This window comes from Gadus macrocephalus, chromosome 21, assembly GCF_031168955.1.
Source record: "Gadus macrocephalus chromosome 21, ASM3116895v1".
In the NCBI taxonomy this organism is placed as follows: domain Eukaryota; kingdom Metazoa; phylum Chordata; class Actinopteri; order Gadiformes; family Gadidae; genus Gadus; species Gadus macrocephalus.
The window spans coordinates 9,702,006-9,774,094 of record NC_082402.1 but is presented as its reverse complement, the minus strand read 5'-3'; the positions used below and the strand labels follow the sequence as shown (position 1 = coordinate 9,774,094).

Here is a 72,089-nt window from a genome sequence, read left to right as displayed (position 1 = left end):
CGGCGCGCCGTCACCGTGACCTTGGCCATGTGTTTTCCCAGGAGGCGGTAAGATGCTGGGGGGCGGAGGGGACACGGGTAGAGGGAGGGTTGACTCGTCTTCCACCCTGGCTATGGGAAGACGGGGGCGGGAGGGCAGGGCGGGCGGGGGCCTGCCAGGTTTACCCCCCCCCCCACACACACACACACACACACACACACACACACACACACACACACACACACACACACACACACACACACACACACACACACACACACACACACACACACACACACACACACACACACACACACACACACACACGGCGGTGAAGGCGGACCCAGAGATCTGAGGCGTCTGCTGGGATCGCTCTCCCACTGTGTAAGCTGGGGGGCCGACTGCAGTAGCCAACTGTGCGCCTCTCAGCCCACCCACCCGCCCGCTTGGACACAGTGGATCTCAACATAGCTAGTATTTTATTGTATTTCATTTTTGATTCAGTTCAGTTCCTCCCCATCCTGGCATGTGAAGCTGTATGCAGGCACTGGGTATCCCTGGGAGCAGGGGATTGCGGTGACGCAGGCAACCGTCTTGCATTTTTAAAATAATTTTGTGTGTGTGTCCAATGGGAGAGCTCTGTCTAGACGGGAGTACTTCACCCAGACAGAACCATCCCAGCCTCCCAAGCCAGCAGTGGCATGCGTGCGCACACACGCGGCCTTGTGCACACACACGCACACGCGCCTTGTGCACCGAGGGCCCATAGGTGCAGCTGGCGTGTGTTCTGACGGTGACATGTTCTCTCCTCCTCAGCGGTCCACGAGTTTCCGGAGGACCTCTTCTCCTTTGAGGAGCTGAGGAGCGGCGCCATTGTGCTCCATATCATCGCGGTAAGCTGTGTACTCTACCCTCGTGTTTTTTTTATTTTTGGCTGAGTTTCTTGGCTGCAGCCGCAGCAACTGTCAAAACACTCCCAGAGGAGCGGTTAAACTGTAACCTAATGCTTTTTGTTCCCTTATTTTTTTTTTACAGCGATCAAAATCGTGTTTTACAACGTACCGTTTAGCGTGTTCGTAATGCCGCGGTGGCTTTTCAAAGTAATCAGTTTTTCCGACGCCGTGCATCGGGGTCTGGGGAAGGGAACACGCCGCAGGCTAGGCGTTGGGAGTGCGGAACAGGGCAGATTAAGCCCAGATTAATTTCCACCGCCGTCTACTGAGGTGTTCGCCGCCGCGGATCAATCGGCTTTGGGTCGCAGTTTCATCGAGACGTATAAACCATGTAAATATATGTACATGATGATGTGCTTTTCATTATACTGTGAACTTTCACAGAAAGGGAATGTACACGTTGAACCACAACAGAAAACGTTGCATTATCTTCTAGTTTAGGGGGGGAAACATCTAATTTGCAATGGGCCGGCTAATCAAAAATACATTGTGTAAAATGTTGTAATTCTAAAAAGACAAATCTGGTGATTTGCTCCTTGGCAACTTGGTTAGTTATTCTCTCTAACCATCCCCCCCACCACCCCCTGGGTCTGCTGATGTAACTCAAAGCCCGGAGCCACCTGCAGATTTCATCAGTGAACCACTGTGAAAGCAGAGAGATATTTCATACCTCCAATCACAACCCTTGTGTCCGTGCCCTGGCCGTTACGGCCCTGTGTGGTGAGCGGAGAGAGGCTGGGGGGCGGGGGGGCGGGGGGGAGGGAGGGAGGGAGGGAGGGAGGGAGGGAGGGAGGGAGGGAGGGAGGGAGGGAGGGAGGGAGGGAGGGAAGTAGGGAGGGAGGGAGGGAAGTAGGCAGGCAGGCGGTGTACCACTGTTTGCAGCCATCTGATTGATGGTGCGGGGCGTAGCGTCGTAAATTTCCTCCCGAGATAGGGGTCGAGAGGTAACAACCCGTCGATACTCCGAACAGCGACCGCAACAATGGGAGAACGCAGACACTCGCGCCTAGTCTTAACCAAAGGCGGCGGAATGACCTCCTCTACCCTCTGCGGGGCCCCAGTGGATAATAATTCACACGCACGCACACACATTAATGTTACATCGTTCAGGGAAAGTGGTGTAATCATAGCCCTGGCTGGCAGCGTGCAAACACAATGCGATGTCTACATGCAGCCCTGGCAGTGGCTAATGCACGAGAAGCCCTCCGCGAAAGATAAACCATGATGGAGGACATGCAGATTTGCCCTGCGAGGCGATGATCAGCGTGAACGGCTCCCATCCATCCGGGGCGGGTTCCTGTCTCTCAAACTCTGAGCTCCGTCGGCGAACGCAAGAACGAAATTCCTTTTGACTGATCCGTCAATGACACCACAAAGCAAAGTTTGTGCATTCTCGAAAATGGTGCACACACGCTCACTATGGTGCTTGCTAGGCACCCGGTGGCGATTGAGCCACGACTTTTTAATAGACTGATCTGGCTGCAATATCAGAACAGAAACGCCTGCAGGGTTCTGCTGGTGACTGCAGTCTTGCACTGCCCCCTGTGGACAGCATAGGGAACGGCAGCCATGCGCTGAGACGCTTAATGATGTCGCAACCAATCTATAATTAATATAACTCGCAAAGTGGAAGAATTTGACTTTTTGGCTGTTATGCGTTTCCCACACCCATCACCCGACTTAATTGTCGATTCGTTGTTCAGCATCTTTTTTGCACGCAGGTACATGCACCCTCCCCTCCCCCTCAAATGTTGCTCATGTGCTTGTGTCTCCCCAGGCTCTCTACATGTTCTTGGCCCTGGCTATAATATGCGACGACTACTTTGTGACGTCGCTGGAGAAGATCTGCGAGGTACCGATGCGTCTTGTTATTTATTAATTTATTGTATCCTTCACTCTTTCAGTGTTGCGTTGGTCTGCATGAGAAACTGAGAAGCCTGCCTCCCAAAAAAACACATTTTGACACATTCACACACTCCAGAAGGACTGCGCACTAGAACTGCATTTTATAGTCTGTGGGAAGAGCAACTGAATTCTACTGCATTTTTGTTTAGTGAACTGAACATGCAGGTTCCCAGAATATATATATATATATATTTTTTTTTTTCAAATATGAATTTGCCATAATCGCGCGATAAAAAAATTAACGTCGTTAAAATTGGTTTGCGTTAACGCCGTTAATAACGTGTTTAACTGACAGCCCTAATATATATATATATATATATACACACACATAATGATGTGCAAGGCTTCTTGCCGGTATACCCTCAAGTTTGCCTTTAATGTTTTATTTGCTTCGCTGGAGAAAATGCTTTGTGGTCAACAGTTTCTAAAAGAATCCCCGAACATTTTCTCCAGTGAAGCAAATAAACCATTAAAGTTTTGGGGGCTTCAACTTGAATGGCTCACAGGAGGGCATTTCCTCCTCCTTTATTTTGGTGCTTTTTGTTTCTTCCTCAAGAAACTGGACCTGAGTGAGGACGTGGCCGGAGCCACCTTCATGGCAGCTGGCAGCTCCGCACCAGAGCTGTTTGCCTCCGTCATCGGTAGGAAACACACAAACATACGCACACACGGATACACACACAGAGGGAGAGATACAGATGTTCCTGTGCAGTTCATGTTTGCTCTTTCTGATTGGCCGCCCCTCCGCCTTGCACCATTTTGTAGGTGTCTTCATCACCCACGGCGATGTGGGGGTGGGGACCATCGTGGGCTCGGCTGTCTTCAACATCCTGTGCATCATTGGCGTCTGTGGGATCTTCGCTGGACAGGTGTGTGTGTGGGGGACGGGGACGGGGACGGGGTGCGGGCAAAGTATTGTTTTGACTGCATTGCTCATTAATATACAGAATAGAGAGCTGGCTCATTTGCAGCAGGTTTTTGGGGGATATTTGTTTTGTGTAGTTTCACAGATTTTGTTTTGGCTGGAGGAGAAGCCATCTGCTCCGGTTGGTTTTACTCAGACGCTCCAACATCTTCTGCAGTTTCCTTTTGCTCCATTCGTCTGAGCGGGACGCAGTGCCTGCGTTTGAATGAGCAAATATCTCCCGAGTGTGCATTCCCGCTCTCCGCCAGAAGTTTACTTTAAATCATGACAATCTTTGCCCTCTGGATGAGGCTCTTATCTGGTCCTCAAAATGCACTTTTACAGTCCTTTATTATTTTGGTTATGCAATCAATACAATTGGTTCATGGTTCGGTTGGGAACTTAAATTAGCTGCAGGGCAAAAGCAACAGAAGTCGAGTCACAACACCTTAAAAAAGGAATAGAAATGCAAGAACCTGTAAAACAAATATAATCCCTACAATAACCCTGTCCTTTGAAAACGACATATCCCTGAAGCACACTTTTTTTTTTTTTTATAATGTTTGAAAGGGAAGTACACAAAATTCGCTTCAAAAATGTGAACCGCAATTTAAAATTTATTTTTTATTTCAACAAATAATAATCACAACGTAAATCAAATGGCAGTGGCGTAGCTGGGAAACTGATATAATAACACCCTTCATAGTAACTGACAAGATGAAAGTAAACCAACCCTACAAACAGCCATCATGCCCCCACGACCAGGAACGGAGGAACACGGGGCCGGCGGCACAGAGGGGGACGGGGTGGGCGGATGGTCACTGAGGGTTGGGGGAGCAAAGTGTCACTTGGCTCGCTTCCCCTGCTGAAATGTCGTCTCCCCCCCCCCCCCCACACACACACCCGGATAATGATTCAGGTGGTGATGCTGACCCGCTGGTCGGTCTTCAGGGACTCCTTCTACTACACCCTGTCCGTGGTGGCGCTGATCGCAGTGAGTGGGAACCGTCGATGGGGCTTTAGTATTGTCAGACGCAAACGATGCACATTTGTAATCCTGTTACTTTACTCTTCTTTTCCCCCGTGCAGTTCATCTACGATGAGAAGATTGTGTGGTGAGTGGGCCAAATGCTTTACCTTTCTCCAGGTTGTTGCTGTTTGATGTTGGAAACACAAGTGTAATGCCATTGATTTGTCGATGCATTGGATTGACTGCCAACACCTCCAGTAGAAATGTTCAAAAGCAACAGCCTTTCTTTTATTTATTTTTTTCTACCTGAAAGCATAATATTTAACAGTCCTCCCTTACAATTCATTTTTAATTATTTTGTTGTCCCTTAGGTGTCCCTTAAATGATTGAGGAGAGGCAGGGCACGGGAATAAATTCATACTTTATTTAGTTTGCAATGGAAACTAAATTAAACTGAATGTATTTTTTTTGCCAAGAAGGTTCAACCAAAGTCGCCATTAATATTGTCAAAATATACAGACTTGAACGAAGGTCATAACGACATTAGCATACATATGAAGATTGGGTGTTTATTGGAAGAAATTGCTGGAGTGCACAGTCTCTAGAGAGTAATGGAGATGCAACGTGATTTGCTCTCTCTCTCCCCGTCTCTCTCCCTCAGGTGGGAGAGTCTGGTGCTGGTGCTTATGTACGTCGGCTACATTGTCGTCATGAAGTGAGTTATTTATGTAAATGCCTTCTCCTCCATAAATGTGACCCCATTCAAAAACGCAGGCAGGCTGACTAAGAATGATGTGCTGCATGCGCCACACACACACACACACACACACACACACACACACACACACACACACACACACACACACACACACACACACACACACACACACACACACACACACACACACACACACACACACACACACACCCCCCCCTCCACAGGAACCTCCCCATGTTGCAGAATCAGTCGACTGGGGGGGGGGGCGGTGGTGGGGTCAGTTGACCCGGCCGGTAATCTGTGGTGCACACTGCGGCAGCCTGCTCTCTCCTCACGCCAAGAGTTTTAATCTCTCTCGCTCTCTTTCTCTCTGTCGCTCAGTCCGCAGTGGCAAAGAGCACACTTCCCCCTCCTAACATTTGGCGAGGAGGAAGTAATTCCAGTAAAGACAATAGGTCTACCTCCACCATTACAAAACAATACAACACTAAGACGGCTCCAGGAAGTGATATTTCAGCTGTAAATCTCCACTCCCCTACGGTGGAATCCTGTCGCGTGTTTTTCCCAGAGCCCTGTGCTGTGGGGTCTGCTGTGAGAATGTGTTAAATGTCCGTTGTTAATGTGAGCTTGCACATTATGACTATGAATATGCATGGTATGCCTGCGTTGCGTGTTCCGGCTGCACCACTGGAGCACACGACGTGTGATCGGAGGATTGCCCAAAGACGCCAACGGGAGCCGGTGTCCCCTGAGCAGCGGCGCGGCAGGGCTTTTATAGAGCGCCGCCGCAGGGTCTGCACGTGTGCAGCTCATTCAGTAGTTCGTCAAGCATTGAATTGCTTGTAGTCGTGTGGTGTTGGGTCCGTCGGTACTGGTCGGGTTGGTCCCTAAAATTTGGTCTGAATACAAATGTGTTCATGTGTCAATCGCTGATTGACAACGGTTAAACTTGGGTTTGACCGTTTGAAGACAGACTCTGATAGACCAGTGATTCTCAAAGGAGGGGTGTATTTTCGACGGGGGCTTCGCAAGCAGTCAGGTGGTGTGAGCTGGGTGGAAAGAAACCAAGCTCCTGGACCTACACTCACAGCCTCAACCAGCCCTTTGTCCCGAGATCAAAATGTCTTCTTGTCCTACCAGTTTTTTATCGGTTTAATCCCAGGTTCAACTCGAGCATGCAGAAGTTCTTCACCGGCAAGCCGGGGAAGACCGTGGCCAACGGCAACGCGGCGGCGAGCAGTGAGATGGAGGACGGTAATGCTAGTTACTATGTTTGTAGTGACGACCCGTCATGGTCCTTGCTGTCCGCAGGTAAGGTTAACCAGACAGGCGGGGAATCCCCAAGCCCCCCCCCCCCACTGCTCACCGTTCTCTCTCGCCCCTCCCACTTCCTCACCCCTGATAAACCGGTCATTCTGGGAAATGAAAATATGTCTTGAGTGGAAAACTACGCTTGGTAAGGTTTAGTCACCATGGCTCTGTTATTATCAGCTCATAATAAATATTGTTATAAGCAACATGGTTACAAAAGAAAACGACAAGAAAAGTAAACTTCAGGAAGTTCGATGACTGTTATCTTAGGCCGGCTGTCAGCCATATTTATTTTGACCTTGCAAATTTCCCTAGCTCTCTAACCTGTGGGCAAAAGGGCTTTCTGCAAAGCTTTATTAAAAATCTTCTGTGGCTATTGGTCGCTTCTAGCGTTTTCCCCTTTCTTTATACTATCGGTGCGCCTGTCTGCTTAGCCTTACTAAACCTGCATGCATGCCTTTTCCTCCATGTGTTGAAGTGTTTTAACGTGTCACTGCTACCTCCCCTCAGCTCGGACCCGCTGAGGACCTGAGCAGTGGTTTTCATTATATTCATCAGTAGAAAGTTTGCTTATGGGGGGCTATTTATGGAACATGGTTTAATTGTGTAATTTGCATGCGTAATGAGTCCAATAATCATTTTTAAGGACTTTTATTGCTGCACGTAAGCCTGTTTGGACCTTAATGGGCAGCTAATGTTTATATGGTCAACATTTGCAAATCAGCAATCATTCTAAAATTTTACTCCTCCAGAGTATTACATTTTTTTGAGACTATTGAGAAAAAATTCTCAATAGTCCTTCATTTTGCGTTATGTAATGTCTATTAAAATGTCTAAGGCTTGCCTAGACATTTTTACTGTTCAGTGCTTTTAGGTTCCAAGATACCAATTAAATACTTAAACAGGCACTATGATAATTTTCAATTGCAGCTATTTACTCAAGCATAAAATGTTGTAGTCCTTTAATTCTCCCGTGAAGCTTCCTCACTTAAGTTTCAAATTTGTGGTTAAGGCCAGCCATTGGTCCATTGAGCTGTGCGTTCCACCCTTCAACCAGTGTCAAGACCTTATCACAAGTCAAGCTCCACCCCTGACTTGTGATTGGCCTGCCTAAAATTTTGGTCATTCTCCAGGCTCCCTGGTAACGAACCTGCCACAAAAGAGACTGGAGATGGAGACCACCGTAACTGTAGCTACAACTTCAGCCACTAGAGGCTGCTCATGTGAAAATTTGCTTAGTGCAAATGAAATGGTGTATCTAGCAAAAGGGCAACTGATATGCTCTCCAAACGTATGCTGCAAGCTCATCTTGTTTGCCCTTTGCTTCTCTAGTCAAACCTAGCCAAGCCTCGCAATTCAGTCGTGGTTCAGTGGTCATGGTGGATGAGATCATCAACGCCAGCCCACCCAAGTATCGTTTCCCAGAGGCCGGCCTCCGCATCATGGTCACCAGCCATTTTGGACCCAAGACCCGGCTACGCATGGCCAGTCGCCTGATAATCACAGAGGTACAAATGGGTTTTCTTTAGTAACCGGTGAACTGTTAATATCATAATATCCCCCTTTTTGAAGTGAGTACTTGTAATGCTTCATCCCATTCATATAAAAGTTGAATCATGTTGATGTGCATTGAAATCTAGCGTGCGTATTGTTGAGTCATCCTTTCGTTACCTTATTGCGTCACGCTAAAGCTTGCTTTGCAGTTAGGCTAGCAGCTGTGATATTGGCTTGAGTTTGTTTGACTGAGTTTATGCTTTTATGCTTGTAAGCGCCAGAAGTTGGTCCAAGCTGCCAACGGCGTTGAGACGCAGGTCATTGACGGAAAGGTCAACGACATTGAGAACGGAAACGTCCCCGAGGACAAGCCCAGTGAGGAGAAGGAAAACGAGACCATCTCCCCCTTCCATATTCCAGGTATCATTTATTCATTGATCTGATCCATGCTCTTTTTGGTTACGGAAATTGTCAAAAGGTGTGGCATGAGGGAGAAATGTGAAGTTAGCATGCCAATTCACTGATTCATTAGTCTACAGAATGTGTTCTGATCAAAACGCACCATTTCATCAGCCCCAAGTGTGGACTTCAACTTCAATTCTCTGGGGGGCCTTCTGGAAATGAGTTGATGGCCTCGTATCGTGACTCTAGTGATCCTTCTCCTTGGCTGCTCGCAACATGGCCACCCTTTGTGTCTGTCAATAATTATGGATGAGGAAAATTAAATGAGTCATGTTAAACGACGTACCAGCCGATCCATTCTAATGAAGAGCTGGGCACCTCCAGTCTGAAAGGCGTGGGAAAAGTAACCTTTTAGTCAACCAGGAGCCCTGGTTGCATGTAGCCTGTTGTGTTAACGTTGTTGTCAGGTGTGCTGCATTCAATTATTTGAGTCCAATCATGTGTATGTGGGGGTGAGGGTGAAAAAAAGACTCAAACAGACCTTGAACTGTATGTCCGTTGCAGCCGGCATTGGCAGCAAGACTAAATGGCTGATTTCCTGGCCACTGCTCCTCATCCTCTTCTTCACCATCCCAAACTGCGCCAAACCTCGTTGGGAGAAGTTCTTCATGCTCTCCTTCATCCTCTCCACCGTCTGGATCGCCATCTTCTCCTACCTGATGGTCTGGATGGTGAGTGTATACGAGTAGTTGGGGAAACTGCTGAATCACTCCAATTGGCCATTTGCCTAATTGGGACGTCTAAACGCATCACTTCCTGTGTGAGTGTCACTTCCTGCCGATGGACAATCAAATTATATACAGTATATTTTTTCTTGCATCCGATTAGATTTATATTTTGATTGGTTAAAGACGAGTCTACTACAAATTTCAATTGAAAGTTACGACAAAGTCGTTCTTCTCTTGGCAGTCGGTGGAAGGTCAAGTTTATTGATAACTTAAATTGTAACTACTTTTGACAACACTGACTCCATCCCATAATGTGTAGGTCACCATCATCGGCTTCACCCTGGGCATCCCCGACGTCATCATGGGCATCACCTTCCTGGCCGCCGGCACCAGCGTTCCCGACTGCATTGCCAGTCTCATCGTGGCGCGCCAAGGTTGGTACTAGTAGTATAATAGTGGTGCATTAAAGTGTGCTGTATGGTCATCAGTGAAGCGCTCAACACATGAGGATATAGCCAGCCAACAGACAGGTGTGCAGCGTATTTTACTCTTAACTCTTTTATTAAGAAAGCTGTTGGGTTTAAATGTTTCTTTTACGTTGGAAAAGCTAGCATCTGATTGGCCGCACTTAAAGAGGTCAGCGTTAACCCGGGTCAAAGCTGAAATTGTTTGACCTTGGAGCACAGCTTCACATCGGAAATCTGAGCGTAGTGCTGCACCTAGGAGAGGCTCAGTGCTAGATTTGTCTTCAACACTTACATTGGTTACAAGCTTGGAACGGTGGTCTCATCCGTCTGTTCCAGGACTGGGTGACATGGCGGTGTCCAACACCATCGGCAGCAACGTGTTTGACATCCTGGTGGGTCTTGGAGTGCCCTGGGCCCTCCAGACCATGTGCGTGGACTATGGCTCCGAGGTAAGTGGGTGGGGGTCTGATGTCACTTGCCAAACAGTGACGCATAAACAGTGAAAAATTTGACTTCCAAGCATGCTGTTACTCTTAACATATCTATGACTGTGATCTCGGTGCTCTTTAGTTTGTTAGTTATTTCTATAAACATTTTGGAAATTGGCAAACATTGTGGGATACAACAGTAGAAACAAAGAAAACGGAGTCGTGCTGAACCAGTGGCAATACTCTTGGGGCCAGAACACTCCACTCTGAAGTGCAACCAAGCATTAGATTAACCGTAAAACATCTGTGACTGACGTTTCAATTCTTTTTTCAATTGCATATTTTTTTCCGTTCTTAAATGAGGCCAGGCTAATTGCCGATTGGTTTATGTGTGTCTTCCCCTGCTTGCTGATTGGTGTGCTGCTTCCTGTGTGCTAGGTGATGATCAACAGCCGGGGGCTGGTGTACTCTGTGGTGCTCCTGCTGGGCTCCGTCGGTCTCACAGTGAGTGGAATTGACAAAGTTGCCTAAATAAAACGTATATATTTTTAATAGCCAAAAGGTTTAAGACTGGCAACAATGAACTAAGTGCATCCCTCGTATCAAGGTGCACCACAATACATTCGGCAGGTTTGTCACCAGAGACACTGCGCAGTACTGAGCTGTCTTGGGTTGTAGCGTGACTGATGTGAGCTCCTCACCCAGGTGCTGGGCATCCACCTGAACAACTGGAGGCTGACCCCCAAGCTGGGCTGCACCGTGCTGGTGCTGTACGCCATCTTCCTCTGCTTCTCCATCATGATCGAGTACAACGTCTTCACCTTCGTCAACCTGCCCATGTGCTTGGAGTAGAAGAGCAGAGGAGGGGGGAGGGCGTGGGAAACGTCCCCCCCCCCTCAACACCAACACACACACACACACACACACATACACTCGTCCTATTACATGTTACACACACACGGCGCACTTCTGTGCCGAAACCCAAAGTGATACTGGATCTCATTCTGTCCGCAGACTTCTAGATGTGTCCCCCTCCCCTCTCTATCTCATCCTCACCCCGACCCAACCACACCACTCCTTACTCTAACCGCATAACCTTGCCTGCGAAAAAAAATAATCTAACGTTTTGTCTCTTCTATGACCTACAACTTGTTTACTCCAAGTTTGTTAGCAAAAAAAAAAAGAAACAAAAAAGAAGTGGCCCCCCCCTTCGTCTGATTGGCCGCTCCTTCGACTCAGCGCTGGCCCTTTTTACGCCCTTATTCGGGCATTCCCCCTCCCCACTCCCCAACCGCCCTCTCTGCCCTGTTAAGTCTGTGTGCTCTTGCTGCACCCCCGCCGCCCCCCCCCCCCCCCCCCCCCCCCCCCCCTGTCGTCAAGCATGGCTTTATATAGATGTCAGGGCACCTGCTGTCTCAGGGGCCCTTCTTTCTGACTTGTAGGTGTTTCACCCACTGTGTCTCCCGCTGTAGATTTACACACACACACACATATATACACACATACACACATACACACGCCACCACAAGCATCATGAGACTCTGGGGCTAGGGGCCTGAATCCCGCTTTAATACGGACCCCCCCCCCCCCCAACCTCCGGGAGAGACCCACACTCTGTCCACGTTCTGACATCTCTATAGGTTGACCCATGTCCCCCCTACCCCCCACCCCTCCAACCAACGCTATACACAGACCACACACATGAACACGCACGCACACACGCACATGTCTGTGTGGCAGCTCGCCTCTCAAGGTGTGGCTCTGGCAGACATCAAAGGACCCGGGGGGGGGGGGGAAGAGAGGTGGTGTGTGTGTGTTGTCACGCCTCAGCCCCCCCCACCACCAACCCCACGACTCAGCCCCCCCCCCCCCCCCTTCCCCCTCATCTAGATTAAATCTGCGTTTTGTGGCGTCCAATCTCTCCCTCTCTCCATGTTTCCAGAGGGCATTCCTTTGAAGTGCGCTCTGTGTCTGGTCCCCGGGGCCGCAGGAGACTGCAGGGACCGTCTGTACGAGCAGCACTCTGCACAACCATGTAACATTATTTTGTCTGTTTTTTTTTTCTTCAAAACCAAGTTTTGAAATTGGTGTGAAACACGAGATGCTGAGGCGGTCTGAAAGGACAAGTTATTTATTTTGTTTGTCACTAATTGCACATGGAGATGTTCTTTCGCCCTTGTGCGGGCAAGGATGAATTCGTTTTTTCTCCTCACCATTGAGGTGGGGATGGTCAGCTGGTGGTGCTTTACTCCATAGCTCAGATATATATATATATTTATTTTTCATTCTAAAGTGTTTGGTCCAATCCCCACTGTCCCTGCCTCATGGACACTCAACGGTTGGAGGATAGACGGTATGGGAAACGTTAAATTCCCGCTCTCGGATGGCTAAGTAGTGCGTCAGTCGTGTGTGGGTTTCTACCAGGTTGATTTAAGCCCACATTTTGAGGCAGCTCGATGACGAGTGCTGTATAAAGTATATATTAAATAACGTGACTGTCTTCTATAATACCGTCTCGCCACCAGAGGGCAGAGTACCTCAATGCTCCCTCCGACAACAACACCACCACCACAACCGTGCATGGCAGGGGTTTCAACCACACCGATGTGGGTTATCAGGGAAAACTGAGCTGGACAGCACCTGGAGGTGGCGCCGGGGATGGCGTTCTCTTGATTTATTTATTTTTCTGGACTACATGTAGATATTGCACTTTAAAAAAACATCTAACATAAACAAGTCGTCCTCTCATTCTGAATCAACTAGTGCTTCCTTCTGTGAGTGCATATTTTCGGTGTACGTTTTCAGTGTCGGTGCGCGGGACTGCATGTATGGGCCAAAATTAGCAATCTGAGTGTGTGTGAGCGAGCGTGTGTGAGTGTATGTATGTGTTGTGTAAAAGCACGCTCAAAACTGGCCCCACAGTGTTTCTTTCTCACACTGGCCCACCCTACCCCTCTCCCCGTCCCCCCCCCGTCCTACACACAGACCTTCGCCTCCCGCCTCCCCACAGATCACCGGGACGTCCTGACACACTGAGCACACCCTCCTCTGTCTGCAGTGCATGCTGGGACGCCAAACGCAGCTTATGTGCGACGTGGCCCAGGCCACGTCGCACACATGGGTGGGAGGTGGTGAAACAGACAAACGGAAAAAAACACAAAACATTGGCAGCTATGGGGCTACACTGCAATCAAGACAAAATGCAAAATTGCCTGTTGTGGAGTCCAGTCCGGTCTGGGCTGCGTGGGGGGGGGGGGGGTGTTGAGGGCAAACGATGAACATTGTCTTTTCCTCTGCCACTGCGATGGCGGGAGGTTCTTGTATATGCAAACTCAATGTAAAGATTCTCTATGATGGTGTGCACATGGTGTCCACCACCGAGAAACCCCCTCTCCTCCCCCCTCCCCCCCTCCCCTTTTGTGAGGCTGCCATATTCTGAGGGGATTCTGTGGAGGCGTGACGTCTAGTATTTATTTATTTGTGAGCTCACAGGTGCATACACAGGGGTGGGGTGGATGGCCAACAACATGCAGCGCCAGGGGAAGAGTTTATTTATTGATTTTTTTTTTTGGGGGCCGCTGAAATGTTGCTTAGGTGGGGTGAGGTCAAAACTCCCTCCCTCCCCACCAACTTTAGGCTATTGTTAGCTGGGGGGGTAGGGGAGGTGATTTGGGATCTGCTTTCATTCTGCTGCCCCCTGTGGCGGGAGGCCCGGTGCATACCGAATCACGACAATGGTGGCAGCCATTTCCTTTTCTGACAGGCTGAGGCGAGACCTTCAGCGGTGGTGTGTGTGGAGTTCTCTCCCTTGTCTGTGGCACACTGAGCTGCTACACTTTCTGGGATTTTTCAAATTGCTCAGATTTTTGCTCTTTGTAAGGATACAATCACGCGGGGTTCCTGCCGACACGCACACACACACAGACGCAGACACACAGATACACACACACACAGATGGACACACGCACACACATGCACAAAGATGGAAACACACACACACAGATGGACACACAGATGCAGACGCACAAAGACAGACTTTCATAGACAGACACACACATTGACACGCACAGACACTTGCATAGACTGACGTAGACAGACAGACAGATACACACATTCTGAGTGCCATTCTTTATCGTTTAGTAACTGTTCCAAGGGCAGTATATTCAGCACCGCGTTCTGTGTACATCCATTATATATTTGATATGCGATGGAACTTTTGTTTATTCTCTTGGCAGGGTACCCTGCCCCCAAGATGGCGACACGGTATGTTGAGTTAACTTGGGGGGGGGGGGGATCTTGGTTTATTTATTTGTCTTGGGTTTTTTAGCGAGTCAGGTGTCGATGCAGGGTTCTGAGCAGGCAATGAGGGTGGCATGGGATCTGTGTTCCCCTGTGCGGTCATGACCCCCTCCCTCTTGTGGCGTGAGACGTGTGTGGTTACATGACAACGGGTAACGTGGCTCCTCATTGGACCTCCCTACTCGTCCCGCCCCCCCCCCCTCCATCCCCCTCCCCAAATCTCCCGTGTACCATCGTGACGGCGAACTATGGGTGGGTATAGGGACCTTTTACTACTTATACTGCTACTACTAGTACTACTAAAGTCACTTTTTTTTTTGTTTTTGTTTTTCTTAAAAACAAACACGCAAAACAAGACAAAAAAATAGAACGACAACCGTAGAATTCAGATGCCATAAGTTGTAACTGTACATAAATGCGAGATTTGTACGGTGAACCGTGTGTGTACACGCACACGAAAAGAACAAAAGCGCACACGTTAAATGGCACACGCGTACACGTTATGACTACTGAACACTGAGAGGAACGGTATGTATTTTCTCGAATGAATGCGACCTGTTGCACTGTGAGCTCAATGTGACGTGAGAGTTGTTTGTCAAGATTATTAAATGATGAAAAAAGATATATATATATAATATTTAATGTAAAGTTAGTTACTATGAAACATTACTGAGAACATCTGTATAACTTATATGAATGTATTGTCTTGCTATACTGGACATATCCAAATGATGCATTTTATTGTAAAGCAATAATGTGGGGGAAAAAATAAAATGGCAAAAAATAATTCCTGTACATCCGTCTCATAAGTTCTTGGACCATCACATGTGAAACGCCTAAATTAAAGAAGCCATTTGTACATGTAACTCTTGGACTTGCAGTTCTTTATTTCATTAAATAATCCACAATGCACCCGTAGTGGCCCCAAAAAGACATTGCAACATGTGTAAAGTTTGCAAACATTGACGCTCCATTAAGCAGGACTTTCATTCTCAGAAATAGTCTGAAATGCCTCTGGGGGACAGGGTCAAGGATGTGAGAGCTGGGCGAAGATGTGTGAGCATGGCTGGTGTGATTGTGTGTGTGAATGCAGGGCTAGGGTAAGATGTGTGTGTGTGTGTGTGGGGGGGGGGGGGTTCAAGCAGGAAAGGTGTGTCTGTATAAGCAGTGCTTGGGTTAGGGGTGTGTGTGTGTGCGCGTGTATATGTGGGCAGGGCTGGGGTAAACTGTGCGTGTGTTTGATCAGAGCTAGGGAGAGGTGTGTTTGGGTGTGAGAGAGAGAGAAGGGGCTGGGGTAAGGTCTAAGCAAGGCTTGGGTAAAGTAGGTGTGTGTGTGTGTGTGTGTGTGTGTGCAGTTTTCATTGGAATCCAAAAGCACCACAGAATTCGATGGGAAATATTGATTTTACATCGTGTAAAGTTGCATTTATAATCGACTTTTGCACAATGTCTCACATATATTCAATTGTTGATCTTAATCTTCTACAGCATCCTTGGAAGTCAAATTAAATAAAATGCTTTTTTTGCATGAGTAATCTTTTGCATGAGTTTCCTTGTTACTTTAACTTATACGACGCTTGTTGCGTCGGTCTATCCATCCACAAATCCTTATTAATCAGTAGTATCTCCACACTACCACTAGGGGGCACTGTTGTAGTAGAGTTTTTACAAGCGCTTACTAGTCAACCCTTGAAGCCCAGAACCACAGAATCTAGAGTACCTACAAGGCTGGGAACGTCCGTGGTAGGTACTCCAGGATTACAAATCGTTGGTGAGCTTTTGTGCCACGCTTGCACGGTTGTACAAATTGGCATACGACTGCGCATTCCAACAATATCTAACCAGCTTGCAAAAAATGTGCATGTGCAAGTCCTAAACTGGAAGCAGGCTATAATGCACAGTAATATACGCTGTTATCAAAATGATCATGTTTAGTACACCCCCGCAACCCCGTGTTTTATTCACCGCAACTATATCTCCTAGTGATGAATGTCTCCGTTTTACCGTGACTATGCTGGCAGGCTTGGCAGCCATCTGGATTTAACCAGCATGGCCCAACAGTAGCTGATGGGTGTTTTTCCTTAACGAGCCGCCCTCGCGGCGACCCATGGCCGTTAACAAGCATTTGTGGCAGACGCGATCTCGTGCACTGATGAGTTCCCCTCCCTAGCAAGCACGACTAACACGATGTTAGCATAGCCAGGATAGCAATCCCCCCGCCAACCAGTAGCTTCTCCGAAGATAATTTAGAGGAGATTGGCCTACACTCTGTTGTTAAAAAGGTACTGCATTGTTGTTAAAGTATTGTTGAGAAGTCACTCCTCTGTTTACTAGGGGTGTAACGGTACACTGAAGTCAGGGTTCGGTTCATACCTCGGTTCAGACATCACGGCTCTGTACGAGTTCGGTACAATGAAGGGAAAAGAAAAAAATAATTCAGAAGGCAATTCTTTTTTATTGTCGCAGGTTGTACCACCTAGTATCATCGTGGGTCGCAGAATTCGGTGTAACACCGGTGTAAGTGCCATATTGGCTCGGCTACCAGATCGGCTCGGGGTCCGTCGTCTGCTGATTACGTTACACAATATCATTGGCTGTACGCTTGAATGGGCGTAGGCTACATTGTGATTGGCTGCTAAGGGACAGTTGTGATTGGCTGTTTTGTGCTGTAGCTCTGGCTGTCGTCATAGCAACCACAGCGAGCACATGTGTGAGCGTGAGTAGGTCCGTCTATTTTCTATTTTTTCAAAGTAGCCAAATCAGGCTGAAAATGTGCCCAATCTGGCAACACGGACGGCTTATCTTAACAGCCAAGATGATTCCGAGGGATGTTTTGTTTTTAGAAGAAAACTATCCATACAGATAGGTTGGGAATGGTCTGTGTTCAAAATGAAAGATCATTACAGGCTCTTTAATTTAAGCCATAAAAGACCTTATTGCTGTAGATAGCGTATTGTGTGACGTAATCAGCAGACGACGGACCCTGAGCCGATCTGGTAGCCGAGCCGATATGGTACTTACAACGGCACCCTTTCAGGCGTCTCAGTCGTCCCTGAAGATCACGCATCTAACATTAATTTGTTATTACATTAACTAATTCGCACGCCAGTTTTATTTAATTGTATACGTGTATTCTCCGTGTAAATCCATGCACCGAACCATGACGTCCGTACCGCTTCGGTTCAATACGAATACATGCATCTTTACACCCCTACTGTTTACCCTGCCACCCATGGAACGAACAGTTTGAGGACATTGTGTTCTTTGTTGCTTCCTTGTCACTGTGTTGTTTAGGACATGGTGGACCCCACTGATTTTATGTATGGTTGATGGTTGTTTTGAAGTGATGGATGCAAAAAAACCTCTGTTGCTGATCCGTGTTATTTGTTCTCCAGGGGATCCCTGTTCTGAATGTAGACTTCCTTCCAACAGATGGATTGACCCAGTGCTCATAAATATTGGTTTGACCTTGCTTGAAGACAGGATGTCGTGGAAAAAAAGCAATTTCTCTTGTGCTGTCAGTCCAATTGCTCTGTATAGGATTTACACCAAAGCACATTTTGACCCATCGGATATTTAAGCAGCGATTACCATTTGACATTTTCCATGGTATTTAAACTTTGACTATAAACTTTATAATTAAAGAGAACAAAGATATTCTAATGAATACATTTTGGGTCAGAGAGCTTTCAACAATTTCTTCGTTGGTCATTCAAACATTACCATCTCCTCTGAAAAACATTGGCACTACTATTCAGAACTTCAAATTAACTTTTTAAGAAATATATTGGGTGACCGCTTACATGTCAAAGACACGTGAAAGACGCATAGTCAGGCAAGGTTGAAAGACTGTTATGGCAATTGTGTGTGGTTAACACATTTTACCAAAGTTAAAATAACATAACTAACAATGTAGCCTACTTTGTGATACCCTATATTCCTTGGATGTATTGGATATATGTTAATAGGATGTTTCTTATGAAAATCATTGTGTGCCAATTATTAATTATTATATATAAGTGTTCTTAGTTAGTTAACGTAATGTGAGAGTTATTGTTAGTTAGTCTTTTTGACCACACACAGACAAAAGTCTATGGCTCACCAGATCCCACCGGGGGTGCAGCTGACAGCGCTGTTATGAAGTCTAGGCCTTTGCCTCACATTGTCGGAGCTATGTTGACATCAAAGAACTATGGCTGCCATCGATTTGGCTACATGTGACGCTTCGGTTACACCGTTTAGAGACGTTGGAAGTCCCTCTCAGCTTCCTTTAAAGCGGTGCAACTTCAAGTTAAAGTAGAGGGAATTAGCAGCGATCTTGTCGTACCAGGTTATAAATACTAAAGTAGTTTCTACTAAAATGGGGATGCTACATAAACAAAACAAAAACGGGGTGACTATTGAGATGCTGGTTGGTTAATGCATCCTGTAACCGGGTTCAACCTAAAGCTATTTATATGGTTAAGTGAAGCAGTAATTGTGAGTCTACCTTCCTTATGAATTATGTTAAACCATAATAGCAAATGTATTAGTGAATTAACTAATGACGGCCGTTCTTGTGCCCAACAACTTTTAAGTCAGTGATCAGCTCCTGCAATTGGCAAATTTCAAGTTGATCGGCCGTGTACCGATCACGTGCTTACGACGCACATCGGCCGATAACGATCGGTGGCCGAACAATCGGTGCATCACTACTAGAAACCAACCGCTACCACCGTTTCGAAGACTTGTCTTATTGAGTGACCAAGTCTCCTGCTGTCACTGAAGGTGTAACATTTCTATGATGGCAGCATGGAGAGCCATTTCCATATAGACCACCGGTGCACAGTGGGGTAGCGCGTCCTAGGGGAAGGGTACGCATCATGAGGGTGTGAGCGTGGACCCTTTAATAGGTCTATGTTCTGCGGCGCCACCGCTGAAACAATCAAACGGCCATATATCATAAGAGAGCGTGTCCACGCCCCCGGCAGCCTGGACTCAACATGCAAGGGACTCCTCGGCCCAGTTAGTTTCGGGATTCATTTGACTGATATTAAATGTTCCCGGAAGTTATGGCTGTCAAATAAATCACAAGCACTGTGGACGAGATCAGCACTTTCGTGGCCTTATTACATATGGAGAGGAGCGCAATTAAATCCAAGACGCAGACGACGGCTGATTTATGAACACGTCTCTCGCTGAGAGGGTCTTAGAAAGGTGATCGGTTGAAGGCGTGCCCTCAGGTAATTTATTAGATTCCCAAGTTGGCCATTTTCCTTTGTCCCCCTTAGAACCACTTGTGCTGACAAGATTTATTCAAATAATCCCGACATTATGCTGTGGGCCTAGCAATGAGGCTCAAACCACACTGAGCCAATGCACGACCCATCTCAGTGGTGCACTGTGAGTCAAAGGAAAGCATTCTTATTGGTACTAATCTGTAATACTGTGTACCTCCTTTTACGTTTATGTATTTTTTATGTTCTATCTAGTCAACTTTGAAACTTTCTGTATCTAAAATACTACAACTTAACAAAGTGAGATACATCCTCACTTGAGCGAGCAATCTACACAGAACGCTCTATAATTCAACTGAAAGTGCGAGCACATGGTCGATACTTTGTGTCCAGATTTCACAAGCATATGGTACGGCGGCATCTCTAAAGCTGCACAATTTCAAACTAACTTGAATAGCTAGAAGGCTGCTGTGCCTGCCAGTGAAGTAGGTCTCCAGCCGACACAGGGGCATCACAAGCGGATGGCTTAATGGCTGCGCTTTAGCCACGCTTGGGTGGAGAATCGGGGCGTTCTTATGCACCATATCACTAGGGTACACATCATCTGAGTGCCACTTGAAGGTTGTGCATGACAACCTGGCAACTCTTATTTATTCCTGAAGCCATTATAGCCTGTTATGTATAATAACCATGACGGGGTGTTCCTTTAATGGAAAATATGCTCACCACCACGGTACAAAGTTCTGTTTAATAACAGGACGCCCCAGAGTGGTTTATTTTGCTTATACCACAGTTACCAACAATGATTGCATTTTAGTTACTTTCATAGATAATATTCTTAGGTTCCATCGACTTAATCCGCTGAAAGAAAGGTATCCTTCTGCTGCACTTTAACCGTGTTGTTGGTGCGCTGTCAAGGAAACACACGGTCTGTGTTCTATTTTATAGTCATGGATAAGTTAATGTTGTTAATGTTGGATGGATTTGCAATTGTTAAAAGGCAGAGGTGATTGAAAGATAATGCACACCCCTGAAAAATCATTGACCAACCAGATGCAGGTATTCAACACTTCTGTGGTATAATGCATAACAACATAACATAATATTGAAGATATAGGAAAATAATTGTATTTTTCTTTTTAGATTTTTCTTTTACCATTATTTTTTATTTTTCTGTTGTATTTAGCTGCCTCTTATTATTAATATTTTATTTTCTAATGTGTAATGTTTCGAATTTTCCTTCTGGGGTTAATTAAAAACCCCTCACCACTATCAAAAGAGGAATAACATTTTATTTTTGTGGAGGAGGTGGGGTAAGGTCCCTTGTGAACAAATATCAGATGGATACTGTTCTCCAACAAACTAAGGGGGGTCTCATAAATTAATCTCTTAATTCAACAGATGTTTCTTCTACCACTTTTGGAAAACATTGCACACAGTGCTGTAATTGGACTGTCTGGAACATGATGACAAATATATGTAATATTATTGTGTGGAGTGAAGAAAGGAAATTGCCATTTTTATTATTTTCATTTGATTCCAATACATTGCTTTCTTTGAACGATGTATATTAAGGTATATATAATATTTTCAGGGTAATTTTCCCCCAAATAGTTCAAAGCAAGCAATGTATATTGGAATCAAATTTATAAAAATGCTAATTATTTTTCATAATATATTCTAATAGCAATGCTAATTCTGTTGAATATATATATATATATATATATATATATATATATATATATATATATATATATATACATGTGTGTGAGTCTGTGTGTGCTTGTTGTATTCTATATTACATGACAGTGCTGCAATCCGCCAAATTTCTGTGACCACATTTCTGTGAATTAAATGCTATAATTTGTTCCATCCCTCTTCCAGCCTCTTGTAACAAGCAGTATTTTACATTCATGCCTTTTTAAATATTCTGAAGATCTAATGAAATGGCAGCCATTTGAAGAAATCCTTAAATGAGCGTACTTCCTCCAAAAGTCCTGCATTTGCCCATTCTCTTTGAAGGGAACTCCTTGGTGAGCATCCCTTAATGCTCTGTCACTTCTCCCTTTTAGAGTTGCAGTTAAGAAAATGCCACTTACTGCCACCTGTATTAAGGCCAGCGGTTAGCCTTTAATGTTTTAGATCAAAAAGGAAAAGTGACTTCCATCTTGAGGCTGACCTTTCTTGCTCAACATAAAAATGGGGTTAGACGTCTCCATGGAAACGCGAGACATGGCTTCGGCTTTCAGACGTTAAACGTGTGATAGACGAAGCAAGGTCGGGGTCGTTCTCAACTTCTGTTAATAGTACAAAAAGGACAGCAGCAGCGATTATGAGTACCTGCGAAAATGGGAGGACAATTTGCAGGAGCTTTATATATTTTATCTCATTGCAGAGATAAAGACGTTGCCAGCGATCATAAAAGCGCTCGCCTGCGGCTAGGATGGGAACTAAAGTCTTTGGCAGAAGCACATCCGCAGGTCCAAGCTGTCGCACACACACTAAATATTAATGCACTCTCACGCTCCTTCTCCTTTCATCTGAACGCAGAAGGGCAATGAAGTTGATTTGTATTATTATTTAGAAGAGCTGTATTGGACTGACACTCCAAAATCAGGGACCCCATTCTGCTTGGGGGAGGGGGTGGGGGGACTCCTCAGATCTCTACTCTGGCTTTCTTTCTGATAGCAAGATGGAACAAAAAACGTTTGATCTTTTCACTTTTTATTTTCTTGATGCTTTTAATTCACATCACGGTCCTCAAACAAGTAAATAACGACATAATAGTAATAATAATAATAACAACAATCATAATAATATTCAACAGAATCACACCCGACCAAAAAACTATTCCCCGTCCATAGGTTATTGTGTTTATTTAGTTTAGTTTTTTTGTCATAATTTTTAGCAATCTCTACTTTTGAACTCACGCATTCTTCAAACGTCAAGGTTCATGATACAGAGGTACAGTAAATGGTGAACAGAAAATAATACCACAGTAGTACCCTTTTCTGAATACGTTGTCCTTCCTCACTTCAGTTTCATGTTTTGTTTCATTTGCAATTTTACCACATACATCTGTCATACATCTTGTCAAAAAAATATCTTGACATGACCACTTTTTTTTAATGTATTTTTTGACACAGAGACACACGCAAGGTCCACACTCAAGGTCACAAAGAGCAGAAAGGGGAGATGTTATAGTGCTGACCTACCCTGCTTTTAGGAGACATTTGGTCGTAAAGTGCCACACTGACACAGGCAGCCTGCTCCAGATATTTCCCATCCGAGCAGCACTAAATTCAGGATGAACTGCATTCTTCTGCTCCCCAGTTTCAACTTACTGATAACCAGTCAGCATCCAACCACACACACACACACACACAAACACACACACACACACACACACACACATACACACACACAGGCTCACACGTACACACCCACGCATACAGAGACACATGCACACACACAAGCACACCCACGCACACAGACACAAACACACCCATGCAAACACTCACACACCCAGACACAGAGACACAAACACAGCCACCCACACACACACTTTTCAGACCCCTCTTATCGCTCCTTGTACATCCTCCTCCCGCTTCCTCTCCACCTTTAGTGCTACATGCCAAGTGGGATGTCCGTACAGGAGGGACTTCAGAGAAAATGCCACAGCCACACATCCAATGTCAAAAAGGTGACCTTTTAAAAAATACATCATATTCTACAGGGGCAATTGAATGTCCGGTTCACACAACAAAAATGTCACCCAGCTGCACTATATCGAGATTGTCTCTTAATATATATATCGTTTTTTTTTGTATAATATTTAAAACAGTTGAAACATTTAAAAACACAGTACCACAATAAAAAAAAAAGTTTTTGTTTTATTTTTTCGCTTTTTCTTTTCTCAAATGTCCCATCCTCTGTGTCAGATTGAAGGTTAGGCTCGCGGTCGAACAGGCAGGGGCTGAAAATCTCCCGGACACTTTAACAACATCAGTTCACGTGGCTCTGGCAAGAGTCGACTATCATCCTGTCACGCGGCTGATTTCTTTGTTTGCCCTCCGGTGGCCTTCCCTCACCTGCTCCAAACACAAGCCGTCCGCCCCCTGTGAAACCTCATGAACCGCATGTCTTTTGGAGCCGCCTCCAAAGGGCCAATTGGGTGGCGGTGCCCGGTCATGTGTCGATGACCTCCTGTGCCGGCGGCGAGGGCTCGTGCGGCAGGCTGGTGGCGTTGGGCAGTGGCTGCGGGTGGCCCACCGAGTTCTGCTGCAGCTCCAGCGCCATGGCGTTCTGCGGGTGCGGGAACTCCTTCACCTGCTTGCGGTACTCCAGGAAGGTGGAGGCCTTGGTGGCGATGGCCACCACGTTCTTGCCCACGAAGATGGTGGACACGCGGCTGTCCTGGAAGAGCACCATGTTGACGCCGCGGATGAGGATGGTCACCACGTTGATGGTGACCAGGCTGAGCACCGGGTACAGCATCATCTTCTGGGGCGACACGTGCTCCCCCTGCATGCTGATCTCGCTGAGCGACACGCACGGCAGGATGAGCAGCAGGATGTAGCAGTAGAAGAACATCAGGCCCTCGGCCCAGATGGGCAGGCCCGTCCGCTGGGGCTCCCACAGGTTGGCCTGGATGTCCAGCAGGTCCAGCAGGTCCAGCGCCACCCAGAACAGGCGGCCGCGCATGTCCTCCTTCTTGCGGAAAGTCCTGACGTACTCCATGCTGTCCAGGGCCACCAGCACCAGGTAGAGCCCCGGCACGCACACCGACAGCAGCAACGTCAGAGCCTTGCGGGCCACCGTCTCCAGACTTTTGCGGTCGGCCTTGCAATTCTGGAAGACAAAGTAGAGCTTGATCTCCAGCACGAAGATGTAGAGGAACCAGAGGATCATGGCGTAGCCGCGGCGGGCCGTGCGCACCTCGGCACCCACCCACACGGCCACGTAGCGCAGCACGATGAGGAAGCACACGTCCCCCACCAGCACGATGATGCACACGCCGATCTTGCGCGGGCCCTGGTTCTGCTCCACCAGGTAGGCGTCCATGAAGGCCATGCTGGTCATGATGACGATGGTGGTCAGGCACACGTGGCGTTTGTCCGGGGGCGGCAACACCATGGCGCCCGCTTGCCTCCTGCTCTCAGTTTGCGGCTTTTCTGAATAAAAAAAACCCAAAGAAACCGAGGAAAAGACAGTTGATCCGGAATAGAGCCCGGACCTGGGGGGGGGGGGGGGGGGGGGAGCAGACGTCTCTCCTAGCGACGCCCCGTTGTTAGCACTACTGCACTAATAGAACCATACCCTTTCGTTTTTTGTACAAAGCAGCTTTGCACCGTGGCAGACAAGTCTGCAGAGCAGGGTATTTAAAGCCCAGAAGAAGGCCAGAACTGGGGTGTGTTTGCGTCTGTGTGTGTGTGTGTGTGTGTGTGTGTCTGTGTGTGTGTGTGTGTGTGTGTCTGTGTGTGTGTGTGTGTGTGTGTGTGTGTGTGTGTGTGTGTGTGTGTGTGTGTGTGTGTGTGTGTGGATCTGGAAAGGAGGAGATCGCTGCTGGCTGCCGATGCTTCTCTGGGCGAGAGGAAAGCGGGAACGTCACCTCGTTACTCGGCGCACTTCCATCGATCCAAGCGGATCCCTGAGCAGCAGCAGCTCGCGGCTGACATGGCTACAGCAGACGCCTCATGGCTCGCGCTCGGCCGCCGTCCACACGCTCCAGGAGAGACGGGGCAGGTAGCGGTGCGCTGGGCCGTCGAAGGTGCGATGCATTGGCGTTTGGTTGACGGCGTCTCGTGTAGTGTCGAGCAGTGTGTGTCCCGAGTGCACAGGAATCAATCCGTGCTGGATACAGTGACGCAGTGTGTGTGGATGCAGTGGATGTGAACGGGGGGTTGAGAGAGGAGGTGGAGGAGTCTGCGCAGGCCGGTTGCCCCAGCGCCCCATAAATCACTGAGACAGCGGGGTCAACGGCCCATGAGGCCTTGCGTCCGGCGTCGGCTTCCCCGGGGAGAGGCTCTCACTCTGGGCTGAAGATCCATCCTCTCCCCCCTCCTCCTCTTCCTGGTCCTTGCCACGTGCCAGCCACTCAGCGGCCTGGGAGGGGAGAAATTATGAAGAGAGGGACGGAGGAGTGGGGGAGGGGGTAATGGGGGGGGGGGGGAAAGAGAAACGGAACTGTCAGCACTACTGAGCTATATAACACAGGTTTCATGACCAGTAGACCTCAGGGGAACACAGCCCCTTGTGTTAGTGTGTGTGTGTGTGTGTGTGTGTGTGTGTGTGTGTGTGTGTGTGTGTGTGTGTGTGTGTGTGTGTGTGTGTGTGTGTGTGTGTGGTGAGTGCCTTGTTTCGTTGCCAATAAAATAGGAAATGTTGCTGTCATACACAATGGTTTCAGTTTTGCATGCTTAATTGATCGAGCACTTCCTTGAGGTTTAAGATAAATAGACTGAATTATCATCCTGAATGTGCTTAATTATCTGTTTTATAAGTATTTAAAGCTACAGTAGGCAATTCTAAGAAAGGGTTTGATATTGATTTTCGAAGGTGTCAAACTGAAAGAAATCTGCACTTCAGGCCTTCCTCCGAAGTCTAAAAACAATATAATAATAATCACAATACAATAATAATAATAAAAAAAAAACAATTATAACAAAACACATGACTAGCTCGCTGGCTTTACCAACAGCTCTGAGTCCTAGCCTTGTGGTACACTCCGCTCATGTGCAACGAGCGCATGAGCGAACTGTGTGCAGGTGGCCGGGCAGGTAGGCTGACAGACAGGCCATCCAATCATTTCATTCAGGCCAAATGAAATGATTGGACAGGCTTAGTAAAGGCCTGCAAAGGCTGCAGAGTGTTTTCTTCTTTTGTCTGAGCATTTGATTTACTGATTGCTTCTTTTTAGACGCTTTCGTTCAGTGTTTTCCCCTAGGAGCGTCTTAAGCGAAGAAATATTCGAAGATACACCAAACATAGTTGAAGCAATTTTGGTAAAATGTTGCACTTTAGTTTCAAACGCCATGTCATTTGTTCAGGTCAAAACAGATGGCTGAATTCATAGCGCCATTTAAACGTGTGCACCAAGATATTTAACCTTCCATTAAATAAACTGTCTGTTTAAGGAGTGCCTAATTACAAACAAATTAACCTGAAGAAGCGGCACCGTCTCAAACTTTGCACATTGCAATCGCCCGTTCTGATTGGCTTCCTGGAACCGTGGCAGGTGATGTCACTTGCCAGATAATTACATGGCGGGAGACCCCGGTGGGGTGCTGGTGTTTTTCTGCACTTCAAGAGTTGAGCGATGCTTCAAGGAGTTTTGACCTAGTTAGTATTCCTGGAGGCGGCCGCCTGTGAGCCTCCGGTGCCGGTGTAGAGGGAGGTACGTGCATGTGTGTACACCGTAATGCGCTGGGGTTCATCCCCAGTCAGCTCCCCGCATTTAGAGCACTCGGTATCGCCAGCAGGGGGCCCACCATTGTACAGTACAGTCTCATCAATAAGTAACACTCATCGTCCAAATGTTAGCATCTGGCGGCGGCGGCGGCGGGATCCGCTAATGGAGCAGAAAACGCTTCCTTTAACCGTAGCCCGGTTAAAGGAAGCGTCTCTCTCTCTCTCTCTCTCTCTCTGTCTCTGTCTCTGTCTCTGTGTGTGTGTGTGTGTGTGTGTGTGTGTGTGTGTGTGTGTGTGTGTGTGTGTGTGTGTGTGTGTGTGTGTGTGTGTGTGTGTGTGTGTGTGTGTGTGTGTGTGTCCCTTGACAGCCCCTGCCACTTTCGCCGGCGTGTCCCCCATATTGTTTCGTCTTGTATAATGCACCGTTGCTTTACACTGTTTGCCCCTGTCATGTCCTGGGCTGCTGTTTTGGTCCGCTTCACCGGGCTCGTTCGTGCGGCGCTGAGATAGTGACAGTTGCGCGGCAGATCAGTAAAACCAATTGCACATCGAGAGCACGGCAGAGCTTCGCCAGCTGAACACGGCTTTTCTCTTAATTGAGATAGGAACGTTGACCGGCCGATAGAGCGACATCGGTCACATGGAGGCACATAGGCTACTGCAGGACATTGCTATTCCTGCCGAGATGGCGTGCGTGTATTCAATTAACAAAAAGGCACATTCCATCAAGATTTTTTAACGACCCTGTTCGCAATTATGTAGCGCTGGAAGGCAGAGGGGGAGTTCAGATATGCTGGAATGTACCCAGAACCTGTGCCACACACACACACACACACACACACACACACACACACACACACACACACACACACACACACACACACACACACACACACACACACACACACACACCATTACATTGCTGCCAGAGCATCTCAACATTGCTTCTTAGAATTCATGTGGGTAATATTGGTTTTTGGCGTATTATTTACTCAAAGGCGCGAGCAGATGACAACAAAAGCCTTTCTCTGAGCACGCCGTGGGAAGGCTGAGCCCACCCATGCACAGCAGCTCTCCGTGGGCTTGGGCTTTGTAAATACTCTGCCCTCTTCTTCATCTTCATCATTCCTGCTCCCCTAACAAAATGTTTTTCAAAGTAAAGCCCTGTGAGTGGTGGCAAAATGTGATCCATTTCCTTTCAAAAAAACATTTCATGCTATTTAATGGCAAGAGGACAGAGTTATGTAAACGGTTATGTAATGTAGCCAACCAGATGTTAAAGCGACCGTTTCACACTCCCGGATGACCGCCTTGATGAAGCATGCTCTGATTGATTATAATATGTGGACTCGGAAGATATGAGACATTTCTAAATAAATACACGCAGTGTAGTTCACACGCTGTTCCTAGGATCGGTAATCCTATTTATTTGACACAAAACAGAGCCCACGTTGTGATTTCGGTCCCCGAAGATGTGACTTGAATGCATGATAGGTTGCATATTATGTCATACGCACATCAGTCAGTACAATAACAATAATTTAATTAATTTAAATGCAAAGTAAAATGTATAAATGAATGTCTAGCAAGCATATAAAGGGCACGTTGAATCCCCTGTTGCCAGGAGGGACTGTGAGTGTGTGGTTCTATTGAATGCGTCCAATCTTATACAACACATGAAGAACTTGGAAGATAGGACCAAAATGGCACTCCCCACTCAATGGCTGCCTGTCACACCCGAATCCTCTTTTTCTCTCTCTTTTGTGAAAAACGAACTATTGGCGCGGGGCTCGTTTGTAATCCCATGGCGAGGATTTGAATGTTTAAAAGCTATTATGCAGAACAGGGCCTAAGTAAGAGATTAAATTCATAAGATGGTGATTAATTGACTGATTAACAGGAATGACGTGGATCATTAACGAGCGGAAAGCAAGAGCAGGCCCATGTCTACATCACATTGTCGTTAAAGCGCCAGGCATTAGCAGAGAAAGAATATCATGTCCCCCCCTCTCCAGTCCATATGATGGCTGTCTTTCATTTGGCTCACCTGTTACCTCATTCCTTATTCCCTACATAGTGGACACTATGTATAACACTATTTAGTTAGGGAATAAGAACATTGGGAATTGGGACACTAATTAAGTGCTGGAAAATCGATCGGCGTGACAACCTCTTTTGGTGGCGTAAACAAGTCCAAACTTGTTACATGTCACCCTGTGACAGCTCATTTTCTTAATGCACCTGAACCTGCGGGTACGGACCATCTCTTTTGGATGAAAAATATTAATAAAACAAGCTAGGAGATTTAATGAGGAGATAAGTGTGAATCAGTCGTACACTTCTTTTATTGTGCATTATGGGTATGGCCGCAGACAAAAAAGCGAGGCAAATTGGTTTACTCACATTTCTGACAGCATTGGAAAATGGCAACACCCCAATTAGTGCACTATATGGGACCATAAGTGGGCCGATTTCAAGCCTGACAATGTCCTCCACTGCACAGCGTAAGTTCCCACAATGCCTTGGCGAACCTGACTCAAACAATGTGAAACCGGATCTGCTGAACTGGTGAACTTTGGCGCATGAAATGAGATATCATTCCTCACCCTAATCAGCTCTGTCACGTTCTTTGTTTGAAAATTGTTCTTGTCTGCATAATCAAGCCCAGACCAACGCACAAAAGTCTATTTTCCATATCACTAGTATTTAGCATTTTTAATGTATGACCCCAGGCTGTATAGATTAGCTCTGGGTCACGCCATTGAATCACGATGAAGCTGGGAAGATATGTGGGCCGGAATGCTCTTTTATGTCGGAAAGACACAGTCAATGGATTCTGTCCTCCCTCTGCGTCTGTGTTCTCTGTGTTCGGCACTCTTTGTAATATCCTTTTTTAATTGCACGACACCAATCCATGGGGGAGCAACCGGTTCTGGGGTAAACACTTTCAAACAAAGTCAGGGAACCTTCCAGAAAATTAGACCCGAATGGACAGAAATCCGTCTCTTTCTGCAATCTCTAAACACATATGTTTCGGGGGGGAAAATACGATGTTTAAATTGATCTTTTTGATCGCTTTTATGTTCAGAGCAACAAGATGGCTTGGCGCTTTGGCTAATATCTTTTTAAACAACAATTGCTAGTTTATGTGGCAGCTGCCAGATACTTCTGAGAAGAAATCTCTGCCGACTTATGGCTTCATGAGGATGTTGGAGGTAAGAACATCAAAAACCTGTATTTTATGCTTGCTTTATTCTTAAGGTCGTTACTTGGCAGCAGTATCCATGGTGTGTCACTAGCCCTAAGCCCTTTTCTTTATTTAGGAGGCAGAAAGTGTCAGTGATTTAGTGACATGTTCTTTTGTCATCTTCCATTACACATCAAATAAAGGTGAGATGATATTGAAGAGGGAGGATGCTTGAATAATGAAATCTTCTCACACTTCCTCCCTTTCTCTAATGTCTTCACATCATGACCTGTTTAGTTACGTGTACATTTCATTCTTAACTTATTTAATGGTTACTGCCGGTCTAGAATGGACTGTGGAACAACCCTCACGCATCGATTAAGTCAGGCAGTAAAGACAAACATGTGTCCTAGGGGCTGACGTGTGGTTACTGCTGGCGTGGCTGTTCTGCGTCTCTCTCTAGTGATCTCATCACTGTGTGGAGAATAGGATTTGGAAAGGCATCAGTGGTGGTTGAAACACATCTTTTTTGGTTATGCCAACTGCAGGGAGTTTAGATGTTTATCGAAAAACATTCTTTTAGACCAGCGTGCTCTTTACATCACTATTTTCCTCCAAATGCAAAAAAACAAAAACAGAGAAATAAAATAGCGACTCCTGTGACAATCTTATGTCGGCTACAGTTACAGGCAAAGGACTGAAGCTGACAAACCCACCAAAGTGCTACTGGTTTAAGGCCGAAGGTCATTATCGAGCACATTAACCATTTAATAAATGTGTATGATTAACAAAGGAGACCCACATGATAAATTGTGTATGGTTGTTTTATATTTCAGTCTTTTTTATTCAAGATCTAAAAGATATAGATAAATAGGCTGTGCATTTCACCCTCTATCCAATACGAAGGCAAGTGTGAGCAGGTAAACAAGCAAGGCGATAGCTCATAAAACTGAAAGAACTGAAAGAATGGTGCTGCCTGAAACAATATACTGAAGAAGAAAAGGGGTTATAGACGGAATAACATGCTTATGCATGGGTCACTGAAACATTGCCCTCTGCCAGGGACTCCCTTCAAAGAAATTAATAAAATGGGGTACGTTTCTCTGAATGATTCTCCTCCCGTTATCACCCTTGTAGTAGCCAGCTGGATGTTTTGAAGGAACTCAGACAACCCCACTTTGAGGTCGAGGGCAAAATGCGAGGCGGCTTTTGAGCCGAATTCTTTTCATTTTCATTTGATTTTTGAAGTTCAACCGCAGCGTGTTTCAAAGCGATGTGTTCCGTCACAGAGCTGCCAGACAGACCATGTTTACTGTGGCGGCATCCGGAAGAAACTCATCACAGCTATGCTGTGTTATCCACTGAGATTTCACACAGTCGGCCCAAGAAGTTCAGCTTATGGGGGGAGGGGGATGTGAGGGAGGCTACAGAGGGGAGATGACAGTGGTTAAAAATAGTGCTTAGCATTGTATAGCGCCTTATCCTAGCTATCTTTTTCGTATACGGGGAATGGGTTAACCTAGCTATTGTAATTTCTTGGCAAATGTTAGTGCTTGGCACTTGTTTCTATGAACATCCTTACTGTACCGACAATAATTCATTGTTTCTCTTTCTTCTGACAAAGGTACTTATTGTAAGTCGCTTTGGATAAAAGCCTCTGCTCAATCACATACATTTAAATGTAATGGTGGCTCAAAGTGTGTGTGTGTGTGTGTGTGTGTGTGTGTGGGGGGGTAATAGTATGATAGTGGAGGAGGGTAAGGGAAGAGGGGTGTTATGGGGGTAAGGCCGGCAGTGGATACAGGAGGGGTTTGGATTAGAGTCGTGGTTACGGTAGTGGTGGTGGTGGTGGTGGGCGTCTGGTCTGAGACGGCGGAGTGAAGTGGTCCGGGGGTGATTGAGATGATAGCGGTAACGAGGTGCGGTGGGAGATTGGGGTGACGGTGGGGGAGGCTACGGGGTCTTATCTCGCGTCGGACAGAGACATTCTTCCGCTCCATTGTAGCAGCGGCCTGGCCCAGGCCACAGAGCGGGCAGCTGCGCTTTACGATTGTTATTTTTCATTATATTAGTGGATGATTTCCGTCCGTGTTCTCGCGGACGGCCCGCGGGGGTCCGGCTGGGCCGTGGCCTCCTCTCCGTCAGAGCGCTGCACGCCAGGTGGTCTCGATTAGAGGCAGAATGGAGAGCTTATGGTGAGTTGGCGGCCGGCCATCACCATCATCCCAGCAGGTGGTCCCCCTGACCATAATGTCCTTTGTGTCGTTGTGTTGTTGTTGTAGTACATTCCAGGCTGTTTTTTTTTTTCATCAGGGCAAGTGCATCCAATCCAGTCCATCCTACATGAAGGTCCAGATAGGGACCTTCATGTAGAAGACCTATGATCTCTCTCTCTCTCTCTCTCTCTCTCCCTCTCGCTCTCTCACTCTCTCGCTCTCTCGCTCTCTCGCTCTCTCGCTCTCTCTCGCTCTCTCTCGCTCTCTCTCTCACTGGCATGTGATTCCCAACCCCTCTTATAAGCCAGCCAACGGTGGGGTCGTGGTGACAAGGATTGGCAATACTCGCTGCTGTTGTCTCCATCGCCGTCATCCATCACAGACTGTTTAGTTGACAAGTCACCAACAACCTCCCACTGCACGTTATTCTCCTGGGGGGGGGGAACCCTGGGTTTATGAGCTGTGGGCGGACAGGTTGTATTCTCTAGACACACTTAGAATGAAATAAAATTTAAACGGAGAGGTGAAGGCTGCTTTGAACAAGCAGGCCGACATTTGTAAAGATGTACATCAATGTGATGTCTGCCAATGTTCTTTTTACCTCCATTGATTATGTAGGGGTGTGTGTGTGTGTGTGTGTGTGTGTGTGTGTGTGTGTGTGTGTGTGTGTGTGTGTGTGTGTGTGTGTGTGTGTGTGTGTGTGTGTGTGTGTGTGTGTGTGTGTGTGTGTGTGGGCCTGCCACCTGTGGGGTTCGGAGGGGGGGGAGGTTCCGGTTAACCGATTCCCATGCTATTCCAAGCCACTTCAAACGCACACAAAAAAGCTCAAATGCACAGAGAGCTAAGTGTTCGCTGTTCCTGCAGGTCCCGTTCTCCTCCTCCGCTCTTAAATCATTGCAGGCGTTATCTCTGCATAATTTGCTCGTAATTGCTCATGAAGCCGCGGCAGGTTCGGAATACTGAACAGGGGGTTTGAAGACTAAAGAAGGGAGAAACCAACGGTGTGGAGGAGGGGTTCTTTGCAGGGAGTGTGGCAGTGCTCATTTTATCCTTCATTATGGTTGATTAAGGCTCATCCATTTCAAGTCGACTCCATCCCCGTCGACACCTCAGCCTCCCGTGTGATTAGCAAGCGGAGCTATCTCTCCGCGCCGCCTGACCTGCATGACCCTGATCCGCCCCCCCCCCCCCCCCCCCCCCCCCACAGCTTCCCCTGCGGCTGAGGGTAGGCGTTGATCAAACGGTTGCTCTGAAACAATCACATGCACAGGAGGGTAAGGGGTTGAAGAACGTGCAGCCACGCGCTTCCAGAGAGGTGAAGGGTGGGGGGGGGGGGGGGGGGGGGGGGGGGGGGGCTTATGCTGTGAGTTCTGCCCTCAGGGGCCACACTGGCAGCTTCAGCCCCCGAGGCTGACGGAGGAGGGAGCGCTTCCCCATGATTGACAGATATCTATCTTATCCCCCACCACCACCCCCCCTCCCTCCGTCCCCTTTCCCTCTCTCTGGTGCCGACTGTCAGACCAGGCTGTAGCAGCGGCACGTCAATCACAGAGGATCTGTAGCTAACGCACGCGCCGCCGGGGATGGGATGAGAGAGGTGCCGCGCTACACTGAGTCTTCATCAGGTGGACGACGAAGAGCAGCAGCTCCATTCACCAACACCCCCCCCCCCCCCCCTCTGAGATCACCTGCACCCAGCAGCACCCACTTACCATCCTGGGGTGGTGGAGGGGTGGTGTGTGTGTCTGTGTCAAGGGGGCGATCGGGGGGGATAAATATAGACGCAGTTGTTTTGTACTCCCTGCTGCATTAGATTGTGCAGTGTTTGTTTTCCACTAGATATCTCGGAAGAGGCTCCGCCACCTCGCGATAAGCAGACTGAATAAAGTGTGATGAATGGTGGAGTTTAGGTTGGCCATGATTTAGTGTTTTTGCTTTATTTTTCCGAAGCAAATAAACTCCACAAGCTATTATTACATCTGACATTTTAATGCTCCCTAATGTCAAATTGTTCAATATCAAGCGTTTCGGTAGAGCCTTTTAGTCTCTGAGTCTCTCTGCAAGAAGCGCTTTGTTTCCGAGCAGGGGCCCCCCCAGCAGTGAAAGGGCCCCTTCACACCTGTTGGGGCCGTTGCCTTGGCTTCATCCAGGAGGTGGAACATGACCTCTGTGTGTGGAACATGACCTCTGTGTGTGGAACATGACCTCTGTGTGTGGAACATGACCTCTGTGTGTGGAACATGGCCGCTGTGTGTGGAACATGGCCGCTGTGTGTGGAACATGGCCGCTGTGTGTGGAACATGGCCGCTGTGTGTGGAACATGGCCGCTGTGTGTGGAACATGGCCGCTGTGTGTGGAACATGGCCGCTGTGTGTGGAACATGGCCGCTGTGTGTGGAACATGGCCGCTGTGTGTGGAACATGACCTCTGTGTGTGGAACATGGCCGCTGTGTGTGGAACATGGCCGCTGTGTGCCGTTTCTCTCTGTTCCAGTGGCAACAGTTTCACTCCGAGAAAGTTCTTACGTTTTAAGCCGTGTGCAAGGATAAACAGGCTCTAACACTGTCTGTGAGCAGAAACAAAGGACATATGCCGAGCGCCGGAAAACATAAACCGGCATAAAACAACATTTGTTAAGATTTAAGAGAGGGGGGAATTGGGAACGCCAGCGCTAGTATATGCTTAAGTACAGACGGTGGTTACGCAGCCACTTTACACCAGCCCTCGCTCCTACACGGTGTCCTATAGCCCTTGGCGTCCCCCAAAAGAAAAAAAAAAAGGGAGAGGGAACAACTTGTGCGTGCAGTGTTTAACCTTGTATTACCCCGGTTTGCGCAGGGGTAATCCAATGAATGAACCGGAAAAAATATTTTGCAGCATTTTTTTTTATTTCTGAACCTGGAGAGAGAGCCCGGGCCTCCAGAGGGCTGGCCTGTGCGCGTTGTCCACTAAACTTCCCCATCTTCTCCAATTTGCTGCCAGCAGAGTAGTCCCACATTGAATCCCCAAAGCCATCCTTTTTAATCTGGTTCACAGCTTTACAGGGGGATTGGTAGAGGTTTTTTAACCCATTTCCCAGGGACTGTCCAGCAACGACGCAACACTACCGCAACTCCTGCAGGAGCGCAGAACGTGAAACACCTTTTCAAGCACTGGTGCCTTGCATAATTAATTTGGCCCCGGGACTCTCTTGGCCCTTATGTCGAATCATTATGAGAAATCCCTTTAATTCTTCAATTGGAAGGCCATTAAATCCCACACACACACACACACACACACACACGCGCACGCACGCACGCACGCACGCACGCACGCACGCACGCGCACGCGCCACGCATACACATAGAAACACACACATACAGTCTCACACACACCCACATATACAGTCTCACATCCACACACACCCACCAATGCCCGCACACACTCCTCTACACTAACACATCTGTAGGTCGGTATTGTAATCCATAGTATCGATTTGCCCTTGGTCAGGATGGCATACTTATGGTACAGTTTAACGTCGTCTGTGAGTCGATACACCCCCTCTGCCCCACCTCGGCTCACCCTACTACCCGCCCTTCCTCAGGCACGTTTGTCTCTGGAGGCGTACAAAGCCAGCCACATGCCCCTCGGAGGAACCCAACCCCTACCCCCCTGTTGTTACTCCACCCCCTCTCTCCGGCCCGCATCCCCTTCTCTTTCATTTCTTCTTCTTCTTTGAGGGATTAGACGACTCGGCAGACTTCAAACCCCCTTAGATGTCTGCAGAGGCATCTCAGTTCGGTTCTTCTCCACTTTTTTTTCAGGTTGATGTTACTGCTGATGCTAAAGGTAAGAAGTTTAGCAACAGAAAAAGCCCTCTGTCTAGTGTTAGTGCGGAGATCTGGGAACGAGGTCTGTTCAACCCGACGGGCGCAATTATTCGTTTTTTACTCTTTTGGTTTAATTTCTTTACTTTCTGCTTATCCACACACACACACACACACACACACACACACACACACACACACACACACACCATTTTTTTTATCGCTTAGCAGCGGTGTGTGCATGACAGATGTGCTCACAGGACAGATGTGTGCACCGGCTGCTGGACAGGGAAAGGGGGGGCTGGAGGGGGGATGTAAAGGGGGAGACTAGAGAACAAACCATCTTCATTCATTTGTCCACAGGGAGCGAGGGGAGGAGTCTGAGGGTGAAGGTTGAGCTGTGATTAGACCAAAGGCAAAGCGTAGTCGATTGAGAGAGGGTTCCCCAAGCGCCGCTAATGAGCTGTGTGCTAAAGTGCAACTGCTTCAATGCAGAGTGCGTAAGGCAGGCATAAAACAGCGGCATGAGTGTGTGGGACTGCTGACAGGTCCGAAAGGGCTTCTTTCAAACGCACCATGAAATATTTTAAAAGAATAAAAGGGTGCTATCAACAGGGGGTTGACCTATGTTAACGAATATACCAGGATTTAATTCAAGATGTTTGGAGGTGACTTTCACCAGATTTCACATTTCAAGGAGGGGGGGGGGGATTTGTGACAACTCACACCCTATCCTTTGAGTGTGAATCATATCACAATTTAACACCGCAATACTGCCCAAATCCTCCTTCCCTCCCTTCCACAAAAACACCTGTCAACACAGGCATTCAACTAATTGTGTCTCAATTCATTGTCATAATTCTTTCAATCCAATTTGTCGCTGAAATGGAAACAGACTTTATGAGTGCAAAGAGCTTCACAGTTACAGTTGTGAAATGTATGATCATACCAGCAGGGAGGAGGGATGCAAACTATTTGGGTTATGAGTTTTAACCAAGTTCATGTCTGGAGTCTCGTTGCACAGTTATTTGTCAAAGACGCTAATCCAGGAAAGATGAAAAGGTCATGCTTGTCACGAAAGTTGACGTTATATACTTCCACAGCAGCCCTGACCTTTGTGCTGTTTGTATAATGGGCATATTCCAGAATAGTCTTAAGATTCATGACATTTCTGTAATTGGGCCGTTCACTGGATGGTTGTAACTTAATCAGATTATCTTTTTTTTAACTGCTGTGTTTTCACTGACACTTAATGAAAAAATGTTAGCAAGAGAAGAGGTCTAGGGTAACATTTACTTTAAAATAGGAACTGTAAATCTTTAGCATCCTGCCTTCGGTTAATTTCCTGTGAATCAGTTTATGCAACAGACTAGGAAATGCAAGGAGATTCTGTCCTGATTAACAACCTACCAAACACTGTTCCACTTGGCACAGCTGCAACAAACCATAATGAACAAAATAGTCAATAAGACCATCAAAGTCTGGCTGATATTTTCCACAATCTTTGATTTCGCGGTTGATAATTCTGCAACAGTGTATGTTTGGAGACATCGCTTGCATAGTTGATGAGTCATCATGAGCACATCGCTCCAGTCCTTGCACCACTACATCGGCAGCCTGCCTACTTTAGAATCAAATGTTTAAATCCTGCTCTTTTATAGCCCTGCATGGTACTGCTCCAGCCTTTAGCTGGGACCTCCTCTCCCTTTACCTCCCCCGCAGCCCCCTTAGGTCCTCCTCAGGCCTACCAGACATCTAAAGCTCCTGCCTTAACACCACAGCGGGCAGGGGTTGCATCCACACTCTGGAACCATCTGCTAGCTGATATCCAACCCTGTTTCTGTTCCTGTTTTTATTGTGTCCCTTATTTTGACTGCATGTGAATTGCCTCTCTGTGCAGTTGTACTGCAACAAATCTGTACACCACTTTGGTACCAACTTTTTTTTAAGGCGCTTTAGAAATAAAGTCAACTAACCCATCAATTATGTGCGTGGCCTTTCGCAAAAAAAACACGATGTGGCCATCTTGTTCATATCCTCAATCTAGTAGGTTGGAGAAGTGTCATTGTTGATTTCAAGCTGATTGGTCGGTGAAATGCTTTAGCAGGGGCTTGATTTTAAAAAGATCATCTGCCATAGAAATTCCAGTTTTTGCACCCCTATCTATGCCTCTTCAACCAATCTTCTCCACCTTTGGTACACATCTTGTACACGGGAGCATGTATTGATACCTTTGAGTAACACAGCGGCCCTATTTGGGTAAAATCATATATATTTTGTACCTACACTTCATGGTACTTGCATCTAGCTCACCAAACACCAGCCAATAATAAAGCATTTTAGTTGTAGCCCCGCCCTCCAAGTCATTATAGCTGATCACACGCACCTGCACGGTTTCTCAACACAAACTCTCAATCACAACAAGCACATCCTGCAAGAACTACTCAGAGCTGTTGAAGAGTAAGGTAGGTCTAAATCACAAATTCATAAAATACTATAATGTTTTTTTGGACCAAGAATTATTATATTATAGGAAATGATAATATTCAACCAGTATAAACAGTCCTTTATTTTGTTCAGCTTTTTAGATTTTGTTTTTTTTAGTTATGCTGTACTACCAAACTTAGGTTCTGCTTCAGTTTTATAGGTCTTTTTTTTAGCTGCCTTGATGTCAACCTCATTTTTGGAAACTCAAGAAATGCTCTCCTTGATGTGTGGTTCTGTTTGTGATGGTTTTTATCCAGTCAAGGTAATGGAAGTTTAAAAACGTTTATTTTTCATTACGTTCTCTCTTCCTGGCTCAGTGGTATATGAGTTTTGCTGATTCTTTGTTAAATATAGTGTGGAATAGGCGCCTACTTTTGCATTGAGCTGTGCATTGCTCAAAAGACAACAAAAATTACGATTCTTTTTTTCCTATTGGAGTCATTGAATGTTGGTCTGTTGTGCAAATTTAGAAAGAAATAAGGGGCCGCAAAAATGAATCACACGGGGGAAAAACGCCTTGTTAAAAATATGATTATTTTCTACCCTTGTATTGAAGCTAGTTAGCTCGATCATTGTATATTTATTCAAATGTTAATCGCAGTTAAGTATGCTTCACTGTTTTCTGTTCACATTCGTTTGTACCAACATTACCAGTGCAACATTGTGTGCTTTGCAAATGCGAGATGCAAGATGTGATTTGGTGCTTACTTCCACGTTCTGACTTATGAAGACGTTTGTGTGTAATGCTTTGTATCATTGAACTCATTATTTAATATGAAATCTCCCTCGCAAGTTTTTTTTCCTGTAAAGGCAGTCAGAGTAGTGTGATGTGTTGCTACTGGGAATAGAGCAGATCATCTTCAAGGCCAGCTCCCCGAACCTTGGCCACGAACGGCAAAGACCAGCAAAACAACTTGTTCTGAATGTTCTAAAATAAGTTTGAAGTTTGTGCTCTATTTAATTGTAGCCTATTCGGACGGTTATTCAGGCTTAGGTCTATCTAGCATAATCCTATCGGCTTGATGCTCAACCTGCACGCTCTTAAGCACAGACCACAGCTATATTATGTCCTGATCGCTTCCACCCTGCCATGACACTCAAGATTCAAGATTCAACATGGTTTATTGTCAAATGCACAACAATTACAGCAGCAGTCGCTAGCAATGAAGTTCGTGATTCTCAGACTCCTTCAACAATGCAATATGAAAAGAAAGTGTAAGAGCAACATAACCTGGACATGAAATTATTTTGATTAAAAAACTATATAATAATAGCTGTAAACGAAATAGAATACTGTGCATGAAATAATTAGAATAAAATACAAATATAACTATAAATAATAATAATATCTACAATTGGTGCACAGCATCAACAGGTGTGAAATGTAAACAGACATTTTTAAACAGATGTTGACTGTTATAAAGTGGCATCGTGGTGAGCTAAGTAGCTCACGATTTCAACAGTCCTATGGCATCTGGGATGAAACTGTCCCCGAGTCTGGTGGTGCAGGACACTCGACTGTAATATCAGTTTCTTGTCTGTTAACGTCACGGTTTGATCCAGACCTTTGAGCTTGTTGCTGCAGCAATTCTGCCCCCTTTCAGCACAACCATGGCGGAAACCAGCGACGTCAACGCCAACCAATGGTGTCTCTAGCCGGCCAAACCCGACACGGCAGCTAGCAACCGTCGACCTATCCATCATCAAGATCCAATGCCTAACCGGCCTCGTAAACACGCTCATATACAGAAGATGCTTGGGATCTAGACGACAAGTGGAAGGAAAGCGTGCATATTCACATCGTCATTCAAGATGGGGGTGAGGGAGAGCTGAGTGCTGGCTTTACATCTGAACAGACGAGGCGGCACGATGAAGGTAATTAAAACGCAGCATGTGAACTTGGCACCCTAATTGCGCTAATTTCATAACAAAATTCATGAAACCGGGGAGACAATAAAAGATGAAGAAGATTGGCACAGACTATTGTGCTTTGCCAAAAGAAACCCAACGCAGCATTAGCGTAATTAAGCAAATCTTTCAAACCCTTGCGGGAACTTCCAGACTACCTGTCTCGCTCCCTTGCATCATTGGCAAACAAACCGATTCAACACACGCACACAAAAAAAAAAAAGTTTTCAAATTAATTTCTATACCTTTTCAAAGCGGAACCAACTGAATTACTTGGTCTTTAGTCTAGACTCGGGGAAATGCCCAGGAGGGGCCCCTGTTTGAAGAAGCGTGTGCATCATCCACTGCAGTTAAAAGAGGCCTGGGTGGGAATGGAGTGTGGGCGCGGTGGGAGAGTGGGTTGGCGCACGACGGGGGAGGGGGGGGGGGGGGGGTGGTGGAGGCTGCTGCTGCTGCTACGGGAGCTAAAAGCCAAAATAATCAATCGTCGTCCTGCCAGATGCGAATGGTATCAGCCCCTTGGGGAGCAAAAACAATGCATGAAGATCTATACGCCAAACGCTCTATGATACACACGACACGCGTACACAAATTCTGTCTCTCGCGGACAAACACACACACACTTGCAGACACACAAGGTTAAGCAAAAACGGTAGTCTTTGACTGTAGTCAGCGTGTTAATAGTTACAGTTCGCCCCGAGACCATGCATTTTTTATCCTCCCTCAACCTTACCACCCTCTCAGTATTTGCAAATGAGACTCCAGCCCGTGGCCATGTCTCCTCCTCCGTTACTATAGTTAAAGGCTGAAATGTAATTTTAGAAATTAGGCATTCATCATCTGTGTCATTGGTGGTTAGGTCTTGCCAAAATGGCCCTCGAATCATTTAGACCTCAGGGTCCGGATTGAGCTAATGCTATTACAGAAGCTTAGCGGGGACATCAGTGAGGAGCCGCTGTCTCAATCTTCCGGAATAATTTTTTTTGTGGCTTCTAATGTCTTCTGGCAAGAAGCGGGGCTCCATTTTAACACCCTCTGACGTTGACCTGCACTTCTTCCTTCTGTGTGCTAATTATAGCGCACAGTGGTCATACATTATTTGCCTATGTACGCATTCTTCTCTCTCGCTCTCTCTCTCTCACATGGACCCCCGACGGCTGTGTACATGCCCCCCATGCTAACCGAATCCCACGGCTGTCTGTTTTAGCTGTGAGTGAATGCCCTGTTCTGCATGCCATGGCATGCACACTGTACAGGAGGGAGAGGGGTGGGGGGGTAGAAGATGGAGGAGCCAGACGTTCATCTCTCCCCTCCTGTGAAAGGCCATTCATAAGACGAACACACACGCAAGTAGGCACGCACAGACACACACGCGCACGCACGCACGCAAACAGACGCTCATTCTTTCCCACAAACACACGGCTATTTTATTGGACTCGGCCGGTTCTGAATTTCATCCATCCAGATATTTAGACGGACATCAGTAATAAATAGAGGGGAAGATGAAAGGAAGGCGCTAGCTAGCCAACAATTGAACACGAAAGCCTTTTTTTGAGAGTTGCCCCGCCAAAGAACTGCAAGGCTCTGCAGTGACTCGTTCCGCAAGGCCAGCGGTTGTATCTCTGCAAAGCATAGTGGGGGATAAGGTGCAATGCCATATCACAGTCCACCCTTGATAGCTAACCATGGCGGGTTTTCAACAGCGCTGCTACAGAATTGTGTGTGTCTCATTGAAAAGAAACCTCAGCCGCCACAGCAAGAAAAACGGGGGCATCAAATATTTCATAAAAATGGAGAACCAAACCCTGAAGCAAATTTATCATAGATTTAATGGGATTTAGTGGGTTACATAGTTGTACTGACATTTTGAAAATTGTAAAACTTACGATGAGATAATTGTTTCTGGCATTTTTGGGCTACCAGGAAGTGTCAATCAAACGTTCTGGCAAGAGCCCCCAAATCAGATTATAGCGAGCAGAGATGGTGAAAGCCTCAACAGAAATACAGCCCCGTTCCTAAGTGAACAAAAGTGTCTGCTAAAAGTGCGACAGAAGGAGTCTCTTAAATTGTGATAATACCAATGATGATATAAGTAACAATACAAGCTTGACATTGTTCCAATGTTCCCATTGATGGTGAAGTATAACGCACCCTATGTCTGTAGTGTCTAGGATTGTACTGTGAACTTTGCTTTTTCAACTTGCCTTTGAAAAACTCCATTTCAGTCTGTTTTGATTACTCTCACAAAAGAACTGCAAGTGCGGAGAGTTCTTCATTCTCTTTAACGTAGGAACGGAATACATAACGTAGGAACCCACCATCACCTGGAACATAGCGAACTGCAATATCCAAAGTTTAATAACACCAAAGTGTTCCGGTCGGTATTCATTCCATGCATTCACACGGCATTCAGGTATTCAGACGGCAAATCAACAAGTGCTTCAACTAGCACACCGACCAGCAAGGCCAGTATTCGGGTATTTAGTTGTATATATCGACAAGGGTGTGTCGGAGGACCCTTTCTATTTCTCTCACTCTCACCCTCGACTTTTGCCTTAGAGTGCCGGACGCACACAAGTGCAACTAATAACATGAATTATGGGTCAATGTCAAAGTACGGTCTGTCAGCGAGGCTATTGTGTTAGCCGCGGGTATAGATAGCCCTCCAGAGTGGGAGCTGTCTCTGCAGCGCTGGACGGCCTGCAAAGGGCTGTAATTAATGTAATGAGCTGCACCTGTGATTAGCCCCGCTATGACAGCCTCCTCGCTCCAGTGTTGACACAAAGTGCCCGGGAAGACGGAAGCGTAAAATATCCACCCTTCACCGAAAATAAACGTCTATATTTCTCTCTCTGTCCGTCGGTATTTAATTGCTAGAGTGAGATACTGCATGGAGGGGGGGGAGGAAATTGCCGGGGAGATGGCTGTGCATTACACCTAGCCAGCCCTGGCGTTGCCCTAATTGGAGGGAATGTTAGTTTCCCTGCATCCTCCTGGGCTTATTGTGTCCTTTTTGTGCAAGGGGTTCTTTCTGTAGTCCTAACCTGTTCTCTAGAGGAGGGAGTCAAAGCAGGGCGATATCTCGTGGCGGCCGGGGGAAGCGAACTAGCTGAATGGAGCTCGACGTCAGCCAATGCTAATTAGCGTACCCCAGTGCCGTTACGGAGACCTACATAAAACGAGCGTTGGGTGGAGGGCGATTTCCATCAGGGTGGTTGGGTTTCTTTGTATCCAGTGTTGTACATAATTGAGTGAGCGGCCATTTAAAGGGTAGCCTTGCACACTTGCTTCTGGGTTACGGCTCTGCAGACACGTAAAGGTTTTCAGGTTAATGGAATACAATTAACGTGGAGAAAAGCCACCGTGGCCATAAAAGACATTTAAATATCCAAGGATTTCCGTCGCTGTGGGCTGTGTTAGTATTTCCACGACACTCGAGTGAGAACGCAAAACATCAGGTTTAAATGCTCACAGGAGAGAACCCGTTATAAAGATAGATAGTTGATGAGCTCCTCTAAGTGTGCCATGATTCTACCTTTTAATGATTGTCCTTGTTTGTGTGGTTTGTGAGTTCCTCCTTTGATTGGCCCTGTATTTGAATGGTTAGTAAACTTGCCTTCCCTTGCACCTGTTGTTTTTATGGTTCTGGTGCTGTAATTCTGAGTACAGACTGCCAAATCCCTCTGTCACACTCCTCTGGCCATCACTGTTCAGTATCAACTGTTCAGCAGCGGGGGGGGGGGGGCTCAAGTTGCCTCATTGCTATCCTAGAGTTCACTCTTCTTTCCTCTCTCCTTGGCCCCATCTGTTTCTCTCCGTCTCTCTCTCTCCATCCCTCCATATGTGTGGCCGGCTCACTTTCTCCTCTACCTCTCTTTTCACACTCTCTTCTACCCCATCATGTGTCTGTCGCTCTCCGTCTCTTACATCTCTCCCATCAGTGTGTGTGTGTCTCACTCTCTTCCCTCTCTTCAACAACGGCCTGGCTCCTTTAACATTTTAACCTTAGATTGAGCTGGAAGATGGACTTTTTTACGTCCTCAACCACAACACAGCATGGCTGCTCACACGCACGCACAGGAAGAGATGCACACACACACACACACACACACACACACACACACACACACACACACACACACACACACACACACACACACACACACACACACACACACACAATAAGGGATGCACACACTCGTTATTTCACGTTGGCAGCGCACACATTTCAAGGGTGTACCGTTGCATCTCCCTCCCCTGCCGTCTGAGTGTTTATACGGCACATGGGATGCAAAGGAAACGGTATCGCCGCTTTGCGCGGCGCCCACGCTATATACGTCTGTCTTTCAAGCGACACGGGGGAATGGCGACGATCGTAACTGACCGGGAACAAACCCAGCAACGCGGCACGTTAAGCATCTCAAAACGAGCCGCGTACCTTTTTCCGTTGCTGCGGCAACGGATCCCCCGGCGTGCAAAGAAAAGGCTTGGTGTGATATTGCTCTGGGTGCAATGAAGACCCATGCGCTCCCGAAGCGGAGGCACTCGTGGTCATCCTCATCGCCCCGGATTACACCCGCGCCCCACTAATTTGCCCTATTTTCCATGCATGCCTCCGAGGAGGAAACCCTTTAAGTCTCAGAGGGCACCAGCCCCCCCCCCCCCCCCCCCCCCCCCCGGACCCAAGTGACATCTCTCTTCAACTCATCTTCACACCCCTCCAGACCCCCTGCCTCTCTCTCTCGCCCTCTCAAGATTCAAAGGGCTTTGTTTGCACTGAGAACGTCTCTCTCTCTCTCTCTCTCTCTCTCTCTCTCTCTCATCTCCCTGCTCTCTTCTCCTTCTCTCTCTCTGAGAGAAGGCCTGAGGATGAGTGTGCCAGCTTAATAATTTATGACTCGCGTGGCCTCTGACCCTTACTCCCTACCCCACCATCCCTACTTTGCAGACAAAGATGTTTAAGATTGAATCCTTCACCGGAAGACACACGTTTTATGACTGCCATGTTCACAATTTATTTTAATATCCACAGAGTGTCACACTGACCCCCCCCCCCCACCCCACACACACACACACACACACACACACACACACACACACACACACACACACACACACACACACTCCATGCCCTTCTCGATCTCGACATTTCCATCTTCATCTTTCTCAGTGAAGGCTATTCAAATACCAGGCTGCTGCAGAAGAGTTGCCCCCCCCCGCCACGATGTATGCTGGCGGGGGCCGGCGGCTGTAATGCGCCATTACATACTCCGAGAACATCATGGTGGCCCTCGCGCTCCCGCCACGACCCGCCAGGACGCATGTCGTAAAACTCGACCGGGGATGACGTGACATTTTGCAACGGCCGTAAAAAAAATTAAAAAATAAAAAGGGTTTCGCCAGCGGTCCTCCTAGCGTAAATCCTCCCTCCCTGCCCACGTCTGAAAGCTCCCACACATACGAATACACACAAACCTCACAGGGTTGGTTAGTTGCGTGCCCTGCGGGCCTGTATGCTTTGCGCAGTGTATGAAGCGCTGTACACAATCTTTGCATGTTCCATTTACTCTCTCCGTCGTACGCTGGGCCCACAAGGTTGTTCATGGATGATTAGCAATATAAATGGGCCTTTGTTTGTGTGTGTTTCAATGAGGTCCATATGGATTTTGATGTGTTTGTGTGTCTGTGTGTACTGTATATTCATTTGATTGCATTCGACTGGGTCCCATTAACCTTGCATAGGGTGTTGTGTTGGTGTGTGTTACTGTGTGTATGTGTGTGTATTCTGTCCCTACACATCACATCAATGGATTATTAGCTGTAATTGTAGTACTGAACTGTATACATTCTTCATGAGGATGTGAATCCATTGTTTTGAGTGTGTGTGTGTCTGTGTGCGTACGTGCATACATGATTATGCATAATTCTCATATGACGCAGTACATATTGAATATATTGAAGTGTGTTTCTGGTTTGTTGACGCATTCAGTGTGGTTGTAATTGAATCAGTTTGTTTAGTGTACCATCAGTGTGTGTTTGTGCACGTAACTTGCTTCTGCCTCTCCCGTCGTGCGCGCGCTTTCTCCCAGAAATACTGTATAGTCACAAACACACGCGCGCACACGTGGCTTGGCTACAGAAGCACATGAATAATAATGAGCCAGCGTGGCATCGTTATATGTGTACCAGCGCGGTTGGTGCCTGACTGTATCTCTGCCGTCCAACTGGTTGGTGGGTTGATGGGGGTGGTGGGGGGGGGGGGGAAGTGTAGGGACAATGGATGACATTGACGGGCAGCACGCCGCCAGAACATCGCTCCACCGCCGGCGCCACGGAGTGGATGGGCTGATAGCAGCAGATGTGACTCTAATTGCGGCGGTGGTGTTTGCGCTGGTGGTGGCGCTGTGTGGGGATGGTGGTGGGGATGGTAGGTGGGGGGAGGTGTGATTGAAGCCCCCCCCCACCCCCCAGTCTCCCTCCCCCCGCCGTCACCTACTTTTGAAAGCCCCCCCCCCCCCCCCCTCCCGACATGGTGTCTAATTAGAGGGGCTTATCTCTGACTATCAGACACACCTGACTCGCCCGCAACATGCAGCATTTGGGGGGTTCTGTGATCGGTAGGATACAGAAAATGTGTGAGTGTGTGCACATGTGTCTGAGGGTATGTGAGTGTGTGAGTGTGTGCACATGTGTCTGAGGGTATGTGAGTGTGTGAGTGTGTGCACATGTGTCTGAGGGTACGTGAGTGTTTGCATGCTGAAACTGGCAGGTTATTACTTCATTGCAAAATCAGTCCCTTTGGTATTTCAAGTCAGAAAATAAACAGTGCTGCTGTATAACACTGCCAATCTAGTATCCCCTCAGTGCTATTTAAAGACGAGGGGAACTCGTGTACAGGTGGGGTTGGATTGCCTGTTTGTGGTGCCTTTCCAAGTAAACCGGGTCATTCTTGCGGGACAGAATGTAGGAGCGATGCCATTCTTCAAGAGTTAATTGGATCGTGTGTGTGTGTGTGTGTGTGTGTGTGTGTGTGTGTGTGTGTGTGTGTGTGTGTGTGTGTGTGTGTGTGTGTGTGTGTGTGTGTGTGTGTGTGTGTGTGTGTGTGTGTGTGTGTGTGTGTGTCTTAGCCCGCTGCAGGCTCCATATGACGAAGAGAGGAAACATGTTAGGCTATTATTGGTTTCTTCCTGAGAAAAGTAATTGTTAGCACTCAATATTTTTTCCGCTGCAGTGGACCAGCAATATAAGACCAGCTGTATATGTCCAGCAACTTATAACCAATGTTGTGATTATGTTTTTGACATGGGTGCTGCATGGGTGCAAAATAGTAAAAAAAAAAAAATAATAACTTTTTAACTGGGTGTGCTCTACCAAGCACAATCATACACATCTCTGGCCACGTCGGAATGTGTTTTTTGTGTGATTGTGTCTCCAAGAAGTACAGCGTCACTTTGCAAGCTAGCGGCCCCTCTGGCCAGACACAACGGCATTTACTCATTTTGTCTTCCAATTTCAATAATACGATTTGAGGTTGCATCCTCTCCTTGTACTTTCACGCCGTTGGTCGGAACAGACAAAATGATTCCCTGGGTTGAATGGGTCGTGGAAAACACGCAGTGAAAAGTTGCATGCTGGAGTTTTAAATGCATATTGAAAGCATTTGATAGCAGGAAGTTTTGATCAGATCAGCCAAGCCAATATCATAATGTTAGCATGGGTTTGTTTTTCCTGCAGAACTCTGTTGTTGAATACCAGGCAAGGAGATGCAGCAACAAAAAAGATTTCAAGGGGCTGACTTGCATTGTGACAGCCTGATGTATAATCCTAGAGGAGAGGCACTCTGAATTTGAGTGTTTTGAAAACTTTTCCCTTATATATTTTGTTCATATTACTTTTATTTTCTTTCACGTAAGATGTGGGTGTACCAGGACAATACGGATGAAATTTATGGTAAACAGGTAAACATCGTGTCTGTACGAACAACAAGGACACCTTGTAAAAAGGTAAGGGTCAAGTGAGCGACACAAAGCAGCTCTCTGTTTCTCTATGGCTCTGTTCCTCTCCAAGGCCATCCGTTCTCCATCTTCCTTGGCACCCTTTCAAAAATCAATTTGACAAAATTGTCATTCAGCTCGAGCTCCGCCATTAGGATTTTAATAATTCCATCTTCCTTCAGCCTCTTTATCCCTGCTAACCCCCGCGACCCTCCCTTGGGTTACTCTTTGGGGTGCGGCGAATAATTAACCGGCGGCCGGTGTTGCAAGAGCACACACACTAAGATACAGTTCATGCAGTGTAGGGCAATGAAAGCCCTGTAACCAGTTCCCCTCTCTCTTTCTCGCGCGCGCGTGTGTGTGTGTGTGTGTGTGTGTGTGTGTGTGTGTGTGTGTGTGTGTGTGTGTGTGTGTGTGTGTGTGTGTGTGTGTGTGTGTGTGTGTGTGTGTGTGTGTGTGTGTGTGTGTGTGTGTGTGTGTGTGGTCCCCACACACCAAAGTACCCCATTGTTACCAACCCCATGTCTGTCAATGTTTGATCGACCAAGAGAAGCTGCTCCGATACACATGGAGAGACATTGCGGTGCAGCAGGGGGTGTTGAATGAATGTGGGGAAGTTAAAACACGCACACATCCATAATCAGACACACCTACACACATAATCAGTCTCTCACACACACACACGCACTCGCACTCGCACACACACAATCGCCCACACTGCCTCATATCTTGCTTGGTGCAGGTGCAGTAGTGGTGGACAAAATAAAAGAGAAAGGAAGATAAAGGTGCTCTCTCTGTAACTCCCTCTCTCTCTCTCTGTTTCTCCCCCATCCCCGTATGACAGAGCACTTATTGGGCTGCAGTCCATCTACTGGTGGAAGGGGTGGGGTGAGGCCGATGATTGAAGAGTGCTTTGGGGGGGGGTTGAAATGCCGTCATGCAATCATTTCCCTTGTCTTATCCACTCTTTTCTATTTGAAAGTGCTTTAGCCTTGTTATTACTGTGTGTGTGTGTGTGTGTGTGTGTGTGTGTGTGTGTGTGTGTGTGGCGTATCGACAGTGTTAGCATTACGTGGCATTCACTCACAGGTTTGTCCACGGCTGTATGCAGAAGTGCGGGCCCCAGCCCCGGGCTCAACCCGTGGATCAGTCGTGGGGGACTGTACCCTGTATATCCCAGCCGATCAATAGCCCCGCTCTGGCAGAACTCCATGCAGCTGCGGCCGCTGCTGCTGCTGCTGTAGAGGCTGGTCGTTTCTAGGGACTGTTTTAAAATGGCCTACGAGATCTCCCAGCCGCAGTCTCCGTAGAGCGTAATGGCCAGGGCTTTTTATGCCGCCGCCATTTGGCTAATGTTCCCGGAGCGTAAAGTACCCGCCCGCTAACGGCCACCATGATTCCCTATTGTCGTGTGTAGCGGCTGCCGTCTGTGCCGCGTGCAGACGTGGAAGTGAAGCGCCTGCTGAAGAATACCGCGGCTCTCATTAGCTAGCATTCACTCAGGGCCGGCAAGGTGGTTTTTCTTGTCATACAATGACCATACATTTAATACAAAGTTTTCGTTCTCTTCTGTTAATCTTTTTATTAAATCCTAGCGATGATGAGATAAGACCATTTTGTGGACATCTTCTGGGGAAACCGTTCAAATTTAAGGGTGAAAATATGTAATCTTTCCCTCCTATTTCTTAGTGGGAAAGTGGATGTAATTCTTTAAATCCAAACAGCTCAGGAGGGCTCCTCTGGCCAGCATAATGAACCTTTAAACCCTATTTAGCTTAGCTGATTGACTCCCAGTGCACTCCGGAATCACATTGCCAAAGAGCAGGGGACATTGTCTTTCACTTACAAAACACGCAACTCCACATGTGGAGCCAGCCAACCAGTGACGACAATACATTTGTCATGTTTTAAAGAAACAAGTGATGTCAAAGTCCCAAATGATATACTACGATATACACCTCTGTTTTGAGGATCAATGGACCATTTTTACAATGGTCAACATCGTAGGACAAACACAAGTGTTGCTCACAACAACTATTACTTGTTATAGTATTGCTACTGTGATGTACCAGGGCACGGGTTCTCGACTCAACTAGGGAAGATGTCTCCTACCCATGTCCGGGTCCATGAAAGACGCAGACCTATAATTAGTGTTATGAGTTGACAAAAAGTCTATTCAACAAAAAAGATTTTAGAACCCCCACTTACTACATGTCATTTTGTTTATTCATAGTTAAATGTGCTGCGGTGTGGATACAGCGGTTTGGCGGCGAGTGCACGTTAGAGTGGGAGACCCTCTAATCTAGCTGTTGTTGCCGGCTAATTTGCCTCGCATATGCTTGGAACACTTCAGCACAAAAGCGGCTGTGCAGCGTTATCAGGCCCGTGGGCTCGTGTGACACGCGTACAGTGGTGTACAGCTGGGAACTGGCAACTTGTTTTGATGACTGCAAAGTGGTCGGAATTTACAGTTTCAAGAAGGCGTTGGGCAATCACTCCTGCTAATGTGCCGTTCCCCCCCCCCCCCCCCCCCCCCCACCCTAAAGTGTTGACTAATTGGAAACATTGAGATCTTGACGCCAGCAGTTAATTTGTTTTTCTTGTGTGTATTTATGGCGATAAGTTGTCCACTCGGAAAGCATTGATGAGAGATAGGCCGATTACCGGCGCTTATGTCGCGGTTGATGATAAAGCCGTGAGGAAAAGTGGCGGTTGGATAAAACCAGCAATATGAGGGCCCCCCTCTCTGCACTCCTCTGACCACCAACCCCCCACCCACTTGTCAGTGACCTCCCACCTAACAAAATGCCAGGGGTCCCTCAACCTGGCACGACACACAATCAAGCAGTGAAAAAATCAGCACTAGCACACCATTGTGTGTGTGTGGGTATGTACATGAGGATGGGTGCGGGGGGGGGCAGCTGACTTTGACCTTTTTCCTAGTTGGCCGTGCCAAGAAGAGGGTTTGAAATCAAATCTTAATTAAGATCGGGGGCCGAGAGACGGAGATGCGATGCGGTCCTGGCAACCTTTTGCAGCGTTGGCGATAGATCGGCCGGATACAGAGTCATTGTAGTGCCGGGCTGTCTGTTATCAGACACGAGGAACCACACGTTTCACATCCAGGTTGGCCCCGGAGGGAGCGAAATGGCTTTTGTTCCGACGATGTTTCCATTGTTGTCGCCATATTGTGCGGACAGCGGACAGCTATGTAGGTGTGATAGATTTTTCTCGTATACTATATGCAAATCGAGGAAACTGTCGCCAAACGGTGCCAGATAGCAAGCAGGGCCAAACAAGAGATGCTGCCAGTAGATGCCTTTCATGTTTGGTAGTAACTACAGTGTGGACTCGACACCTTTTACCTGTACCAGTCCATTAAAAGGAAAACAATACTGATTTGAACTAGTGATGCTTGCTCAATGCTAGCAGTACGGTTGGCAAAAGATAACAACCGAAATCTGACTTGGTGAGTAGATTTCTTGGACAGCTTTAGCAGTTTTTTTTTTTGTCAAAGCTTTCATTGTTATAGTCTCCATGTTTGAATATAGCAGCTTGCAGATTTTATTTTAGCATTCTTTTCCGCTACGCTTTCACTACAGGGTACGTTGACATTTCCTCTCCTTGTATTTTCCACTGCTTTCATCATACACCAACTTGCTGGGGCTTCTTTTTTGACAGAATTGCACTGTGCAAATACATTTACTAAGAGGGCCAGCCGTGGTTTGGGGAATCGGTGATCCTGCCAGCAGTGCACTACAGTGCGACCATCTCGCACTCCTATAAGAGTAAAGATTCCCTTGTGCAACCTTGAATTTATATCAAGAGCACATGTGCCAGCGGATCTTTTTTTAAACGTTCTAATTAAAATGAAAAAGACCACGTCGCTGGCTTTCACACATAACACGATAAGTTTGAAGACTGACCAAAGAAGCCCCCCGATATCACACTTCAAACATTCACATAGAAGTTGGGCTGATTGGATCATAAATTTGTTTCGCCTCATTTGCTGCATTGCTGCTTATAAATAACTAGTCCCACACTTGGTGGAGAATGGCTACCCCTGTGCATGTAGCATAACAACATTAAACAAGGGAACAACAACCAAACCAAGACAATTACAAGCAATGTCCTCTAAGAGGGGTGAATCAATATTGCTCCTTTACCTCAGGAATGCTGATAGCAGTAAGATGGATGAAGGTTGCTGCTAAACAGAAGATAAACTAATTCTTCAATGACTGGAAGAAGGATTTAATTTGCTGGATATATATCTATATATCAAAATAATATAAAATAAATGCATATAAAAAAGGTTTGTGCGAGTGATCAGTCAGACACAGGTTAATTCATTGATGGGTAAAGTGGAGTGGAATGTGGGGAGCAAAAAATGTAAATGTAAAAACCCTGCAGGGTCGCAGCATATTAATATAGGAGGAAGGAATGCAATTATGATTGTTAACTTTGCATTTGACGTTACGTGACGTTAGCTAACAACATCAATGTTAATGACCTTCAGTCTAATCAACAGGCTATTTGTTGAAAAACAAATAAAGCGCAAGTTACACTATATTAATTTGCATCATTTACATTGTGTCATGAAATCCTAATTTGTCCAAACAACGTGAGGCTATTTTTGGTCAAGTGTACCATGCTAAAGCCAGTGCGTGTGATATTAGGTTAGCGTTCCCTCAGCTCAGCTGGTAAAGCTTTGTATCCTTCACCTCACACTTACCCTCTCAAAGCGTGCTTGTTTGTGTCTTTATTCACTGTCTGGGAGGGCTTTCCAAATTAGGATTTTGAACATGTACAAGAGAACACCGATACTTGCCGGTAAATGCATAAAAAGTAAAAGGGGTAGCAAGCCTAGGGCATCTAGGCACCTTGAAAAGAGGCACTGTCAGCAAACACTGAAAGCCTGGCCCGCACATCAGGTGTTGGGACAACTTCAACAGAGGAACTCAACCATCCCGTCCTGGCAGAAGAAGTTCCCAAGAAAAAGATAAGAGTGCTTGGTGGAGAAGGTGAAGGCTGCTTGCTATGTCTCTGTTAAAATAGACGGGGACACAGACGGATCACACAGGGAATGCAAGATACTTTAGGTGAGGCACGTCGAGGATTGAAAGCTTGTGAACCGACTAATGTTCACCGCAAATGGGCGAACAGTTGCTTGGTGAGTTCACTTTCTTTGCTTGATTTAAGTTGTTAATGGTCAGAAAGGAACGCTTACCGGTTCACTCTGCAGATTTTTAAGAATATTTTGCTTTGACACTGTCAAACGGCTCAGTCTGTGGGCACGGGAACAAACGTGTGGCACCGGAACCCGGCTGCATTCGAGGCTGACGGAGCCTCGGCCCACACAGCCATGTGTGGACCGAGGCTCCGTCAGCCTCGGCCCACACAGCCATGTGTGGACCGTCATTGCAATTCACTGCATGCCACACAGGTTGCTCTTATTAAGACCACCAATCAGAATAGGCTACAAAACAAATGATCGTTCATCGTGATGGAGTGCGTCAGACACTACTCTAGACTCTTCATAGCAACCTTGACGCCTGCGGACTTCTGGCGCCCGATTCGCACTGCAATATTTAACCGAAGAAGGGGGTGTTGTAAATGACACGGTTGTATACCCTGGTATACCGGCATAACACCCAAGCCTAGACTAATAGACACAATAATTGTTATTTTATCACTTATTTTGCACCGCTAGGTCAAAGATGGTAATTGAGAAATGAGTAAATAGGAGTCTGACCTCCTCAATCTGAGGTGGAAGACGTATCGTATCAGCCTCGAGTCAGGGAGAGTTGTGTGCCCTTGGAGAGGAGCTTAGTATTTAGCTGAGGATTCAACCCTCTGTTTATCGGTTTAAATAGGAATTTATCTTTAGTTACCCTATGATTAAGAACATCTTTTCAACGAGCAGAGTTTTTATCTTTTCCATCATTTATTCCCCCATGCCTAGGTATGCATTCCAGTGTGGAGGGAACACGATGGGCTCCACACATCCCCAGAGCAGCCCAGAGTGTCTTCAACACAGCCTGCTAAAAGGGGAGTGCGGTGGACAGCGGTCACTACTCTGTCACACATGTCCACAAGGAGCACTTTGCTTCTTTATCCACTGCTGAAATACAAGAGAGCAAAGAAGGTTGGTTTCATCTTACAGCGGATGTTAACTATTATATGTTTCAGAATTATGAGCAAGTGACTAGATTTGAATATTTGATCTCCTACTCATTAGGTTAAAGGCCCACTATGCAACTTCGGGCATTTCTTCGCTGTTTTCTTGGTTTTGGCACGCACATTTCTCTACACAGCGCCCCCTACAGCTTCGTAGTAGATATTTCACAACACTGTCGTAACAACTCGTTGACGACCCTTCCCCATGCACTTCTACGCGAGCCATGTGCATTTGTTTTCAAAGAAGCCGGCGAATGCATGGAGCCATGTCCGAAGTAGATGTTCATAAAGTGTAGGCAAGGTTATACATTTTTATACAAAAGGGTGTATTTGTATTGCAATAAACATAAATCCATCATTTTTTATAGTTGACGGGGAGAATTTATATCTTAGATTATAATTGTTTTATCTTAGGTTGAACAGAACAATCAGTGTAAGAGGTTTGGCCAACATAATAATCTAAATAAACAAGAACCTGGATTCGGGGATTCAGTCTGTATCTGGGGGATGAGACAGACGAACAGCAAAACACCCATGGAAACAAAGGTGTTTATATGGTTGCAACCAAGCAAGCTAGAAACATACAGGGCTCACAACAAAACGGTCGAGAAAACAATTTTTACAGGGCTCACAACAAAATGGTTGAGCAAACACATTTGTACAGAGACTATCAACATCAAGAATACCACGAAGACAAAGGCCACCCAAGGGTACTTTCAATTTCAAAAGCAACACGGCCGAGTCGGCGTCTGATTTGCAGTCTTCTTTTTCTTTCAGTTCACGCTATTCCTGAAAAGCTTTCCCAACGAACTTGTGTCTGGCCTCTCTGCCGGTCAGTCTCCCTTTTCTCTTCTTCTGTTCCTCCGACATTGGGTTTCTCTGTCTCTTTTTAGTCGGCTGATCTATGATGAATATAACAATCCCTTAGTGACTTGTGTTTATATCGAGCCGGTTCCGTGTTTGGGGGTCTGTGCCGTAAAGCAATTCGTTACTTCGCGAGACCCGAGACTCCCGCGAGAGTGGGCGGCGGGTCGCCGGCAGAAACATATTCCTTTTCTCCGCCAAGATGCGCAAGGGTGAGTCGAAACAACGAACAATCGAACAAAAATGTATAATAGAACCATCGCAATGACTCTTAGCCTGTTATATTAAGGTAAATCAAGCCAAAAAAGTTCTGGTCCATTCTTCTTTTGTTCCACCGACGGTCTCCTCTTGGGTTCCTTATCAGTCAATTGATCCATGATGAATGCAACAATTGCCTCGCAACTGGCTGTTTATATCTAGCCGGTGCCATGTTTGGGTGTGTGTCTGTGCCGTAAAGCATTTTCGAAACTACAATCTGACTACATTTTCGAGGATACTTCCGCTGCGTCACATCCGGAATGTCCCGGTCCGAGCAGATCAAGTTGCATATGCGCTTTTTCACTGTAGAGGCGACATGGGAAAATGACACACCCACCAATCGACCCAGAAATGGATGCAGAACCATCAGCATAACTCTCAACCTACATACTTAATGTAATTTTGGCTAAAAAAGTTGCATAGTGGGCCTTTAAGAGGGGAAATGTAAACAGTTGAGTTCAGCGCATTCAGATGCTTTTTGGCAAATCATTTCGTAAAGCTCATCTCCTTGAGCTACACCCTACGGAGGTATTAACTCATCCTCCGCCAAGCGATTTCAGAGCTTAGGAAGGCATTGACAGAGTGAGGTGCCATGGCAGCCCGACCAAAGAGAGATGGCATGCTCTTAAAGTTCATTGACTGCATTCAGGACCAGTGAGATGAAGCAGACAAGGCTCGAGTCAGAAAACTAAAGAGGATTATGATCATTCCTGAATAGTTAACAAGATTGATTTTAGATTACATTTGTTTGAGGATGATGATGGGCAGTGTCACAGAGGGCTTTATTTCTAATAACATAATTGTTTTTTCATCAATTTGTGTTATTTGAAAGGACAACAGCCACACATATACGTGTCCTTGGTTGTATTCGTTATATTACTCCACAAGGGATTGCCGTTGACTGGGGATAATACTGGATTCCACGAAGCAGGCAATGGTCACCCCAGACTGGAGAAACATATTGTTACAAAACACTTTGAAAATGTTAAAATCTAAAATAATGTACAGATATGTATCCAGCTGTTCTGCACTTTCTATAAAACATTGAATGAAAATAAATAATAATCAAAACTCGATTATATTAGTTTTGTGACCGTTTGACGCTACATTCGAAATCACGATCCAAATGTGATTAATCGCCCAGCCCTAGTCGACGGCCCCCAGATTTGGAAGCTACCTCAATGAGGAGATCCAGGGATCAATCCAATGCTTTAAGGTCTTCCCCCACGACGCCTGGCCAGAAAACCAGGAGAAGCTTCTCAACTATGGCACGGCTGACACAAATTTCCAAATTGTCTTGTAAGCCATAGTTTCGGGGACAAATCTTACAGCGGGTTGTAGAATCAAAAGAGCCAACTGACAAGACCCTTTAACTGTCCATCCATATGTAGACGTCTGTGTAGCTCTGCAAATTATCTATATTAATTCCTTACCCTCCCCTACCCTGCGTTCCAATACCCGTCCTACCATACAATTTAGTATGCCAGAAAAAAGATTTAGTCGCAATACACAGTATGGAAAATGCAGTATGCCAACCATACCAGGATATTTGGTCGCGGTTTGGAAGCGAGCATGCATTTTCGCTCTTCTGCCCCATAATCCTTTGCGCTGCAAAGAATCAACTGACTCTGTGGAAGCCCTTGGGTGGCCCTAAAGGTGTTCTTATCAGCAAAATCACCTTTAGTTTGTCCCAATTGTATGTACTGTGTGCTGCAGTACATACTTTTTAATTGCTGCTGCAGTACGAACCACAAGTAAAAAGTATGCGATTTGGAACGCAGCCATGGCGATAACAATGTGTTTCAGATAAGACACCCCACAAAGTGCACTATATTCTATTTAGTTTTGGCCTTCTTTTGTGAACTGTGGCCCCTAAAATGTTCAACTAACTAGAACACCGTTAGCAGGGGGGAAAAGTTAGCGGAGACACCCCGCCTGGCGGCGGTGCTTTTGTAGTTGTTCAGCTCTCCCGCTCCGCCCCGCTGAGCTAAGCATGGCTAGCAGCAGGACCCTGGCTGCCTGCGTGTCGAGGGCACACACATTTCACCCTCACAGCTCCTCACCCATGCCGACGGATAGCCGTGTGTGTGTGTGTGTGTGTGTGTGTGTGTGTGTGTGTGTGTGTGTGTGTGTGTGTGTGTGTGTGTGTGTGTGTGTGTGTGTGTGTGTGTGTGTGTGTGTGTGTGTGTGTGTGTGTGTGTGTGTGTGTGTGCGCTTGTGTATATACGTGCACATGCCTGTGTGATTGAGTGAGAGGGTTCAGCCAAGCAGGGCCAGCAATCAGCCCTTTTAGTCACCTCCCTGCCAAGAAAGACCCTCCCGGGAGCGGGGAAACAGCCCCCGCCGCCCCTCGCAGCGAGGCGCCTCTGGATCTGTGTCTCTGGGTTAACCACCGACTTGCAATGTGAGCATCGTGTCGAAGGGCGGATTTGTAATTACAGTTACCCTTCAGTGACTCGCCAGGAAGCCGGAATAACGTAAGAAACTATTATAGCTTTTGTAAAAGATCTGTCCTAATCAGCCTTGATGAAACACACACGCGTAGGCATGTGGACACGCATGTCACACACACACGCACACGCACATGTCACACATACGCCTATCCATACGCAAACACACACAAACATACCCTCTTTAAGAGGGTATGTTTGTGCATACCCTCGCACACACACATGCACATACACACACAGACACCTACAAAGACATAAATACCCTCTCTCCCGCATACACAGAAACACACACACACTCTCATAATCACACACACACGCACACACAACCACACTTTTCGCACCTCTTGCTGTGTGAACCCGATACCACTGGTTTAATCAGATAAGCCTGAGGGGCCGAGGTGGGAGGGGAGGTCCGAGGAGGTGAATCAGGACGCTACAGTTTCAAGTGATTGGCCAGCCGGTGGACCGGGGAGGCAAGCCTCACCGCTATCGATCTGCCCCCCTCCCCCCCCCGCACGTTAGGGGGTCGGCGGGGCTACGGGGAGGAGTCTGATCCGCTCTCATTAAGAGGTAACATTTTTCCATTAAGCGTTAACATTTCTACAAGGTATATAGATTGATTTCAAGAGAAACCCGACCGCAGTTTGCGGTTGATGGGTGCTTGCAAGCCCATATAAGTGTGTGTGTGTGTGTGTGTGTGTGTGTGTGTGTGTGTGTGTGTGTGTGTGTGTGTGTGTGTGTGTGTGTGTGTGTGTGTGTGTGTGTGTGTGTGTGTGTGTGTGTGTGTGTGTGTGTGTGTCCGTCGTCAAACGCCTGGGAGTGTGCGCTGCACATTCCTTCGACACGATTTATGTACACAAAACGTGTTTGCTATGCATTCATGAGCGATTATTATTTTGAATTGAACATTGTTTTCTTTGTTTGGTTTTTGTTTCAATCCATTTATAGTACGGTGGGGATAAGCAATATCCTTGTCTCTAGCTTACATTGGCCATCGCAGCCTCCCCCCTCTCCCTGCTCGTCACTGTCTCCTTCCCCACCTCCCACCTCTAGCCATGGACAGCGCTCCCTGGGGGCTCACCCGTCTGCCCCACCACTGTGTGGGTGAAGATCAAGCACCTGGCATCATGCTAAGTGTTATCTCTGATCCGGCAGTCCTGCTATGCTGTGGCAAAACGACTGAGGGCAGACAGCACAGAGCCTGGGTCAGAAACCAACAGCTGCAAGGGGTGTAGGTACGACTTGTTATTCTAACAGATGTTCGAACAAAGAAAACTCATTGGCGTGAGTAGCTGAAGCTTACAGAAGGGGTTTAAAGAAAGTGGATATTTATAGTGGCCAGCGTACAAGTTATTGGTTCAGATGCCCACCTCCATCAACATGATTGGTTGAAACAAATATGAACCAAAAGAAAGTGAATCGGCCGTACACACACGCACGCGCACACACACAAGGTTATCAAGAAGTGCGCCACTGATAAAATCACATGTCATGTTTAGAGGTTTTTTAGATTTTCCGTTCAATAACCGGACAAGGACATTGTTGCATCGATAAGGTTCCACACGGATGATGAACCCCGAGGTCTTAATAACAACAACAGCAGCAACGTTTGAACGTGAAGGTTCAGTGAAGGGCGAGGCGTGGTGCATACGTGCAGTGCTGGGCAATAGCGTTGCAACAAGTTGAGACGTTACTAGTTGAACTACATCCCTCAGTAGTGTGGCGGTGACATCAAGTAGCTTTGGTTGATTTGGCCTTATTTTCAATCGCTTTTTCAGAAGCTGTTTTATTGATCACGTAGCACGGTAGTGTCCACAAAATCTAGATTTCCCGAGCATTTCTGAGGCTCCAGTCCAGCGGAAATTTCTGCTGCCGTCTGAAATAAATTGAAGAATCAGTAAGATATGGGATGATGATAAACATGGGAAGAGGTTAGGTGTTTTGGGTCGATGGTAGCTGAAAGAAAGTCTTCTGTATGACAGTGTCAACACGTACCATCATTGAGCTAATGCTACGACCATAGACACACGCAAGTGCACAGACAGACAGACAGACAGACAGACAGACAGACAGACAGACAGACAGACAGACAGAGTTGTGGAAAGACGGCAGAGGGAACTGAACAGTCTTTCGTTTCCAGCAGAAATTAACCCTTTTAAGATAGAAATGTGAGCTTTATCTTTTTAATCCTGTATACATCTTTCAGTCTGGCAGTGCATGATTCAATCTGCCGTTTGGTGAGATGAGAACAAAAGTAATTGTTTTGTAAATTATGAACAATTAAACTCAAGAAATGTTCCTGCCTCTCTGTTTGACCCTCAGATGTATTGACACTGAGATAGCATTGAATAAGCATGAAGTTGGTTGAAAATAAAAGTATCTCTGATGCAGTAAACTACTTTTGACACGTTTTAGTAGCTTAGCTTGCTAAATTTCTCTGGGGGGTATCTTCTGTGTAGCGAAGCTTCGTTAATTGTAGAGCAACTGGACGCTTAGCTCACTAGACTTTCAAAGTAGCGTGTGTGTGTGCGTGTGTGTGTGTGTGTGTTATCCCGTGCCTGTTGGTCGTGTTGTCGCAAGTGCAGACAGAGGTGATAGCTGAAGGTGTGTGTGTGTGTGTGTGTGTGTGTGTGTGTGTGGGTGTGAGAGAGAGGTGGATGGATGATCAGGAAAGTAGACTTGACTCCCCGTGGAGCCCCCATTTCACCAACACCATCATCCACCCCTAACTACTTGGCGCCTTGGCTCCAGTGATGATTGGAGCCACACACACACACACACACACACACACACACACACACACACACACACACACACACACACACACACACACACACACACACACACACACACACACACACACACACACACACACCAGCCAGTTGCAGCAGAAACTACAGTACACTCATCAGTGCGGCAGCGCAGCCCCCCCCCCCCCCCTCCCCCCTCCCCCCTCTTCCTGCACTTGTTCACACACACTCACACTCTGCAACCTGCCAGGACTCTGATGATCTGTATCGTTTCGAGCCTGGTACAATTTGTTGATTCGTTGGCCCGGTTTACTGCACTTAGACACAGACAAACACACAGACGTGCATATGGGGAACAGATGGATAGAAGAGATTCACTAGGCTGATGGGCGAAATGGCTGAGTGGCTGCAAGGAGTTTTCTATTTCTGTTTTTGCATACGTTTCTCTTCTGCTCTTTCTTGCGTCTGCATGATCCCAATGGGCAAGTTCGGCTTGTTTTTGTCAATGTGTGCAACTGTGCTGCGTTAAGTGTGCTCAGTATAATGCATTTGTGCGTGTAGGTGAGCGCTCATCTATGTACATGTGCATGTGATTATGGACATACTATAGTGCATTATTGTGTGCATGTGTGTCTTGTGTGTAGGTCTTTCTTTGACTGTGTGTGTGTGTCTGTGACTCTGAGGTTGCGTGGGTGTGTGTGCGTGTGTCTGAGACATGTGCATTTGGCAGTGTAATTTAATCAGTCATCGGTGTCCAGGGCTTTTAGAGAAGTACGTGTTGAGTCTAGAGCAGCCTTCGTGCCGTGACACCACAGGCCAGAGTTAATTACCAACCACACACGACAACAAAAAGCTGTAATTACACAGAACCACACCTGTATCACCCAGCCAGTCATAGCCACTTCCAGTCTGCTGCGCACACCACCAAAAAGTTATCCAAACAATACTCATTCTCCCGGTGCATTTCTCACCGACACTTCAATAAGGTAAGAGAGTGAACGTGGTTCGATATCGGCTCGCTAGCAATTATCTATGAGCTCAGGGGATTCGTTACAACTCGGACCGTTTACTGCCCTTATCAACTATCGTTTCATACCGTATAGCTCCTGGATAAACGCCGCGGCTTCGCTCCGCTGTTCATCCATACGACCAGAGTGTTTATCAACTTCTCGTTTTCCACCTTTAATGTCCCCCAGACGTGTTCCCGTCTGTCGGTTCGAACGCACAGCGGTGACAGTAAACTAAGCTACGCACTGGTTGCGTGATGTGTTCACCGCTAACCCCCACTTTGCAAATAGCGGTGCACCGAGTACAGAAAAAGGGAAATCATAAAAGCCAGCTTGTGGCACAGACGGGGCACACTGCAGTCGGGCATGCAGATTAGAATGTGTGCATTCACGTATGTGTGCGCCTGATTATGCACACGCTGTGCATCTTACGAGTGAGTGTCGCAGCAAGGGAGAACATTGCTCTGTCAATGTTTGATGTCGATTTACTGTGTGACACCAACATCTGCAGCCAGCTCGGTTATTATTCCAGTTGCAGAAGAGTCTTCTGGGCCAACCTTATATATTGGCCATTGCTGCTATATGGCCTTGGTATGCAGTTCCCTTTCCCCTACTCTTTTCAATACAAATGGAAGGGTTGTGTGAGTGTGTGGGGTGGGGTATGACACTTTATCACTTTCCACTAGCAGTGGGTGACACATCACATTTCTCTCCATATCGAAATCAGTACTTTGTTTTTGGTGTTTGAATGCTTAGAAATGAATGAATTCAACAGCTATTGAGAAAATGTCATTACTGTGAAAAGTGTGAGGTCATTAGGTATGGTTAAAAATGAGGAAAACAAGTGATTCATGTTTTAGACCGAGTAACATTCCAGGTATTACATTAAAAGACATCATTATCCAAATGTTTCCAGTTTGATCATGATCCCGTTTGTCTAGCCAATTACTGTCTGGTACGTGTCTGGGTCTAAATTTGTCACTGTAGCGCCAGATAGCAACATTCGTTTGTTGAACCAATAATTCGAAAGGATTCTGTAATTGTGAGGGCTATTTTGAGTTTGCGTGAAAACAAAAACAAAACAAAAACCCCCAGGGGAGCAGCAGATGGCAGGCAAAGTGCTTCATCCATGACACCGGATGGTCGATTTAGTATCCCGACTTAAGAAAGGATGTTGATTGAATAGCACTGATGTGCTGACAGAGTGCTGTTACTTGTTATGTGGCTATATTTACCTCCGCCCAAGTGTGACAATCCATTAACTTGGAGCAACTAACATGTCACTTTAGCATGCGCCAGTGATCGCTCATCAATGCATAACGGCTACGCGTTGCAGAAGCGTGTCGACCAAACACACAGCTCACACACCACTCATAAGGACATGCGGGCACCCATCATTTCTGGCAGAATGCAAAGGAAGAGGGTACACATACATCAGATTCTCAAGCACGATTCTGTCACACTTGTCACTTGTCACATGGAGGCATGGAGTCTGGCATTTGCATTTAGATACATTCTGCTGTATTCATACGCTGACACACACATGCACACGCCTACGGCTGGCGATTTGGGCCATTGTTATCTTGGCAATCTTGTTGTACGAGCTTCCATCGCTGCACTTAAGTGGTCTCTCAAGAGAGCGGGAAGAATAACTCAGATTACGGTATTATGGTAAAGAGAACAATACAAGTACACCCGCCTTCTTAAGCATAGCTCCCCACGCCCAGCCCCGTAGAGACCCAACACAGAGTAACCGTGGTTAAAAGTCAAAATATAACACTCACCTAAAAGGAACTTCTGTGGCTATTAAGTAGGATATTAATATTTATAGTGTCTGCCCATTTAGTTCTGTGTGTGTGTGTGTGTGTGTGTGCGTGTGTGTCTGCACAAAATCAAACCACAGCATAGCCCACTGCAGCTTCTGCCTGGCTGTATGGAGCGCAAACTATAAAATGGCATGAATTAGATATGAGCTAGGATAGACACATCGCACGTTCCTGTTTGTTTAAGCTGTTGCCTCCGCCACCGCCAACAAAACCCACACCTGCCACTTCTACCTGCTGGCTCGCTCACACTGTGCAGAGATTAGAGGACGGAGAAACCAAACGGCATATCCAGATGCAACAGGAAATGGTCGTCACAGTAATATAGTGCGGCAGCTTCGGATAGAAAGAACATCCAACAGAAAGTCGGATGCTGTAATCATGGTAGATCAACAGCAGGTCTGGCGTTATGCCGTGGATTGGATCTCTGACTGGGTCTATATGATGTTACAGGGCTGTATAGACGGGTTGGCGTTCAGCAGTGCAGGCTGGGGCGTGCAGATACAGGACCGAGCCGGGCCCACTCCACTTGCGCTGATTGATTTCCCATCAGTTTTGTATCCCTGATAACTGCATGGCTGGATGGCTGCGATGGCTCCAAATTTCTCACCACAACCCTGTGCAGCTGGGCTCTTTGTGTGTGTGTGTGTGTGTGTGTGGGGGGGGGGGGGGGGGGGAGTGTTTCCGTCCCATGTGTGTGAGTGTATCTGTGTGTTTCCTTCAATCTATGAAGTGAAAAGGTTTGTGCGGGTGTGTGTGCTCGCTCAACCCAGCGTGGTCCAACACACAATACGTCGGCCTGCACTACTGCTAGTGATACACGCTGAATGCTAAACACGTCTCCACCCGCCGCTACAGCTCACTCCTCCTCTCACGACACACACTCACATCGCCAAATTGTCTCGGGTAACAAATTAGCTGAGACAAACAATAAGAGGAGACAGAGATAAGGGAGGAGGCTTTCAGTTTCTCTTTTTTTGCGGAAAAAAATGCGCGGGTAAGATGTCCGTTTTTCCACCCCACTCATTTATCTCAAGCTAACCTAATTGCGATGCAGAGCTCACGCAAAACCAGCGATCGTAATGTGTGCTGGTGTGCGTCAACGTCTTTTGTCTTTTGACCTTGGTTTGAAGGTGCTTCAGTCAGCTTAACGATATGAACCCCCCCCCCCCCACACCATCTGGGTGGAGGCCTTAAGGCAGTAAAGGATAGCCCTACAGATATTACTACTGTAGAAGTGAAAGGAGATGGATCTTCTCCTTGGTCCTGTTCACCTCCATGTATGGAATCCCATCAGCTGAATGTTTTCTTGTTCTCATCTTTTTAAGGAGCCCATTTATTAATTGCCTCCAAAAACATAACACTTCCCTTGCTTGTCTCTGCTGCCAGGGTTGGGGTCATATCTCATTGTTACGTCTGCATGCGGAAAACAACTTGGTTAGGACTGTCTCGTTTAATTGTTATGTATCTCATCGAATGTCGAAACTAAACAGGATTTTCACAAAAACGTTTTTAGGGCATGGTAAGAAAATGTTTAGCTTTCATGACTCTTGTTTAGGTAGTTGAATTGTGTGTCTTTTGAATAAATATGTATAGATATTGTTTTGGGTGTGTGTTTGTGCCTATGTCTGCGTATGCTTGTTTGTGCATGATTAAGGAAAATGCAAAAGAAAATGGTGTCAGCTTATTCTCTTAAATTATGTTTCCCCAACACTGCACTACCATTTGCATAGGACGATGTGATGCAAATGAAAGCACAGACTGCATGGCTCACTAACAAGGTTGGTGTTTTTGATCCATAATTAAACAGTGTTTTCCTTTCATAGAGTCTGTGGTGCTAAAGCAGTGAGCTGGATGTTTACCCCCCCCCCCCCCCCCTGCCTCCTCTCTCACCCCGGCCCCGTTATTGGATATCACAGCCCTATGCTATCGATCGGTGGTGCAATTTGGCTATTGATTGGGAGTGGACGCCATGATGTCGGATGAGGGGGTGAGGGGGAGGGGAGGGATTGCAGCGCCCAGAGTAGCGTCGGAAATACCAGTGGCTGAGAACGTATGGATGAATGGGTGGACATGGAGATGAGGGGTTGGAGGGGTTGGAGAGGTTGAGGGGGCGTGGCCCGACATCGCCAACTCCGTCGGGTCGGTTCTGTTGCGGTGGCCCGATCGCAGCACGGGGCCAAAAACTGTAGCACAGTCGCATAGCCGCATCGCTCCGCAACAACAAAACGACAAAGCCTTTTGCAAGGGGAAAGAGCATTGGCATAATTAATTTCTCCCTCCCTCGCCTTCTTGTACACAAACACACACAGAGACACACACGCACCGACACACAAACACACTCTCTTCCGCTCCCCATGGAAGCCACAACAGCAGTTAGATGAGTTCAGAGTGAGTAAGCACATTGACTATTCCTGACACGTGCCCCTGCCCCCCCCCCCCCCCCCCCGCCACCACCCCACACCCCCTTTCAGTGGTGCAGTTCATCTCAGCCTAATATTCTCTGTGACAGACATTGCCTTGCCAATTGTCTTCATTTGATCATTTCAATTGACCACAATTCACTGCGGAGGCGATGGTGGGGATGTAGGGGGAGGAGGGGGAGGAGGGGGGGGGGGGGGGCTTTTGTCGGCTGATGGGCGAGAGAAGAGAGAGAGAGAGAGAGAGAGAGGGGTTAGAGAGTGCATGAGTGACTGTAAAGGCGAGATAGGATGCAGATTGAAAGTGTGAGTGTGTGTGTGTGTGGGGAGGGGGGGGGCTAGGAGGTGGTGTACATTGGGGCGCTAGGGGATGGCTCTCTCCCCCCCCCCCCCCCCCCGTGCCTGGACGGCCTGTCCTGTGATGGTGTGTTTATAGCAGTGATTGCTTCCTGCATGGGGAAAGGCCCCGCATTTTAAGTGGCTCATAAATGGGGATCTTGTGCCTGCTCCCAATACCGGCACGCAACCCTCCCAGCCATCCAACTATTCATCCATCTATCCATCCATCAATTCATCCATCCATTCATCCATCCATTCAGCCGTCCATTCAGCCGTCCATTCATTCAGCCATCTATCTATCCATCCATTCATCCGTCCATTCACCCATCCATCTATCCATTCATCGGCATGGTTACTAGAAACAGGCCCTGGCCTGGCACGCCAAATGCAATCAGATACCCCCCCCCCCCCCCCACACGCACACACACAGCCTCGCTCTGAGAGGGTGGCGGGGGGGCCCGGAGGGTTCTTCGTCATCCCCCTTCATCATCATCTTCATCATGTGACACACGCCGCAGAGAGGTGTTAGAATGAGCTGCGGGAGACGCCGCCGCTGCTGCTGCCTCACACGGCCCTCGCCGCATCAGCCGCACGCACTCCTCTAGAAACAAGTCTCTCTGCTGTGTAATTGGTATAGGGGGAAGTAAGCACAGGGATAAATACCCTCGGATTCAACGGCTCCTATGTCCCCCTAGTCGTTGGCTGCTTGGTTTCCGAGTGTTATAAACGAGGTGTGTGTGTGTGTGTGTGTGTGTGTGTGTGTGTGGGGGGGGGGGGGGGGGGGGGGGTCAGGAGCACTGTCCTCCATACTGAAGGCTTCCGATTGAAATAAATCTCAGCGCTCTGTTTTATTGGATAATAAATTGGGCATGAACGATGGATATGTGCCTTGTTGTTTATCCTTTTAATAAAAGCAGAGTGTTCCGTACAATTGGCCTTATGCTGCCTGTGCGGTTTAAATAATTCAGAGGCAGATCAACACGCAAAAGCACACAAAAGTAAATGCCAATTCATGGTTTGGTGTTCTGCAAGGACACAGAAGTAGATTGTGTTGTGATCCATTATTTCTATTCTCCTCCCCACTTCAGTCCTGCCCTTTCTCTTGCTGAGTGGAGATATAATGAAAAGTTGCCACACATGCAATCATCAACTTAATCATCATTGTTAAACTCCAAGCATGCCTAATATAAATGTAGGATTACATTGTGTGTGTGTGTGTGTGTGTGTGTGTGTGTGTGTGTGTGTGTGTGTGTGTGTGTGTGTGTGTGTGTGTGTGTGTGTGTGTGTGTGTGTGTGTGTGTGTGTGTGTGTGTGTGTGTGTGTGTGTGTGTGGGGGCGCGCGCTCATGCGTACCCGTGGATACCTATGGGAGCTTGTTAGAGAACTGCTCGCCAAAAAAGAAAAGAAAATCATTCCTGGCACACACGGGCGGTTTTTCCTCACTTACATCATCATCAGATTACATTTCGAGATGTACGAGTTGGCGTGACCCGCTGTGCGCATGAAGACGTCTAGCACCACGCGCGCACGTAGGTTCGGCGGACGGGGTGCTGTCTCGATGCTGTCATCGTGATGAGTGGCATGTCAAAAGAGACTCAGCTTTGCCGGGGCCTTAACTTCTCCCGCGGTAACTCCCGCTGGCGCAGAGCCAAGGGTAAAACGCCTCGTGGCTGTCACGAGCTGCATGGCTTCCTTTGCAGACGGGAGGCACGAGCCGCTGCTGAGCGGACACGCGCTGACTCTTCAGAATAAAGAGCTGCCACAAATAGCGCCACGAGACTTATTTTTTTACTTTACTCCCATAGCGGGAAAAAATACAATAGAATTTCAACGTTTTGGGCATTTGATTCGGAAAGATTAGGGTAGGCCTCGTACTTCCCACACATATGCCGTCACGTAATTTAATGGGCTTGGTGCATTCATCATCATTTATGTATTTTTTTCTTTTTTTATATAGGCTAATTTTAACAGGTACGCCTAGATATAACTGACTTCCCCCACCGTCTCAAAATCCTTGAACACGGGCTCAACAACAACATACAGAAGTAGCCTAACAAACGCAATGTCCAATATTTTGCCTATAAAGTTAGAAGCGCAACCGGAGGCAGAAACAGAGGCAGAATACTGCGGCGCAGCGATTTTAAAGACAAAATAGTGCAGTATCTGACCGTAATACATTTAAAACAGCGGATAGATTGACAGAGAAAGCACACATGAATAAACCCTATATCTTCCATGACCAACACGTGAAGCGGGAACGATGTCAGTGCGACCCTCTCCTCGTGCTCGTGAAGCCGTGTTAACACACACACACACACACACACACACACACACACACACACACACACACACACACACACACACACACACACACACACACACACACACACACACACACACACAGGGCTATAGCATGTTCCGAAACTGTTCCGGTCCCTCAACACAACCACCGCCGCGCCGATAGAGAGACAGAGAGAGAGCAAAAAAATAAATAAGCTCAATATACCGACGTCGGTGATTTCTTTTTCGTTATCAAGTACATAGGCTTACCTCGAGTGCTTATTCGCCGTCCAGAGTGCTGAATATCGCTATTCCCGGGCAGTGCTCTGGAGACGTTTAGTAATCCGCTGAGAGCCACTGAAACGCAGTCCAAGTCATGCGGCCGTAAGTTACATCGAAGAGCCCCCCCGATCCCACTTCCAGCCGAGCACAACACGGGGAAAGGGAAAAGATGAGGGGAAAATAGAAATGCAAACCGACAAATTGCAGGTCGCCTTTAGGGGCTGTAAAGCTGACTCTGGCTACGGGCTGCTTTTGCCCGGGTGTAGTTTGGTCTGCTATACGCTATTTGCTTCTTTCCACAGGCTACCACAACCACCACCACGCTTCTCTCCCTCCCTTCTCTTCTATTTCCACCAAGCCTCACTCCTCTTTCCCCTCTCCCTCTCTCGACCCCCCCCCCCCCTCCCCCTCCCCATTTCTCTCTCTCTCTCTCTCTCTCTCTCTCTCTCTCTCTCTCTCTCTCTCTCTCTCTCTCTCTCTCTCTCTCTCTCTCTCTCTCTCTCTCTCTCTCTCTCCATCCCCACACGGGAAGGGAGCTGAATAGAATTTATAGTTAATATACTTAGTGAGTGTGATAATGAATGGTATTTTGTGTCTTTGCATTCCTTTATCACGTCAAAATGCTGTAGTAAATGACAGCAGCACTCATAAAAGGTTGAGTGGGGGCTGTGGCTATATGCTCCACTGACAAAAAATCCCATCCACTGACTACCTAATGCTATTTGCAATCAATGAGAGACAAGCAAAAGGAAATCCAACGTGCCTTGCCACTTGTTAATGCTGTTCAAGTTATTGAGGAACACAAACATATTGGCATCCCAAAACAATATATAATTTTTTTTTCTTTTGCAAGCCACTTGAGAGAACTCGTGATAACATCCTGATATCCACTTTTACCTCTTGTATCGATGATATTTGGCTGTGATATGGCCTTGGCTATGCAGTAGTTTATTCGGAAATATGGCCCCAGCCTTGGGTTCTACCAAAAAACTCCAGCCAATCAGATGCTCTCGCTCCCTTCGCTGTTGTCGAATCCGCTTCGAAAGAAAAATCCATAATATATGTATGAGGAAAGCCGTCCGTGTTGGGCTTTGTTGTTCATCTTTGAACATAGTTGCTCAGTCCATCCCAGATTTAAAACAGTTTTCCACTGCTCCGTAAATTGCTCCACTCTCCATGGCCTCCGCAGTCCTGTTTTTAAGCGCGGAAGTGAGCGGTGCTCCTTGTCATGCTGAACTCAGAGTCCCCCCATCCCCCCCCGGGAACTGGAGCTGGGTGATATCAGCGTGGTCTCACGAGCACAACTTAATGCCCATTTTGACGTTAACAGCGGGGAGAGAGAGGGAGGTTGGTGTGACGTAGCATCAGGGGAGCTTTGATGGTGAGGGATCTGAAGGTTATCTTCGCCTCTTTTTATTTTTTTCTCTCCCCATCCACGTCAAAGTGAATGCAGAATGAGTGGTGTGAAATATTGAGCTTTCCCCCCCCCAACGGTCGCCATAACTCTACACCTCTGCAGCCTCCATGTGTCACTTTCCCTCATTCTTTCTATCTTTCAATAAGCCGAGCGTATTGGTGTTCCAGGGAAGGCCATTCTTTGGATGTTTTAATGGGAGCCATGTGCTTCCCCTTCAGACCGTTTTCTCTGAAACTACAAGCCGACTGCGGCAGAGTATACGTCTGCAGCACATATGCTTTTCCCGCTCAGAACTCTCAGCCAGACATTGCTTTCAGCGATCAACCCCAAGCCGCCCCTCTCTCTGGGGCCTTCGCTGAATTAGCATGTTGCGTTTAAAGCTAAGGCGTGCGGGGCTGAATACCAACACACAACTCGTGCCGGTGAGTGCTGGTTTAGCTGCTAGCCTGCTGGCTAGCTCCGCCGTATAGGCTAGGCTTAGCAGCGCCTGATAAACTTGACCCATTGTGGGTTTCTTTTTTTACAAAAAACCAACCCTGCGTATGGCGCAGGAAGATTAGTTGGGGGGGATTTGACATGCTCTGGTTGCCCTTGCTTCGCTCCCGGTCTTCCACCACTCTCTTTCCAAAGTTTTGCTCCTTCTCCCTCATTAAGCTTCAACATAACAGGAGATGGTACTTCCTATTGGGAAGCGCATGCACACGGTTCTGTGCACGTCAAAAGATGAAACACACCCGGGCTTTACTTTCTGAGGCTACGGGTCATTGCTGAGCTGGTATGGGATCAAACCCGATGCCTTTCATCTGGGAGGCTCTCCAGCCTGCCATCTGAACCTGGGTCCATAGCGTCGACTGTATCCTTCACCACCAATGTTTTATATTTTGTTGCGTTTACTTTTGCTATTTTTTATTTTTTTTACAAATTTCAACGAATACATTAGTTTCTGTAACTGCGGGTTGTCCGTTTCTTGCTTGCTCTGCCTTTTTATTATGAGCTGAGCTCGGATTTATTTGCGCATTGTAGACCACATAGCTATGGCCGTGGATTTTGCTGTGTTATGTGTACAAAGCCAATCAAATTATTTTGTTTATGTGTGGTAGTCCATATTTATCCCAGTCCATTGCATATTGGTTGGAGAAAAGAAAATACATAAAGATAAATGTACTGTTTTCCTGTTCCTACTAGGGTGGTAAATTGAGTCAGCTTGAAATTAGCATTATTGTGCTATACACAAATGCTA

At 46.9% G+C, this 72,089-nt stretch overlaps 2 protein-coding genes and 1 long non-coding RNA gene across 4 annotated transcripts in view; 1 reads left to right on the top strand and 2 right to left on the bottom strand.

Moving 5' to 3' along the window:
• slc24a4b (solute carrier family 24 member 4b) overlaps positions 1-15,353 on the top strand; it is a 33,239-nt gene extending 17,886 nt beyond the window's left edge. The window contains exons 3-17 of one of the 2 annotated variants that reach the window (XM_060041428.1): positions 796-872; positions 2,710-2,784; positions 3,394-3,478; positions 3,603-3,706; positions 4,661-4,735; positions 4,831-4,856; positions 5,373-5,426; positions 6,592-6,683; positions 8,073-8,248; positions 8,516-8,654; positions 9,201-9,367; positions 9,684-9,798; positions 10,168-10,280; positions 10,698-10,763; positions 10,965-15,353. In XM_060041428.1, coding sequence (XP_059897411.1) covers positions 796-872; positions 2,710-2,784; positions 3,394-3,478; positions 3,603-3,706; positions 4,661-4,735; positions 4,831-4,856; positions 5,373-5,426; positions 6,592-6,683; positions 8,073-8,248; positions 8,516-8,654; positions 9,201-9,367; positions 9,684-9,798; positions 10,168-10,280; positions 10,698-10,763; positions 10,965-11,111 — 1,511 coding nt within the window. In that variant the 3' untranslated portion in view covers positions 11,112-15,353. Of the gene's footprint in view, positions 1-795; positions 873-2,709; positions 2,785-3,393; positions 3,479-3,602; positions 3,707-4,660; positions 4,736-4,830; positions 4,857-5,372; positions 5,427-6,591; positions 6,684-8,072; positions 8,249-8,509; positions 8,655-9,200; positions 9,368-9,683; positions 9,799-10,167; positions 10,281-10,697; positions 10,764-10,964 lie in introns of both variants that reach the window. The other variant, XM_060041427.1, reaches the window with a different exon arrangement.
• A 7,128-nt stretch (positions 15,354-22,481) lies between these two features.
• tmem121ab (transmembrane protein 121Ab) lies at positions 22,482-25,014 on the bottom strand. Its single transcript, XM_060041690.1, has one exon. The coding sequence runs from the start codon at positions 24,908-24,910 to the stop codon at positions 23,963-23,965; it is 948 nt and encodes a 315-aa protein (XP_059897673.1). The 5' UTR covers positions 24,911-25,014; the 3' UTR covers positions 22,482-23,962.
• A 170-nt stretch (positions 25,015-25,184) lies between these two features.
• On the bottom strand, positions 25,185-69,829 carry LOC132449856 (uncharacterized). Its single transcript, XR_009523685.1, has 2 exons — positions 69,421-69,829; positions 25,185-25,879 (listed from the first exon to the last, which is right to left on the bottom strand). It is a non-coding gene; the product is annotated as an uncharacterized LOC132449856 (long non-coding RNA).
• Positions 69,830-72,089: the final 2,260 nt, after the last annotated feature.

What these genes read in the sequence shown, in the direction of transcription:
- tmem121ab (XM_060041690.1), bottom strand. Translation starts at nt 24,910, where the DNA reads ATGGTGTTGCCGCCCCCGGACAAACGCCACGTGTGCCTGACCACCATC.